We start from the raw sequence: 72,089 nt of genomic DNA on the forward strand, positions 1-72,089 counted from the left end.
AATGCCAGCAGTGCCCTCTATATTGGACAAACAGGCCAAACCCTACACCAAAGGATAAATGGACATAAATCTGATATCAGAAATCACAAGACAGAGAAGCCAGTAGGAGAAAACTTCAGTCTCCCAGGACATTCAATACAGGATCTCAAAGCAGCTGTCTTGTTACAAAAGAATTTCAGAAATAGACTTGGAAGAGAAGTTGCTGAATTACAACTTATTACTAAACTGAAAACTATGGAGAGACCTGGTCTGAATAGAGATATTAGATTCTTGTCTCATTACATATGCTAAAACTAATTTTGGTTCTCTGCATACTATCTCATGCTTTTTCCTGTAGGACTAATTACAGTCGTTAACAGTCGTCAACAGGTTTACCATACCCATTGAGTCAATCACCCATCTCCTACTACTCTTCTGAGAAAAACCCCACCCCACCCTCCCACAATAGGCTGTATAAGGGTCTGGTGACTTCTGTTTCAGTGTACCTGAAGAAGTGTGCATGCATATGAAAGCTTATACCCAGAACAAACTTAGTTGGTCTCTAAGGTGCTGCTGGACTATCTATCTATCTATCTATCTATCTATCATTTATTTATTTATTTATTTATTTATTTATTTATTTAGACTGCATTGGACCAATACGGCTATCTACCTGAATCTAGAAACTTGCAATGTAAAACACGATTTTCCTGGTTTTAAAAAAAGGTTGTGTGTGTGTTGCACCTACACCTCAGTGTCCTTGGCTGGAGTCCTCAAGGGTAGAGATAGTAGCCACTGAACACTCAGCCAATAGACTGTAAGCTTGCTCCAACTAGGAAAGAAAAAAAGGCTGCAGGAACAAAGCATGGGGGAAGGATGTGTTGAAAGATCCTGCATTCAAAGGTTGCTTCAGAACAGAAATCACAGAAACTTGCAATGTAAAACTCACATGATTTTCCTGGCTTTAAAAAAGTTTGTTTTCTGGGAGCAAATAGCACAGAAATGGGCACCAAACCTGTGCTTTATTCTGCTAGGTTTTGGGAAGTGGTTTTTACATTACACTGACTGTATTGCCTATGCCTGTTCCACAAGTTCTCCATTCATGTTCTAAGCATAAAACAATATATAATAATTATCAATAACACAAGTGGAACCAGCAACACTTAAAAGCCACTTGGCTTGCTGGGGGGAAAAGAAAAGAGAGATCTCAGCAGGAATCTAAAGCAGCATAGTGAGTATACCTGCCTTAAGTTACAAATGAAATTGATAGAATTTCATAATATATTAACTAACCCATTGTGGCAGATAACATCTGGCAGGGAGGGGACTGCCAGCTGAGCTCTGATGGTTCAGGACATCAGAAATTGGGAGTGAGGCTGCTGCTTTAAAAATCCTCCATGGACCCAGAAGTCTTTAAAACCTATAGGCCAGTTGCAAATGTCCATTTTTTGAGCGATGTTCTCCAGCAGATGATTGCTAATGAGCTAGAGGCAATAAAATTCAGGGTACAGGCCTGATTTTGTCCTAAGACTATCTTGGCCACCCAGTATGGGGAAGGAGACAGTGGGAACATGTTCCTGTTTATTCTGCTTGACCTTTCAGTGACTTTTAATACTATCAATCATGGCATCCTTCTGGGGAGACTATCTGTGCTAGTAGTAGTGTGCATTGTTTCGCAATGGTTCTACTCCTACTTGAATTTTCAACTCCAGAAAGTGGTGCCTGTGGGTTTTTACTTGGCCCAACTGAGACTCCAGTGTGGAGTTACTCATTGTTTGATTTCATCTCCTCTGCTGTTAGCATCAAAATGAAACCAACAAGTGGGGTCATCTGGAATTCTGGAGTGTGTTTCATCAGTATGCTGATGACCAGAGCCCATGAGGGAGACTGAAGCACTTGCCTTACCTCAGAGGGCAGAAGTACAAGAGTTGTCACTTTGCCCACCCCACTAAGGTGGAAAAAAAATCAGATTGCTCCTACACATGCATACAAGTCTGGACTACTGTGCACTAACTGTTTCAAGCTATGAGTGTTGGATTGACAAGTTCTAGCATTTTTCTAAAAGGCAAGAAAAGAAGAACTACCAGGCAAAAGCAATGTGGCAGTCCACAGATATCTCATAAATAGATCCACAGGGCTCTGATTTCTGAACTGGACTCAGGATCCAATTGAATCAGATGAATCCACTGTAGAATCCACCTTCTGTGGAATCCTCTTCCATTCCTCAGCTTCTGGGAAACTTACAAAGAAATTGGGCAGGTTTTTATACCATAGGCAAAGTCAACTGCTAGAATTTGTTTATTGTGTACTACTTTCTTCTTATTAACATATCTTTGTTGTTCAGCTCAGGCCTCAGAATAATGATATAACATTTGGGGGAAAAGATGCAGCCCAGTAAGCCAGCACTGGAGGTCAAGATGGAGAAGATCTCAACTGCCACCATGTATTTTCCCTTTGTGCTCAAGTAGGTTGGAATGAAGGACAGCCAAACACTGCAGAAGACCAACATGCTGAAGGTGATGAACTTGGCTTCATTGAAACTGTCTGGCAATTTCCTGGCTAGGAAAGCCACAGTGAAGCTGACAAAGGCAAGTACACCCATGAAACCCAGGACGGAGTAAAACATGGTGACAGACCCTTCATTGCATTCCACTATAATTTCTTCAGGCATGGAGTTCATGTCAGATTCTGGGAATGGGGGAGAGGTAGCAAGCCATACACTGCACATTGTGGCTTGAATAAGAGTGCAGGAAAGAACAATGGAAAAAGCCAGTCTATTGCCCACCCACTTCCTCATCGTGGACCCAGGCTTGGTGGCCATGAAAGCCAGAAACACTATGATGGTTTTGGCCAAAACAGAAGAGACAGCAACTGAGAAGATGACACCAAACATGGTTTGTCGAAGGAAACACGTCACCATCTGAGGTTGCCCAATGAAGAACAGAGGGCAAAGGAAACAGAGCAGGAGAGAGATGAGGAGAGTGTAGGTGAGGTCCCGGTTGTTGGCTTTGACTATGGGAGTGTCCTTATGCTGAATGAAGACCCAAAGCACCAAAGCTGTGATGGAAGAAAAGGAAAGCGCCAGAATGGCCAAACTGGTCCCCAAAGGTTCTTCATAAGACAAGAAGTTAATTCTTTTGGGAATGCAGGAATCTTTGTTGATATTTGGATATTGTCCTTCTGGACATAGAAAGCAGTCTTCCATGTCTGAAAAAGATAGAAATCTTTATTGTACATAGAACCCCAAATTGTAGCTTACTATACTAATCAACCTGGCTGGTCAAAATCTTCAAGAGACGTGTGCCATCTCAATAGGGCTGTACAAGAAAGTATGTTCCAAAAGCAACCAATGGTGTAGATCTCCTTTAATCAGAGGAAATTCAACCAAGCACTGAAGATGCCTCTCTTAGTGGAGAGCAAATGCACTGTAGTCATGCTAGACTAGAGGTGTTGAGACTATAACTGTGTCTATCCTAAAAGAAATGTCCTATCAGCCTTGAAGCTCACTGAGTTATATTACACGCACAACTATGTTTCAGACTAAACTACCTCAAACACTGTAAAAATCTTGGACTAGAAGTGTGAGAATACAACATCTGGTGCAGGTTCTTGGGTGGATCCAGTGCCTCTGAGGTTTGATCATCCTTTCCCTGGCACTGCCCCTTGAGTGTGACAGTCTCTGCTCCACAGATATCCTTGCCAACAGAAGCTTCGTAGGAATCATCCTTACTTTCTTTCAGATGTCTTTTAAAACTGTATTATTCAGACAGACCTTTGGAATATGATTTTTTAAACCCAACCAATTCTCATTTATATGTTTCTGGTGTTTATACTGCTATCAATGTAGTGTGTTTTATTAAGAATGTATTTATGCATTATGTTGCATACTGACTTCTTATATTTTCTTTGAAAGTGCAGTTATACATAAGCAAAAAGATGAAATAAAATTAACCCCCCAAATCTATGCATTGCTGTACATTAGTTTGAAACCTGGGGTCAGTTCATTTCATATAGGCATTTGAAGAGATAAATTTCCACTTAGTTTGGTTAGAGCATAATCAGGCATATTTTTTCAGGCAGAACTCTGGAACTCACTTCCGGCACCTCTCTGGTGGGCATCATTGCCATTCTAAGAGAACAAGGGAGGTATTCATGGTGAGTTCCGGCACATTTTTCCTGGAAAAATATTACTGAGTATAATATTTTTCATTATTTCCATCAAGCTGTTGAATTGACCACTAATAGTTAAACATGAACATATCACTAGGGACTCATCTACACTGGTCAGTTAAAATGTTAAAAATGTATTATAAAAATGTGACACCAGAGGGTGCTGTAGAGCACCGATCCATCCTCAGTGGAAAATTGCATTCAGAGCTATATTATGGTGGTTTGCTTTTTGTAGCTTTTTTACAAATCAGTGTAGATCCAGCCTAGGTGTATCAAACTATAACCTTATATCAGTAAACAATACCCCTTTAGGATTCTAAACCACTTTTATGACAAAAGGGAAAGGAATATAAGCTGACAATCTTAGTAAAGCATCCCTTACCCTTTTCATTTGAGATTTTTCCTTCTGGACACGGGAGGCAATCGTAGCAGCAAAATTGTTCACCCTCTTTCTTGGTCTTACGATAGCCCAAATGGCAATTGTCATTACATGTAGAAAGAGGTTCTGCCTGGCCATAGAGGAAAGAGATAAATATGTAAGGATTCAGAAAATATATATTAGGAATTGGCATCTAACAGTCATTTCAAAAATGTTTGATCCTCGCATGAAATAACAGTGCTGCTAGTGTCAAGGGTACCTGTAGGTATGCAATCTGCTATTGGCCCTCCCCTGTTGAGGAACTTTGCTGAGAATGTGACAAATGTCTTGCGTACTTTCTGATGGATTAGCCCACTGTATTATGCACTGGATCTCAGCAAAATTGAGTTTGGCATAATCTTTATTGATAGTTGCTCTTTCACTAATTTTTGCTTATTTTTTGATAGTGTTATTGTGTTTTGCAACTCCTATACATGAAAACTAGAAAGTATGTTCTCCTGATAGCTATGTGACTCAGTTTTAGGTGATTGTACACAGAAATGCAGCCTTAGCTTATTATACCAAGTACAGTAATACCTCAGGTTACAGACGCTTCAGGTTACAGACTCTGCTAACCCAGAAATAGTACCTCAGGTTAAGAACTTTGCTTCAGGATGAGAACAGAAATTGCACAGTGAAATTGTGCAGCAGTGGGAGGCCCCATTAGCTAAAGTAGTACTCCAGGTTAAGAAAAGTTTCAGGTTAAGAACGGACCTCCAGAACAAATTACGTTCTTAACCAGAGGTACCACTGTAAACTGATTCAATGTTTTGAGAGATGTAGATTTGAGTTGAAAACATTGTTTTGAATGGGCTGGACCTAGCCAACAGAATACAGATTCCCTATTCAGGTATCAAAGCTCCTCTTCCAGCTGAGAATGAATAAACAGATATTAGGTCATGGTAGGTTCTGCCTCCAGTTGTGTTTGAAGAGAAACACCAAATTGCAACATGCTTCTGTGAATAGAAACATGCATATGGAAGACAGAAAACTTCTTTCTCAGTGTTCATGATTGTGTGGTACCCTAACAATATGTGGGTATTTATACAGATGAATTGGATGCTACAGACATGCATTTCAATGTGTTGACAATAGGACAGAGAAGTCTGCCACTGCTCACCATCTTCAAGTTTGCTCTATGCATAGAGAGGAAAGTCAGTGCCTGACTAAGTCTTGACAAGTCTTAACATTCTTGGGTCTCAAGAATGTCTTGATGTATCTGAGTTGCAATCAACTCATAAATTTAACAGCCTCATTTGTTACCACCACTACCCTTCTAGTGATGCACCATGTGTTGGGCAGAGTGTCTCTGATTGTATCAATCAGTGGAAGGACATGTGTAGTAGCATTTTCTCAGCCAGTGCAATGACACACCTTCCCTCTCCATGCTGTACTTCAGTCTTAAAAGAGGGAAAACACACAGCCTCTTTTTTGGTTGAAGCCATTTGGCAAATCACAACCATTTCCAGAAAAAAAGTAGGCTTGATCAAGTTTGCAGAATGACATAGCTTTCTATTGCATAGCCACAAGGTAATAAACAAGCTAGGACTGAAGGCAGAATAAATGTCTGTAGCTGGAAACAACCATGTGTTTCTCCTTTTCTCTGGGTGTATTACACAGGGAAAGAGAATCTTACATAATCTATTTACCCAATTTTGGAATGATTACTTTTGTGGGCGATATTTGGTAGCAGACTTTTTTTTTTAATATTCAATGGTTCAATGCACCCCAAAAGACACATAAACCCTACCTGGTTGAAACTCTTAGACCACACAATAGAATCTTCACAAATGTTGAACACCTTATCAGGAGAAGCCTGTGGATCTATCCTTCCAATTTTGACTTTAAGAAAGGACTGGTTGGGGAATACAATCCAGTTTATAATATCAAATCCAGCTCCTATTTCCCCATTTTGGTCAAAATATACTTCTTCATTCACACTGTTGTTAAATGAAATTCTCCTGAGATACTGGTGGACCTTTAAAAAAATTAAAAGAAAAAAAACCCATGCGTAATTATGTACCAAGTGGTGTGAGTACACTTTGACTAGTCACAGTGCTGTCATTTTTTTGTAATCAACTTCCTTGAGAATCTTGGACAACAGAAAAAGTAGTAATAAAATTTTAAAATTACACAGATGTGAAAGCAATTAGAGATACTTTTTTCCTTTCCTCTCTAATATCATTAAAACCCTGGGTCAACTAATGATGTTGAATGTTGTTGCATTCAGGACAGATAAGCAGAAGTATTTCCTCCGCAAATACAAAAGAATTCATAATCATATGTTTTGGGAATTGACACAACTGAAAAAGCTTGAAAAGGGGACAAGACTACTTTGGGGTCCAGAGTCACAGTGACTCAGAATATCATAGGCAGCAATAGGAGTGAACTACTGATCTACTTGTGGATTTTTAGTAGGCATCTTGATTGGCTACTGTGGGATCTGGGATGCTGATTTCCATGTGCCTCTGTTCTGATGCAGCCCGGATCTTTTTATGCACAAGAAGGCAGGGAATACTTAGGAACAAATTTAGGATTAAGCCCACTCCACACACTGCAAATCCCAACCTGATCCCAATCTTTTGATGATTTGCCAAAACATGATAGCTAATTGTAAATGTTTGAAATGACATACAACTTTGCCATTAGTTATGCCCTTCCGGAATGACAAGCTAATCAAATCCACAATGATACTAGCTGGAGAAAAGCTAAACTCGTAAAATGGATGATAAACCAAAAGCAACAGTTTTACAACATAATATGCAAATTTCACAGAGAGAAACAATAATATAAGACAGACACAGTTATACCAATAGATAAAGTGAGTTCTATTGTTTTCACCTGTTCAAATGGTTACCTGCCATGGGTGGTGATTCGGAAGCTTCCAGTTACCTTCACCCACCATTGGTCTGTGTTTAACCTGGGATGAATGCATGGCATGCAAAGCATGGGCCAAAGCATAGACAGCATTGTAGATGCTATAGCTGTTGCCACTCACGTTTGGGTCAATAAGAGGCTCAGAAAGAGTCTCCTGCTTCTCGTTTCCAGTGCATGCTTCCATATCTTGATCACCTATATCAGAGTCGGGGAGAATGCATTTGAATGCATATTGCCAGATATCCCTGATAAAGCCATCTTCTGAGTCTACAAATGGATTTCTCATCTGAAGGAATTTCTGGAATCCTAGCAACTCTCGGGAATGAACTGCAAAGGATAAAGAGCCATCAATGAAGTTTACGTTCCATCTACTTTGATGTCCAACTGATGAGAAGTCCATCTGGGCTACCATAATAAAGACTTGACCACTTAACTTCACTGGTATATTCAATTCAAATATGTGAAGCAGTGTTGTCAACATGATAATATTCTTAACATCACCATGCAAGACAAACACATTGGCAGTGCTTTCTATTATGACTTTCTTAGCCTCGTTCATCTTATCCTTCATTTTTGGAATGCCACTGGAAAAGGATAGGTTGGGGAATCTTACTATGAAGTCAAAGCAGATCCGATTCAGGGAAAAGAGGGGAAGTATGCTGTTTACAAATCTTTCTCCAGTCTCATCATCCTGAGAGCAAATCACTCCAATCCATGTCCACCTAAAAAACAGCAGCAGTTGGAGGATTCCCCTATATTGATGGTTTACATTTGGAAACATCCGGTGGAAGAAAACAGCTTCAGTTACATCATTTATTTCTGGGGTTGAACCATAGGTAAGCTAAATAAAAGAAAAATGTGTTAGGGGGACGGAGAGTATGTGCATTTATTTCCACATTAAATTATACAGATATGTTTGCTTGATAACAGGTGAAAGCAGACAAAATTGGCTACATTTGTACCAGAATAACCATTACAATGATACCAGTTCATGCACTGAGTAAAAAGTCACGCATATGATTTTACTTTAATGAAATAGATTCCACAACAAAAGTTCTACTATGGAGAACACAAAGATGGACCACTGCAGGACATGTAACCACCAGGAGTGGCTCCTCCAAATAGATTAGTGAATGGGAAAGTTCATATGACAGTAAGATGACCCAAGGTTGAAGAAAGAACTGTTTGACCATTGTTAAACAGTAACATATGTATGCAGGATATTTTTAAAATAAAAATATCATATGAATCAATAAACCTTTCCCCCATTTCATGATTAACTGCAGCATGCAAGTTATGCCTTTCTGCAGAGCTTTCCAAACTGTGTGTCACAACAGGTTAGTGAGTTGGCTGCACTGCGTAGGTGTGTTGCATGATATGTGTCCATACCTCTTTAAAGGGGTTAGCTTTACCTCCAGTTCGCTAGTAAAACTGAATTACTGTGTCACAAAATGATGACCTTTCCAATGTGGAAAGCTCTGCCTTTCTGTTTTGATAATGCAATTTTATATCCACAAACTACAGAAAGGAGATGTATGATTCATGGGCATATCTTACCTGGGGAATCTTGTAAATGCACAGATTTGCTGCCATGTCAACACCAACATCAGAGCTAGGGCCCCCAATGACTGCTACTGGATTGTACTGGGTGTCACACTTGAAGTTAGGGATGCATTTTCCATGTGCAGAAAGAAGTTGCATTGAGGCATGGTAAGTCCAGCTTGAACTGAAATAGCTATTGTAGATGTGGAATCCCAGGGTTATATTAGATAAGAGCTGTGGATTGTCATTAATCTCTGTTATTGCAAATACCAAGGCTACAATGTGCTGGTAGCTCTGAGGCAACATCCTGGAAAGAATTTACAGGGTGCATCATAGCTCATCTACTTCAAAAAAAGGTATACAAAAGTATAATAATAATAATAATTTATTATTCATACCCCACTCATCTGGCTGGGTTTCCCCAGCCACTCTGGGCGGCTTCGAACAAAATATTAAAATACAATAGTAGGTCAAACATTAAAAGCTTTCCTAAACAGGGCTGCCTTCAGATGTCTTCTAAAAGTCTGGTAGTTGTTTATTTCCTTTACATCTGGTGGGAGGGCGTTCCACAGGGTGGGTGACACTACCCAGAAGGCCCTCTGCCTGGTTCCCTGTAAAGCTGGCTTCTCGCAGCGAGGGAACTGCCAGAAGTAGGTTTCGTATGTATTTAATTTAAATAATGTACTGCACAAAATTATACTACCACATTTCAGAGAAGTGTGAAAACACAGTTATAAGGGTGGGGAATGATTTCTTATATATAGGCCTGATCTTCCATGTCCAAAACAGTATATTGACTGAAACAGATAATTTGAATTTTGAATTTTCCGGAATTTTTCAGCATAATCCTCCGGGCAATAATGTGCATAAAAATGCACCTACCAGCATAAACTGTGCATACTAGTGTATTAAAATTGGGGGAGTATCGTCTGAATCTAATATACTAATGTTTAACTGAGAGCATAACACACTACTAAACGAAAGATAATTTATAAAGATATATATCTTGTTTTTCAAAAATGAAAGAAAGAAAATGCAGTTCTTACAAATAATTATTAAAGAGTTCATCAAAAGGATGTTGTTCAAAGGTTATTTCAAAAGAAAACATGTAGAACTGAGAAATGATGCCTGTAATGATGAGGTCTCCTGACTGATAATACTTGTGACGAACAGAGAGAGGGTAGTTGATGTTGCACTTCTCAACAGGAGTAATGCATGAAATCAGAGGCAGCAAAACTGATAGCCACACAAAGAACAGTATCTTCACCCATGAAAATGTCCTAATGAATGTCATCTTCTCTATTTCTATATCAACATTCAAATGTACTTGAGCAGCACAGTCTGATTTGAACGGAGATCCATTTGACTTATTGCAGCGAAGGCTTATTCAGTGAAAATTATCAGGGATAGTCAGTCTTACCAAATGCTGATTCTCACTAGCCCCGGTTCTTCATGGAAAAGTTATGTCCTGCTGGTTGTTTTCCTGTGGTTATCAGAGGTCCTCTGAGATTTGAAGATGAAGTAGAAATAATTGTGACCAATTTGATAATTACAGAGCAGATAATTATCGGAGATTTGCAGGTTCTCTGAGACATTGCAGAGGAAAACACCCAGGTGGAGGTTGCCTCAAGTTCTGCTCACTGGGGCATACACAACTTTGTGTGGCTAACTCCCCCCCACCCCCACCCCCGATTGCACCAGAACCAGAACATTGTTTGCAATGTGTTTTGGGAAAGTTGAAGTTTTGGAGGCAAAAATCCCATTCAGTAGGAGGCTGAGGCAACGGTCTCCCTCTCCCCACTGCATGCATCTCAGGTAGCACACGCTCAGGATTCCATGTGATTGTGCCAGGCCTACTGTTTGCATATGTAGAATACAGCTATCAAAATGTTGAATGCAATCATCCCATTCCTGTAACTTCCATCAGTGCCCATGCATACATAGGGTGGATTCACACATGTGGCTTGTTGCATTAGCTTACTAACTAATGACAGTACTGATTTATAACATCCCTTTAACAATGGGTTTTGACTATTATAGCTCCATCCCCCCCAATGTCATTCACACAACAGACACCACATTTCTGAGTATTTGTTTTCTCTCTTTTCCTCAGTTTGACATTCTGACATTCAGGTTTTTCTTCTCCTCCCTGGAATTGCCTTCTCTTTAATGTTTCTAACTGCCCTGGTCTCCCCTTTTGCTGTGGCAACACAGATTGGAAGTCCCTCATTGTCCCTTTTGCTCTAAACCCTTGATCTGCCCTCCAAACAGTCTCCCCACATCGTGTTTTCTACTGCTTGGGTGTTCCCTCTCACTCACACCTACTTTCCACGCTGTCTCACTTGCTTCTCTTCTTTTTTCTTTTTTAAAAAGCTGTTTCACCTTCCCTGCTTATCTTGCCTTTCCCCTCTTGCTTTTTCAATGTCTTCTTAGCCACCCAGGTCCACTGGGCTGTGTTATTGGTTGTATGTGTTGCACCTACACCTCAGTGGCCTTGACTGGAATCCTCAAGGGTAGGGATGGTAGCCACTGAACACTTAGCCAATAGACTGTAAGCTTGCTCCAACTAGGAAAGGGGGGGGGAAAGGCTGCAGGAACAAAGCATGGGGGGAGGATGTGTTGATGGATCCTGCATCCAAAGGTTGCTTTGGAACAGAAATCACAGAAACTTGCAGTGTAAAACTCACATGATTTTCCCAGTTTAAAAGAAGTTTGTTTGTTTTCTGGGAGCAAATAGCACAGAAATGGGCACCAAACTTGCGCTTTATTCTGCTAGGTTTTGGGAAGTGGTTTTTACATTACACTGACCGTGTTGCCTATGGCTGTTCCACAAGTGCTCCATTCACATTCTAAGCATAAAACAATATATAATAATTATCCATAACACAAGTGGAACCAGCAACAATTAAAAGCCACTTGGCTTGCTGGGCGGGGGAAAGAAATGAGAGATCTCAGCAGGAATCTAACACAGCATAGTGAGTATCCTTGCCTTATGTTACTAATGAAATTGATAGAATTTCATAGTATATTAACTAACCCATTGTGGCAATTAACATCTGGCAGGGAAGGGACTGCCAGCTGAGTTCTGATGGTTCAGGACATCTGAAAGTGGCAGTGAGGATGCTGCTTTAAAAATCCACCATGGTAAACCTATAAGCCAGCTGCAAATGTTTGCTCCAACTAGGAAAGAAACAAAAGCCTGCATGAAAAAACTATGGGGAAAGGACCTGTGCAAATGTTGCTTCAGAGCAGCCATAACAGAAATTTGCAACTCAAAACACATGATTTTCTAGTATGGAAAAATAATATATATTATTTTTTTCTGGAAGCAAATACCAAAGAATTGGGCACCAGAAATGGGCACTTGTGCTGTGTTAGATTTTTTGGAACTGGTTTTCACGTTATGTGAAAGCTCAAATATAACACAGAAATGAACAGTAAGGGAATCATGGGGGGGGGGGGACTTCACTTTAGTTTTTTTTATATTGTAGGATCCATGAACTCCTTGCTACAAAAGCTCACAGCTTTGGCTGCCATCTATTCCCTTTTAAAACTTACTTTAAAGCTTCCTAACAGTTCGCCATAATAGCTGTAGACACCAATATTGGGACAGAATGAACTAATAACTAAGATTCTTAAAGGGATATATTATACGTTAAGGGAATACTAATATTTACTACATTCAGTGTTGTACATCTGATTTTTGAAATGTTGTTTTAAATAATAATAATAATAATAATAATAATAATAATAATAATTTTTATTTATACCCCGCCCTCCCCAGCCAAGGCCGGGCTCAGGGCGGCTTACAAGCAATAATAAAAACAAGTTGAATGACTGCAACTTAAAAACAAAATTAAAATACAACATTAAAATATTAAAATGTAGCCTCATCGCAGAAGGAGAAAGAAAAAGAAAAAGAAAAAATAAAGAGGGGGAGGGAATCAAATTGGCTCCAAGCCAAAGGCCAGGCGGAACAACTCAGGCCCTGCAGAAAGAAATCAGATCCTGCAAGGCCCTGGTCTCGTGAGGCAGAGCGTTCCACCAGACCGGAGCCAGAGTTGAAAAGGTTGAAGCCAATCTAACTTCCTTAGGGCCCGGGACCACTAGGGTGTTGCTTTTTATGGACCTTGAGGCTCTCCATGGGGCATACTGGGAGAGGCGGTCCCATAGGTACGAGGGTCCTAGGCCGCGAAGGGCTTTAAAGGTCAAAAGCAGCACCTTAAATCTGACCCTGTACTCCACCGGGAGCCAGTGCAGCTGCAAAAGCACTGGTTGAATATGCTCCCATGGCAGAGACCCCGTGAGGAGCCTGCACCCGCTGGAGTTTCTGGGACAGCTTCAAGGGCAGCCCCGCGTAGAGCGAATTACATTAGTCAAGTCTGGAGGTGACCGTCGCATGGATCACTGTGGCCAGGTCGGGGCAGGAAAGGTAAGGTAAGGGACCAACTCCTGTTTCCAAGAGGTGTGATGCTATTAATGTCATCTTGCTATATTTCTTACACTAAACCATTCTTTTTTCTATGTCGTTATATTTGCTATTTTGCTGTTCTTTTACTATGAAATTGTTCTTGACGCTGTTGATTTCGAGATGTGTTCCTGTATTCTTGTTGTTAGCTACTTGGAGTAAGATGCTTTCAGTGGAAGTGGAGTGTATAAATAAAAATGCTAATGAATGATTGACCTGTATTTCAGTCTTCCCAGGACAGATGTTAAGCTAACCAGTCTATAGTTTCTAGGGCCTTAAGGTCCAATGTGAAGCCAGACTCATCTTAAGTGAACTTGGAAGTTTCTGCAATACAGTTCTGGGCAGGGAATGAATAGTCTCTGGCAGACATTATAAGATGGGCAACATCTGGCATGGGAAGAGGGGGAGGGTCAGCTGGGATGACGAGTTGCTCCTTGCTCTCTGGGTATCTCATTACAAATGAACAGACGTCCAACAGAGAAGATGCAGGAGAAAAAAGTTAATAAAGGACCCACAACGGGGAGGAGACAGGTTCATGGGGATTTATGGAATACCTCCCCTCCTTTTGTTGTTTGAAAATTGTTTGTTAATTTAAATATTCTAAAAATCAATAAATTTGTTTTAAAAAAACCCACAACAACAAAAAATGAACAGCAGTCAGGACTGTAGATAATACATACTTAGGGCTGGTTTTCAATGACATTTAACTCCCTCCACACACATCATTTTTTCAAGGGGATTTCTGACATCATCATATTAATCTGTCAGTTTGTGAATACCAGTGAGACCTGCACAGAGCAAGCTGAGTAACTTCACTTTCAAGTGTAATGCATCTAGTATGGTATTTGCTCAAAGGTCCCTGCTTGTACAATGTCGAGAATATAAATATCATCTACTCCTAAGTACTATAGTTACATCCACCTACTTTCCTGCTACAAATCAAACTATCTGGGACCATTAATTCCCATAAGCCGACCACATGAGCTGGATGAATGCAGCAGTCACATCTAAGTGCCTGTAAATCTCAATGATATTATTATCCTCCCTGTAATTATGAAATTAAGCATGGGAGCTTCGTTTCCACACATTAAGGGATTTACAAATATGAGTTGCATTATTATCAATGAAGATAGAAGGGTGCTGTGAATATTGCCAGTACAATTCCAAGGTGTAACAAGAGATAGTCAGAGCTTGGTCAGGCTGATAACAGATGCTTTACACTGCACAATCTGACTCACAAATCAATGTAGTGTTGACTTAAGATAAGCTGCCCAATACAGCAAAGGACTTACGGAAAGATAATGTGGGGACAGGAGAATTTAGGTAGAAGAGGAATTATTTCCTGCAAGATAGTTGGATTTGTATTATTGCCATCAGTGCTTCTACTTCAGGTGATGTTCAAGATTCCTAACACTAAGTGCAGCATCTGCAGTCCCCTTCCTTTTCTTCACAAGTATTACCAACCAGGAGACCTCATCGTTGCTGGTATTATGTCTCAGATCTCCATACTATTCAACTCCATAGACTTTGATAAATGTCCTTCTACTGACCTCTATGACGATATTGTGTAAGATTTTTTTTGTAAAAACCTCTGGTACTGTATGTTATATTAATTTTCCCTAGGAGTGCCAGACCCATAGAACTGTGGTAGATCCTCTGAATGAGAGAAGAAGGACAGCTTTCCCTGTCTTTGGCAAATAGTTGCATCATGCCCATATTTATCGCCATCTGTTATCTTTTTAGTTACAGCAGCCATGATGGTTGCCACATGAACTAACTAAGACCATGTGATCATCATCTGAGGCCTTTCTTTGTGTGCCCCCTTCACAAGAGGTTCAGGGCCTTTTTCTGCAGTGGCCCCTCTTTGTAGAATACTCTGCTAAGGGAGGCTCACCTCGTGTCTTTGTTACATTTCTTTAGCTGCCTTATGGATTTTTGTGTTTTTATGTTTTAAACAGGCCTATGATCCTTCGATGAACACCTGTGTAGAAATTTAATTTTAAAATAACTAGAATTAAACACCACAGTTTAGAGCTGGAACCTGTGCATGTTAATATTCCTCCAGGTTTACCTGAATTGAGATTGATCAGTAAGATATTATTGGTGGAGCTGAGGTGTAGAAATTTTCCTCCCGAGAAGGAAATGCACTGTGTTATAGCATGTAACTCTCATTTCAGGATTATGACACAGCTCTACCAACATATCCTGGCATTAGTATTTGCTGTAAAAGAGATCAATGCAAACCTCCAAATCTTACCCAACCTCACTCTGGGCTTCCACATCTATAACAGCCATTTCAGTGCCAGCTGGACCTATCGTTCCTCCTTGGAACTCCTCTCTACCTACAGCAGATTCATCCCCAACTACAAGTGTGACTCCCAGAATGAACTAGCAGCAGTCATTGGAGGTCCGAACTCTGAGGTTTGTCTTCATATGGCAAGTATACTGAGCTACTACAGAATTTCACAGGTACCTCTCCTGATAGAAAACTACCCATACCATTAGGTCTTCTTTTCAGGCAAAAACCTAGCACTTTGCAGGTGCCGACAATCAGTTGGCCTTCACAACTGCTGCTGTGTTGATTTTTTGTCAGTTCTTTTTCATTTGCTTTTGCCCCTTGTTGCTTAATATAGAATGTTATTAACTGCCATGGAAGAAATAATGAACTGGATAGATATCTTAATACAAATAATTGAAATAAGCTGGGTGAGGGGCTACAGGAAGGTGTCCTGCAGATGTTATTGAAATCCAACTTTCATCAGCCCCAGCCAGTAAGGGCAATGTGCTCATAGATTATGGGAGCTCTCATCCTACAATGGAAGACTGTACAAGCCCTGTTTCACCAGTGTAATGTAAGATATGGCTTTTCAATGTTTAGAGGATTGCTCGGTGGATCTGCACCTTTGAATTCTTTCAAGTTTCAGGAAAAACAAACAAGCTCCCATGTCAGCAGCACTTCCTCAAAACAAAATCTGAAATCTAGAATGTATTTTTAACTGCAGTCAATACAAGTTAACATAGAAAACCACTGTACACTTAAACAGAATTTCTCATCTCCTCATTTCCTGTCTTTGATTTAGCTCATCTATGGTCCTGCTCCAATGAGAAATATTAAAACTGAAGTTGCTTTCCTTAACCAAATGTTCCCAAATATAGACCATCAATATGAAGGGATTCTCAAGTTACTGTTACACTTCGGATGGCTATGGACTGGTGTGTTGATTGTGAATGATGAGAATGGAGAGAGGTTTCTACAGAGCGTGGTTCCAAAATTTATTCTGAGAGGAATCTGCTTTGATTTCATAGGAAGATTTCCATCAATTTCTTATTCTGTTGGTATTACGGACTTGGTTGCAGATGGGCTCAAGACATTTAATGTTGCCATGAGAAGTACTGTTAATGTGCTGATCATCCATGGGGAAATTGATTCCATGACACTTTTGAGAATGTTTCCTGCCATGTCAGAATATGAAGATATACCAATAAAGGCTAAAGGGAAAGTTTGGGTCATGACAGTTCAGATGGATTTCACATCACTTCCCTTTCAGAGAGATCAGGACATAGACTTCCTCCATGGTACTCTATCCTTCACAATTCACTCAGAGGAGGTCTTGGGATTCCAGGAATTTGTTCAGATGAGAAGTCCCATCTTGGTAAAAGAAGATGGCTTTATGAGGATATATTGGGAAAAGGCATTTCAGTGTCATTTCCCTGACTCTGAAGGAAATATGCAGGATGGCAATATTTGCACTGGGGAGGAGAAGCTGGAGACTCTTCCTGGCTCTATTTTTCCAACAAGCATGACTGGCCACAGCTACAGCATCTACAATGCAGTGTATGCTGTGGCACACGCTGTGCATGCCATGCATTCATCTAAGTTGAACTGCAGAGTGGATGAAGGGTGGCTGAAGCTTTGGAATCAACAGATGTGGAAGGTAATATCATGAGCACAATAATGCAGGAATGTTCACCATAGCCCTGGAAATAACAATAAAAAGAAAGTATCCAGAGTGTTTGAAAGGTTACTGTTTCTACTAAAGGTGGTTAGCATCTAAAGACCAAATTACATGTGACATTCAAAACATAGCTCACTGTTGTGTGAATCTGTTCTAGGGACCACACTCAGGACTGTGACTGACTCATACTGAATGCGGTTAGCCCTTTCATTTTACTAATAGGAGATTACGCCAGAAGTTTCCATTTAAGGCCAAATGGCAGCTTCTTCAGAAGGATTTCTCTCTCTCTCTTCCCCTCTTTCTCCCTCTCTCTCTTTCTCTCTCTTTCTCTCATTGTTCTTCATGAAAAGATCTTATTTTAAAAAACTGTAATCAAATGCCCATATGTATGCCGAGAAAGAGAGTATACAGGAGGTAATTGTTCTGCATTCACTTACTTAAGGCCGTAAGATGATATTGCTGGACCATGACATTGGACCATCTAGTCCAGCATCCTCTTTTGTCAAAAGAAGATGATGGTGATGAAGTGCTCAGTGACTTCTATTATATCCATTATTGGTCTTTATGAATCTTTTGAAGGGCCAGTTGCTCATTTCCCTCAAGAAGGAAAGTTCATCATCAACCTGTTGTATTTGCTTGTGAAATACCCACCTTTTTCCAGTCATTCCCCCTGCCCAATTTAGCTCAGCTGCTGGTGAGAAATAGCTTCCTTAATAATAGTGCTGGGGTAAATGTTTATTTCAACCAACATGGAGAAGTAGAGGCTGCATATAATATCATAAACTGGGTGACATTCCCAAACCTGTCCATTCTTCGAGTGAGAGTTGGAGGAGTAGACCCACGGGAACCCCTGGGCAAAGAGTTCACCATTCAAGAGAATACCATTGTATGACCCAGCAGGTTTAACCAGGTTTGATTCCAGACACATTTTTGCAGGCCATTTTGCAAAAGAAGTGTCATGGAAATACTTCTGTCTCTAGTCCTAAGGGGATGGGGAACCTTCAACCTTCCAGATGTTTCTGAACTGCAATGCCCATATTCCCAGCAAACATAGCCAATACCTGTAGATCCCGCACCCTACAACTACAATGTCTCCATAGAAGTCTCTGAGGTTGCACATGCTTTGCATGCCATGCACCCATCTAGACTCAAACACAGAATGACAGTGGATGAAGGAATAACATTTCAGAATGAGCAGTTGTGGACGGTAATGTCCCAAGCATGCTAAAAGCAGAGTAGAAAAGGTGATGGATCAGTTGAAAGGTTTCCCAAGGCAGCCATCTTGATACCTGTGGGAAGTGTTCAATCATGCCATTATGGAAATAGGCCACTCCCAACAGTCTGGTGTTCAGAGGTACAACACCCCTTTTTCTGGAGCAAGTATATAGTCATTGTGGCTAATAGCCATAGATATCTAATTTCTTCCATGTCTAATCTCCACTGCTCACCAGATGCAAAGGAATAAACAGAGAATTGAGATTTTCTGGAAAGTCCAAAAGCTCAGAATAATAAGCATGGAGCAGGATTTTTTTCTGCTTCAACCTTCCACCACATCACGGTTATAAATGTAGAAGTTGCTATACCATTCTGATCTGCTCCACTGCTGCCCAGTCACTTCCTTCATTAGTACTACTGTTACATTTTATTATTGTAGTTTATCACTCTATCTGTTTATTCTTCTCCATATCTCTCAAAGTTCCTACAATAAGCTCAAGGTGGCCTATCGGGGTCTTCCTCTCTCCGTGTCCATTCTTCCTTGGTATAAAGCTTTTAAACAGTTCAGTAATCAATTGTGAGTGATCACCAGCCTTTTGTATATGCTTATGAATTTGTTTTGTAAAATTTCTCTCTAATTCTATCTATTCTTTCCCCCCGAACAGCTCAACCACTTTGTTAAAAGCATCTCATTTAATAATAGTGCTGGGGGAAAAGTTTCATTCAACCAAAATGGAGAGTTAGAGTCTGGATTTGATATTATGAACTGGGTCACATTTCCAAATCAGTCCTTTTGGAGGGTGAAAGTTGGAAAGATCGACCCCATGGCTCCCCAAGAAGAAGAGTTTAGCATTTGTGAAGAAGCCATTGTGTGGCCCAGCAGGTTTAACCAGGTGAGATAAATTCATATTTTGTAGACTATCCATCACTTCTAAAATGATTCGCAGTTGAGATACTGACCCAGCTCTGTGACCTAAGCTCAATCATGTGCTTAGTGTAGGAGTGAGGGCATGGCAGTAGAGATCGTCCATGTTTTGCCGATATAGTGACACTCATTAAATCCATTATTGCACTACAACCACCAAATTTACCACCCGAAAAAAAGGAAAACTTGATAAATTTACAGAGGGCCATATTCATGTAGGGGAAGGCAGCCTAAGGATTCCTTTTATCAAAATGGGGCTTGCTCATTTCCTTTCCCTACCCAAATCCGTGACATATTGCTCTGCTTTCCTTTGGACCACATCAGTGAGGTCAAGAAGGATGTCTTTTTGTCTGGGCAACCCAGGACATCCATATACACTGCCCAGGTTTGGTGCTGCTAATGCAGCAGTTCAAGGAGATTGTTCAGCAAGTATACATTGTGGATACACAATATTGCAAAAAGACAACAACACCAACCCCCCCCCCATGATCCTCTTTCATTTGTGGGCAGGCACAGCCTCTTTCTCTTTGTAATGCCAATTGTCCTTTGGGTTATCAAAAAACAAAGAAGGAAGGGAAACCATTTTGCTGCTATGATTGTGTCTTATGTCCAGAAGGGAAGATTTCCAACCAGACAGGTAAGAGACATCATGTATAGAGCCTTTAAAATATACGGAAACTAATATATTCAGACACGCAATTCCCTTGTGGTGTTCAATTGTTCAGAAAATTCAGTAAAGTTGTTCAGAATTCAGTGAAGGTTGTGGTTCCTGATATGGGGATACAGCCTGATATATTCAATGATATCAGTCCAAGCCATTGACAGCTGGTAATTATTTACGCGCACACACACACACACACACACACGAACACACGCAAAAAAAATGAAATGAAATGAGTCACCACTCAGACGAAGGAGGTTTCAAAAGCTTGTAAAACAAAAACCTTCAGAAATATGAAAGGACTTCAGGGGAAAGCTAACGGTGCAACAGCCTCTGTCTCTTAAAAACAACACCCAAGAACCATTTTTCACAATTCGGAGATGAGGTAAAACTGAAATACAACCTTGCTCCAGTTGACATATTAGGATGGGAAGTTGAAATCATGTTGGGATGTTAAAAAATGTGAATAGGTAAAATCTGCTAGAATCCTGACCGTAGGTGATAACATTAAGCTTCAAAAGCTGAATTAGGTCTTAAGATCTGGGGGTGGGTGGGACATTAACCATTCCTGAATATGGCATGTTGTTAATAATATAATTACATGAGAAGTGTGGCAAATTGTTGTTGTTTTTCAGATATCAACCTGGCAACCCTTATTTAAAGTTTTGTTACTTTCATTTTGATCATTTTAGTATTATGCATGTAGTGCTGCTCCTACAGCTTCTCTTTTTCAGACATGGATGAATGCTTTCAGTGCCCACCAGATCATTACCCAAATGTGGAAAAGGATTCTTGCCTGCCAAAGAATATACAATTCTTGTCTTATGGAGAACCACTGGGGATCTCTTTGGCCTGCTTTTCTGTTTCCTCATCCTTCCTTACAGCTTTGGTGCTTTGGATTTTCATTAAGCACCGGGACACTCCCATAGTCAAAGCCAACAACCGCAACCTCTCCTACACTCTCCTCACCTTCCTCTTGCTTGCTTTCCTTTGTGCTTTGCTATTCATCGGTCGACCTGAGAAAGTGACATGTCTCCTTCGACAAACAGCTTTTGGCATCATCTTTTCAGTGGCAGTTTCTTGTGTATTGACAAAGACAATCATTGTGGTCCTTGCTTTCATGGTCACAAAACCAGGCTCCAGCATGAGGAAATGGGTGGGGAAACAACAGGCCACTTCCATTCTTCTTTCCTGTTCCTTGATTCAAGCTGCTCTTTGTACTGTGTGGCTGGCAACTTCTCCCCCATTCCCAGCTTTAGACATGAACTCAATGAGTAAAGAAATTGTTCTGGAATGTAATGAAGGGTCAGTCACCATGTTCTACTGTGTCTTGGGGTTTATGGGCTTGCTGGCCATTGTCAGCTTCTCTGTAGCCTTCCTAGCCAGGAAGTTACCTGACAGCTTTAATGAAGCCAAGTTTATCACCTTCAGCATGCTGGTATTTTGCAGTGTGTGGCTCTCCTTTGTTCCAACTTATTTAAGCACAAAAGGGAAATATATGGTGGCTGTGGAGATCTTCTCCATTTTGGCCTCCAGTGCTGGTTTACTAGGCTGTATCTTTTTCCCAAAATGTTATATTATTGTGGTGAAGCCAGAGCTGAACAACAAGGAGCAGTTAAGAAGACGAAATCACTGAAGCATCTACAATTCTATGGCCCTGGTCTATCTAAATTTGAATCTATGCAAAGGGATTTAAGCCAACCACAACAGATTAGTTCAACTGCATTGCAATTTAGATTACAGTTTCTCCCTTTATTCCCTCATTAGGCAGGACATATATATTGCAATATATGGATTGAATATAGGAACCATCCCATGTTAATATCAACTCCCTTCTGCAAGTCTGCCAACAAAGCAAGATATGGGAGCCAAAGCTTTCTTCCTTAAGTTTGCCAAACATAGTGGCATAATTATCTGCCAACTTGAGTGGATATGAAGATGCCCCCTCTTTGGAGCTAACCTATGTTAATTCATTATCCTCCCCGCCCCTCAACATCCGGCAGCCCAACAGCATATAGCCAACCTAATGTAATGTAAGCTCTGCCCTACCATTTTGAATGCCACAGAATTGCCATTTATTTCCTGAATGCAACAGAACAAACAATAAATCCAAGTTATACAGAGCTCAGGATTTGTGGGAAATTTATTTTGTTTGCCTATATGCAAATGGGCGATATCGTTTGGCTAGTTGTTCTGTGGAGATTCCCAACTCCAGAAACCTCCTGCCCCAACTCTGTGTGTTGTATCCAACTGCTTCATCCCATGAGTACAAGCTTTTCTGCTTGTACAATGGATTTTCTCCCTTCTCCTCACCCTGGGTGGGCCTCATACCCTCCCAATATCTGCTCCATAGTGTCGGGGGAGGGAGAACCTAGGACAGATTTAGCGTTCAAATGGGGGAGCGGGAGATCGTACCTTTTACCAAAGGAAATGAGAAAAAAGTTCAGGAGCAGCCATCCACCTGCCTGTCACACATGGGGGCAGAGGCAAAAGAGTGAGCAGCAACACATGTAAGTTTTGCATTTGTACAGTACACTAGTACCTGCACACACTCACAAATCAAGTAAGGAGCATTACTAGAGTTCAGGGACACATTCCAGTGAGGGGGAAAACTCTGGGTGTGGAGCTGGGTAGTAATGGTTTTCAACTGGGAAGAATTCTAAAAATAAATAAATTTATTTTATAGAAACCCACAACAAAAACAAATGAACAGAAGTCAGGACTGTAGATAATACAAACTTAGGGCTGGTTTTCAATGACATTTAACTCCCTCCACACACATCATTTTTTCAAGGGGATTTCTGACATCATCCTATTAATCTGTCAGTTTGTGAATACCAGTGAGACCTGCACAGAGCAAGCTGAGTGTCAGGGAACTGCCATCAGAGGGAAGAGGAGAGGAAAGTCGCTCCAGTGATGCAGGGGAGGGAACTAGGAAGGAGAGAGAGAGGGTTCCTACGGGGGAAAGAAATCCAGGGGACACCAGGGAGAAAGGGGAAGCCGAGAGCAAGGCGGAGGGAAGGCTCAGAGACTCTTCCAGTGAAATCAGCGGAGAGAGCACAGGACCTCCGCTTGGCACGCCCACGCTGCGCAGAAGGCTTCCACGCAGGGAATCTAGGCGGAGACTTGGAGTCAAACAACTCCTATGTTGGCGCAAATTTAGGTCCCGCCCACTGACGGATTCTGCCAGTGACTAAGACAGTCGCGTTTCAAGGGCTGTCAACCGGGGAAAGTTTTAGCTACACGGCTAGCTTGGAGCAGTTTGCAGTTTACGCACAAGCAACCCCAATTCCCTTTACACCGAGTAACTTCACTTTCAAGTGTAATGCATCTAGTATGGTATTTGCTCAAAGGTCCCTGCTTGTACAATGTCGATAATATAAATATCATCTGCTCCTAACTACTATAGTTACATCCACCTACTTTCCTGCTACAAATGGCACTATATGGGACCATTAATTCCCATAACATCATTAGATGACCACATGAGCTGGATAATTGCAGCCTTCACAATTAAGTGCCTGTAAATCTCAATGATATTATTATCCTCTCTGTAATTATGAAATTAAGCAAAAAAGCTTTGTTTCCACATATCAAGGGAACTGCAAATATGAGTTGCATTATTATCAATGAAGATAGGAGGGTGCTGTGAATATCGACAGTACAATTCCAAGGTGTCAGAGCTTGGTCAGGCTGATGACAGATGCTTTACACTGCACAATCTGGCTCACAAATCAGTGTAGTGTGGACTTAAGTGAAGCTGCCCAACCCAGCAAAGGACTTACTGAAAGATAATGTGGGGACAGGAGAATTTAGGTAGAAGAGGAATTATTTCCTGCAAGATAGTTGGATTTGTACTATTGCCATCAGTGCTTCGGCTTCAGGTAATGTGCAAGATTCCTAACACTAAGTGCAGCATCTGCAGTCCCCTTCCTTTTCTTCACAAGTATTACCAACCAGGAGACCTCATCGTTGCTGGTATTATGTCTCAGATCTCCATCTTATTCAACTCAATATACTTTGATAAATGTCCTTCTACCGACCTCTTTGATGACATTATATATTTATTTATATATTGCATTAGCCATGTGGCCATAGCATGATATACATTAAAATAACAGCATAAAATGGGGGTGGGGAGGTAAAGATAGATATTGTCCTGGGCGATTACTTAGAGAAAGAAGGAAGAAAAAAAAACTGCTGAGGCTGGAGGAGGACCGTTAAAGGGTCCTTCAGCTCCTCAGATTTGTCCTAACTCGATTGTCCTTGTACAATAAGGCTACTTGGAATTTCGTTCGATTGTGCGGCGTGTCGACTGCAGCTGTGGTGTTAATGAAGAAGTTAGTGTCGCTTTCCTCTTCATCACACTAAGCAGGAAGTTAGCTGTCATCTCGGTAATCCAACAATCAGAATCCTGCAAAAAGAGGGACACTATCCAAGGCTGGATTGGAGATGGAACTTGTTCACGAGGGGAGTTAAAAACCGAGATCTTTCATCTGTCCTGTTGGGACAGAAGAGCATTACATGTTCCATAGTCTCCAGGGACGTGTCATTACAGGTGCATGTTCTGTTTGCGATGGGAACTCTGGAATAACGACCCGAGAGAACTGCTGTAGGAAAACAGTTGAGATGGGCACAGGTAAAGGCCCTTCGCTTAGCCTCCGAAGGAATTGTGAAGCAGTATAGAGGGATCCCTTCAGGGGGTGGAATAGCTAGGGCTATTGTGTGAGATTTGTTTTGTAAAAACCTCTGGTACCATATATTTGTTATATTAATTTTCCCTAGGAGTGCCAGACCCATAGATCTGTGGTAGATCCAGTGAATGAGAGAAGAAGGACAGCTTCCTCTGTCTTTGGCAAATAGTTGCATCATGCCCATATTTATCGCCATCTGTTATCTTTTTAGTTACAGCAGCCATGAATCTAATATCAGCATCTTAAGGATCATTTCAAGCCCAGTATCTGCCAGAATGTGCAGAGTTTGGAACAGACAGATCTTGGGCTAATCCAGATTATTATTTGTACCTCGTAACTCAGATTGGTGGGGTACAAATCACTCAAGTGAGCCTTAAATGTCATTGCACTGCAATACCTAAAAAACTGTCATGCCCCATATGAACTGGAAACGATGCCTTATGAGGAATGGCTAAGGGAGCTGGGCATGTTTAGCCTGGAGAAGAGGAGGTTAAGGGGTGATATGATAGCCATGTTCAAATATATAAAAGGATGTCACATAGAGGAGGGAGAAAGGTTGTTTCCTGCTGCTCCAGAGAAGCGGACACGGAGCAATGGATCCAAACTACAAGAAAGAAGATTCCACCTAAACATTAGGAAGAACTTCCTGACAGTAAGAGCTGTTCGACAGTGGAATTTGCTGCCAAGGAGTGTGGTGGAGTCTCCTTATTTGGAGGTCTTTAAGCAGAGGCTTGACAACCATATGTCAGGAGTGCTCTGATGGTGTTTCCAGCTTGGCAGGGGGTTGGACTCGATGGCCCTTGTGGTCTCTTCCAACTCTATGATTCTATGATTCTATGATTCTATGATTCTATGAACTAACTGAGACCATGTGATCATCATCTGAGGCCTTTCTTTGTGTGCCCCCTTCACAAGAGGTTCAGGGCCTTTTTCTGCAGTGGCCCCTCTTTGTAGAATACTCTGCAAAGGGAGGCTCACCTCGTGTCTTTGTTACATTTCTTTAGCTGCCTTATGGATTTTTGTGTTTTTATGTTTTAAACAGGCCTATGATCCTTCGATGATCACCTGTGTAGAAATTTAATTTTAAAATAAGTAGATTTAAAGACCATGGTTTAGAGCTGGAACTTGTGCATGTTAATATTCCTCCAGATTTACCTGAATTGATCAGTAAGATAGTATTGGTGCAGCTGAGGTGTAGAAATTTTCCTACCGAGAAGGAAACGCACTGTGTTATAGCATGTAAGTCTCATTTCAGGGTTATGACACAGCTCTACCAACATATCCTGGCACTAGTATTTTCTGTAAAAGAGATCAATGCAAACCTCCAAATCTTACCCAACCTCACCCTGGGCTTCCACATCTATAACAGCCATTTCAGTGCAAGCTGGACCTATCGTTCCTCCTTGGAACTCCTCTCTACATACAGCAGATTCATTCCCAACTACAAGTGTGACTCCCAGAATGAACTAGCAGCAGTCATTGGAGGTCCGAACTCTGAGGTTTGTCTTCATATGGCAAGTATACTGAGCAACTACAAGATTCCACAGGTATCATTCTCTTAGAGCACCTCTCCTGATAGAAAACTACCCAGACAATTAGATCTTCTTTTCAGCCAAAATGATGGTACTTTGCAAGCACCAATGATTAGTTGCACCTTCGTAACTGTTAATGTGTTGATCCTTTGTGAGTTCTTTTTCATTTGCTTTATCTCCTTGTTGCTTATTATAGAATGTTATTAACTGACATGGAAATAAATGGTGAGGAGCTGGATAGATATCTTAATACAAATAATTGAAATAAGCTGGTTGAGGGACTGCAGTAAGGTGTCCTGCAGATGTTATTGAAATCCAACTTTCACCAGCCCCAGCCAGCAAGGGCAATGTGCTCATAGATTCTGGGAGTTCTCATCCTACAATGGAAGATGGTGGAAGTCCTGTTTCACCAGTGTAATGTAAGACATGGCACTTGTATTGACTGTTTGATTATTTGATTGTTGTTAGCCGCCCTGAGCCCAGCTTCGGCTGGGGAGGGCGGGATATAAATAAAATTTATTATTATTATTATTATTATTATTATTATTATTATTATTATTATTACCATGAAAGGTAACTGAGCATTATTCCTTGAGCAGATTGCCACAACCCTCGACCAGCATATACTTTGTGATACTACAATTTCACTGGTGATAACATTTTTCTACGTTTAGTGGATTGCTCATTCTTTAATGGTCTCTTAAGTTTGAGGAAAACCTGGACAAGATCCCATGTCAGCAACACTCCCTCAAAACAAAATCTGAAATCTAGAATGTATTTTAACTGCAGTCAATACAAGTTAACATAGAAAACCACTGTACACAAACAAAATTTTTCATCTCCTCATTTCCTGTCTTTGATTTAGCTCATCTATGGTCCTGCTCCAATGAGAAATTTTAAAACTCAAGTTGCTTTCTGTAACCAAATGTTCCCAAATATAGACCATCAATATGAAGGGATTCTCATGTTACTGCTACACTTCAGATGGCTATGGACTGGTGTGTTGATTGTGAATGATGAGAATGGAGAGAGGTTTCTGCAGAGCGTGGTTCCAAAATTTATTCTGAGAGGAATCTGCTTTGATTTCATAGGAAGATTTCCATCAATTTCTTATTCTATTGGTCTTATGGACTGTGTCGCAGATGGGCTCAAGACATTTAATGTTGCCATGAGAAGTGCTGTTAATGTGCTGATCATCCATGGGGAAATTGATTCCATGACACTTTTGACAGGGTTATGACAGTTCAGATGGATTTCACGTCACTTCCCTTTCAGAGAGATCAGGTCATAGACTTCCTCCATGGTACTCTATCCTTCACAATTCACTCAAAGGAGGTCTTGGGATTCCAGGAATTTGTTCAGATGAGAAATCCCATCTTGGAAAAAGAAGATGGCTTTATGAGGATATACTGGGAAAAGGCATTTCAGTGTCATTTCCCTGACTCTGAAGGAAATATGCAGGATGGCGATATTTGCACTGGGGAGGAGAAGCTGGAGACTCTTCCTGGCTCTATTTTTCCAACAAGCATGACTGGCCACAGCTATAGCATCTACAATGCAGTCTTTGCTGTGGCACATGCTGTGCATGCCATGCATTCATCTAAGTTGAAGCGCAGGGTGGATGAAGGGCGGCTGAAGCTTTGGAATCAACAGATGTGGAAGGTAATAACATGAGCACAATAATGCAGGAATGCTCACCATGTCATGTTTGGCAAGGCTCTCCCACACAAGACGAGTCTGGCTGGAAGTTGTTTTACTTTCTTATTTATTAAGCAATTTATTGCAGCTCGTCTTCTATAACACATCAGTCACTGTCTGAGTAAGTTGCTGCACTGAACTTCCGTCGTCTCCCAAGGCAGCCTAAATTCTACCTCTGGGTCCCTCTCTGTCTGGTCCTGCGCATTGCTCCTACCCTATTCTTTCTCCTAGTTTTGGGGGAGTCTGGTTCTGTCAACCCCCCTTCCTCTGGCATGGATCCTAATGGCTCCCCTCCTCCTGTAGCTTGCTCTGTGGTGTTTTGACATTCCACAGGCTGCATTCCGGATCTCATCTCTTCCTGACTGCGCAAAGGATTTAAGCTCCTGCTTCCCCCAGGTTCCTCTCCTGTTCAGCTTCTTCACTTTCTGCCAGAGTGACAGCATCCCTGACACACCATAACCCTGGGAATAATAATAGAAATAAAGGATCCAGAGTGTTTGGAAACTTTCTGTTTTTATCAAGGGTGGTTAGCATCTAAAGACCAAATTACATGTGACATTGCAATCCTAGCTCACTGTTGTGTGAATCTGTTCTAGGGACCACACTCAGGACTGTGACTGACTCATACTGAATGGGACTTTCATCTTACTAATAGGAGATTATACCAGAAGTTTCCATTTAATGCCAAATGGCAGCTGCTTCAGAAGGATCTCTCCCCCCTCCCTCATTGCTCTTCATGAAAAGATCTTATTAAAAAAACACACCTTACTGAAATTACCGTATTTTTTGCACCATAACACTCACTTTTTTCCTCCTAGAAAGTAAGGGGAAATGTCTGTGTGTGTTATGGAGGAAATGCCTATGGGTGGCATGCCTACGGATTTTCCTCCTCTAAAAACTACGTGAGTGTTATGGTCGGGTGCGTGTTATAGAGCGAAAAATACGGTAAATACCCATATGTATGTAGAGAAAGAGAGTATATAGGAAGTAATTGTTCTGCATTCACTTACTTAAGGCCGTAAGATGATATAGCTGGACCATGACATTGGACCATCTAGTCCAGCATCCTCTTTCATCAAAAGAAGATGATGTTGATGAAGTGCTCAGTGACTTCTATTACATCCATTACTGGTCTTTATGAATCTTTTGAAGGGCCAGTTGCTCATATCCCTCAAGAAGGAAAGTTCATCATCAACCCTTTATATTTACTTATGAAATACCCTTCGTTTTCCATCTTTTCCCCTGCCCAATTTAGCTCAGCCGCTTGGTGAGAAATAGCTTCTTTAATAATAGTGCTGGGGAAAACGTTTATTTCAACCAAGATGGAGAACTAGAGGCTGCATTTGATATCATAAACTGGGTGACATTCCCAAACCGGTCCATTCTTAGAGTGAGAGTTGGAGGAGTAGACCCCCGGGAACCCCTGGGCAAAGAGTTCATCATTCATGAGGATGCCATTGTATGGCCCAGCATGTTTAACCAGGTTTGACTCCAGACACATTTTTGCGGGCTTTATTTAAATGTCATTTTGCCAGTCTTCAAGAGGTGTCATGGAAATACTTTTGTCTCCAGTCCTTTCCCTGTTCATCTCTATTTATTCACTGTCAGGCAAGCTCACAGCCTCTTCAGCATATCCCCAGCCTAACTGTGCTATTGCTAATCATGCCTGCCATGTCTGCATGTTGGATGGCACATTTGAAAATGTTTATTTACTTAAGCATATAGTCATCTATTTATTGGGACTCAATGTAATGAAGATCCTGCTCATACAGCTTTCTTATTGCAGGGATCACACATGCATACAACTCTATGAGAACTAGTGCATGATGGCATTTAGGACTTTGTTGTTTATTTTTGTTTATCCCGTGTAGTTCTTTGTATTTATTTCCATTTATTGTCAGATGTCTTCTGACTGCTATGTATCAGGGCGATTAATGAAATAAATTACTATAATCATAATATGATTAGATGTTCTAGGACATTGATTTTCTTGCCTTCCTTGCAACATGAATAGGAACAAAGGTAGTTCTCTTAGACCAAGTCAATCCATTGACCCATCTAGCTCATTACTGACACTGACTGGCAGCTGGTCTCTGGGCTTGAAGACCAAGGTCTTTCTGAACCCTAGCTAAAGGCACCTGGGATTGAACTGCATGCAAAGCAGATTCTCTGTCGTTGATCTATGACCCTTCTCCTAAGGCAGGGATGGGGAACCTTCAGCCCTCCAGATGTTTCTGAACTGCAACACCCACATTCCCAGCAAGCTTAGCCAATACCTGAAGGTCTTCCAAACCTTCCCTAAGGAATGCAGATGTTGGAGTCACCAAGTCTTGCTTTATCTCACACTACATGTTCAGTGTATCCACTCTAATTTATGTTTTAGGTCTCAAATCTTCACCAGGAAATTTTTTGAAATCATGTTAATTTAAATAGGTTTAACTTGTAATCCAATGTACAAGTAAAGAAGTCCCAAGCAACACCAAAGAGGTTCATTGAAGAAAGGCAGAAAATTATAGCAAAATACCTGTCATTGCCTCTATTTATGCCAAACCCAAGGCAACTCTGCCAATTCTGGGGGTGGGGATGAACAATCTGTGCTATACAAATTTGGAAACCAGGACCTGCTTTCCTCTATCTTTTATGTACAGGCACTACCCATTTCTCTTTGTAATGACCATTGCCATTTGGGTTACAGTAGAACCAAGAAGGAAGGGAGGCCATTTTGCTGCTATGATTGCCTTGCCTGTCCAGAAGGGAAGTTCTCAAACCAGAAGGGTAAGATGTGTTGTGGTAATCTTTCACAAATGGCTTAATCTTGGGATGTTTAATCTCCTTCCTTACTTACTTACTTACTTACTTACTTACTTTGCATGAGTAGCAATCAATGCCAGCTAGAATTAAGGAATTAAGTCAGTGAGATGCATCTCTTTCCTATGGCCTTTCAAACTGTATGGGGGAGTAATTGTTCCCATTTGTTATTATGGTATGTATTTTTGTGACTTTATTTTGTAAAGCACCCTGTGATCTTTGGATGAAGGGCAGTATAGAACTTAATAAAGAAAAATAGTAAAGGTAAAGGTACCCCTGCCCATACAGGCCAGTCGTGACCGACTCTGGGGTTGTGCGCCCATCTCGCTTAAGAGGCCGGGGGGCAGCGCTGTCCGAAGACACTTCCGGGTCACGTGGCCAGCGTGACGAAGCTGCTCTGGGGAGCCTGCACCAGCAGAGCACACGGAAACGCCATTTACCTTCTCGCTATAAAGCGGTACCTATTTATCTACTTGCACTTAAGGGTGCTTTCGAACTGCTAGGTGGGCAGGAGCTGGGATCGAACAATGGGAGCTCACCCCGCCGCGGGGATTCGAACCGCCGACCATACGATCGGCAAGTCGTAGGCGCTGAGGTTTTACCCACAGCGCCACCCGTGTCCCTCTAATAAAGAAAAATAATATTAAATAAATAATACGCATGGGCCTAATCATGCTGAAATTTATGGGACTGAGCCCTATGTTACTGTTGCATTTTTATTTATTTACTCTATCTAAAATGCAATATGAACTGCAGTTTGGATCTGGAATGAGTCATGTTTAGAGTAGACCTACTAAAACAAATGAAACATAGATTCGTCTTCTTGATGTACGACATTTAAGATTAATTGACCTCACAATATATAGTCAAAAGAAAATATACATGAGAAACTCATATTAGGCTAGATTCAGACTCACATAGTAGCTCTTAATGTTGACAGAAATCAGTTAAACTACTACAACTATCTGGATTGAAACCTCTTTATTTCATTGACAGAAGCAGCAGACTATTTATGTAACTTCCAGAAAAATAATCCTTACTTGTTACTGTAATAGCTTGTGTGGAGAAATGCTGAATATTTGTCGGTTAGTTTAAGTTCTGTACTTTGGAAAAGATTTATGTGACTTGTGCTGATGTCAGTGTGCAAGTGTTGAAGTCTGAGACTTGTGCTCTCAACTGTTTTGCAGACCTGAGTTTCTTTTTTTCTACCCAGTAGTTGCTAAACCTGGGCTGGATCAACATTGACCTGTTTAGTGTTATTAGAACCTGGCTGTAAGATATTTGAGAATAAGTGAAACTTAATGAAATGATGAAGTTTGAAATAAGATTATGTTTAAATCAAGCAGCACAGCTTATGATAAAGTTATCTAAAATTTGGGACATAATATTTGAGACAAGTTAAGAACTGAAATAAGGTAATAAATTGCTGTCTATAACTTTGTGACCGAGAACACAGAGAAGGGCGATGTGAGGAAGTCTTAAGATCATGAAAATACGACTGTTGAACAACTGTATTTTTATATCTATTTTTCTTTCATTCTTTGTTTAATCTTATTTTGATTTGCTTGTGGTGATGGTACTTTATATGTTTGGTGGTTTGTTTGTTGTTTAAAGAAAATTGCAATAAATATCTTTTAAAAAAATAATAGAACAATATTAGTTATGTCGTTCTAAAATGTCACAGGGCACACTTGTTAATTAAAGCATTTTTAACCTTGGTTGTTCTACTGGTTTCTCTGCAGCACCCACTGGAGTCACCTTTTAATAATGTACCATGAACATTAAAAGTATGACGTCATTTGGCCATATACAGTATCAAAAACATTCCTTAACCCTTCCTTCATGTTAAAAATCATGAGTGTAGATGCATCCCAGGATGTGAGTGAATTTGACTAGGGTGATTTAGGGAAATTGTTCTGAGGTATAAGTCTATTTGAAGCTGGTGTCAGCAACAACATCTTATTATTATTATTATTATTATTATTATTATTAGCATCACACCTCTTGGAAAAAGCAAAAATAACCACTAATCTAACCACAACACCCTGCTGACTATATGGTGACTGAAATAAATGATGAAGATTCAGTATCATACAAGCCGGAGCATTATACATAAGCTCTGCTCCACCAACCAGGCCGTTCGGGGGAATAACACAAGATGGAATGCTTTGCTAAATGAAATGCACTCACCAGCAGAGCTAAACAGGTTGCTGAGTGCAGACCTTTCTGTCCTTCATGCAATGAGAACAGGGCTTGGGAATTCCAGATCTGGGAGCTGAATATGATGCTGATATTTGGAATTCTTCCCAGTTGAAAACCATTACTACCCAGCTCCACACCCAGAGTTTTTCCCCTCACTGGAATGTGTCCCTGAACTCTAGCAATGCTCCTCACTTGACTTGTGAGTGTGTGCAGGTACTAGTGTACTGTACAAATGCAAAATTTACATGTGTTGCTGCTCACTCTTTTGCCTCTGGCCCCATGTGTGACAGGCAGGTGGATGGCTGCTCTGGAACTTTTTTCTCATTTCCTTTTGTAAAAGGTTCAATCTCCTACTCCCCCAATTTGAACTCTAAATCTGCCCTAGGTTCTTCCTCCCCCGACACTCTGGAGCAAATATTGGGAGGGTATGAGGCCCACGCAGGGAGAGGAAAAGGGAGAAAATCCATTGTACAAGCAGAAAAGCTTGAACTCATGGGATGAAGCAGTTGGATACAACACACAGAGTTGGGGCAGGAGGTTTCTGGAGTTGGGAATCTCCACAGAACAACTAGCCAAATGATATCGCCCATTTGCATATAGGCAGACAAAATAATTTTCCCACAAATCCTGGGCTCTGTATAACTTGGATTTATTGTTTGTACTGGAAATTATTCAGGAAATAAATGGCAATGCTGTGGCATTCAAAATGGAAGGGCAGAGCTTATATTACATTAGGTTGGCTATATGTTGTTGGGCTGCCGGATGTGGGGAGGAAATAATGAATTAACATAGGATAGCTCCAAAGAGGGGGTATCTTCATATCCACTCAAGGTGGCAGATAATTATGCCACTACGTTTAGGAAACCTAAGGAAGAAAGCTTTGGCTCCCAAATCTTGTTTGGTTGGCAGACTTGGAATAGGGAGTTGATATTAACATAGGATGGTTCCTATATTCAATCCATATGTTGCAATATATATGTACTGCCTAATGAGGGAATAAAGGGAGAAACTGTAATCTAAACTGAAATCCAGTTGAACTAATCAGTTGTGGCTGGCTTAAATCCCTTTGCGTAGATAGAAATTTAGATGGAGCAGGGCCATAGAATTGTAGGTACTTCACTTATTTCTTCTTCTTAACTGGTCCTTGTTGTTCAGCTCTGGCTTCATCACAATAATATAACATTTTGGGGAAAATATACAGCCTAGTAAACCAGCACTGGAGGCCAAGATGGAGAAGATCTCCACAGCCACCAAATATTTTCCTTTTGTGCTTAAGTAAGTTGGAACAAAGGACAGCCACACACTGCAAAATACCAGCATGCTGAAGGTGATAAACTTGGCTTCATTAAAGCTGTCAGGTAACTTCCTGGCTAGGAAGGCTACAGAGAAGCTGACAATGGCCAGCAGGCCCATAAACCCCAAGACGCAGTAGAACATGGTGACTGACCCTTCATTACATTCAAGAACAATTTCTTTACTCATTGAGTGCATGTCTAAATCTGGGAATGGGGGAGAAGTTGCCAGCCACACGGTACAAAGAGCAGCTTGAATCAAGGAACAGGAAAGAACAATTGAGGTGGCCTGTTGTTTCCCCACCCATTTCCTCATGCTGGACCCTGGTTTGGTGACCATGAAAGCAAGGACCACAATGATTGTCTTTGTCAACACACAAGAAACTGCCACTGAAAAGATGATGCCAAAAGCTGTTTGTCGAAGGAGACATGTCACTTTCTCAGGTCGACCGATGAATAGCAAAGCACAAAGGAAAGCAAGCAAGAGGGAGGTGAGGAGAGTGTAGGAGAGGTTGCGGTTGTTGGCTTTGACAATGGGAGTGTCCCGGTGCTTAATGAAAATCCAAAGCACCAAAGCTGTAAGGAAGGACAAGGAAACAGAAAAGCAGGCTAAAGAGATCCCCAAGGGTTCCCCATAAGACAAGAAATGGATGTCCTTTGGCACGCATGAATCCTTTTCCACATTTGGGTAATGATCCGGTGGGCATTGAAAGCATTCATCCATGTCTGAAAAAGAGAAGCTGTGGGAGCACCATTACATGCATAATACTAAAATGATCAAAATGAAAACAACAAACCTTAAATAAGGGTTGCCTGCTTGAAATCTGAAAAACAATTTGCCACACTTCTCATGTAATTATATTACTAGCAAAATGCCGTTTTCAATTCCTATCCACCCCCAAATGTTAGGACCTAACATGACATCTGAAGCTCAATATTATCACTTACTGTCAGGATTCTAGCAGATTTTACTTGTTCACATTTTTAAACATCCCAACATGATTTGAACTTCCCATTCTAATATGTCGACTGGAGCAAGGTTGTATTTCAGTTTTATCGCATCTCCGAATTGTGAAAAATGATTCTTGGGTCTTGTTTTTTAAGAGAGAGAGGTTGTTGCACCGTTAGCTTTCCCCTGAAGTTCTTTCATATTTCTGAAGGTTTCTGTTTTTTCACTTTATGATACCTCCTTCATCTGATTAATTACCAGCTGTCAATGGCTTTGACTGATATTATTGAATATATCAGGCTGTATCCCCATACCAGGAACCACAACCTTCACCGAATTCTGAACAACTTTCCTGAATTTTCTGAACAACTGAACACCACAAGGGAATTGCGTGTCTGAATATCTTAGTGTCAGTACATTTTAAAGGCTCTATACATGATGTCTCTTACCTGTCTGGTTGGAAATCTTCCCTTCTGGACATAAGACGCAATCATAGCAGCAAAATGGTTTCCCTTCCTTCTTTGTTTTTTGAGAACCCAATGGACAATTGGCATTACAAAGAGAAAGAGGCTGGGCCTGTCCACAAATGAAAGAGGATCATGATTTCTTTCTTTTCTTTTCTTTTCTTTTGCAATATTGTGTATCCACAATGTATAGTTGCTGAACTATCTCCTTGAACTGCTGCATTAGCAGCACCAAACCTGGGCAGTGTGTATGGAGCTCCTGGGCTACCCAGAAAAAAAGACACAGATTTGGGTAGGGAAAGGAAACCAGCAAGCCCCATTCTGGCAAAACATGGAAGATCTCTACAGCCATGCCCTCACTCCTACACTAAGCACATGGATATACAAAGCACAGAGCTAGGTCAGTATCTGTACTGTGAATCGTTGTAGAAGTGATGGAAAGGCTACAAAATATGAATTTATCTCACCTGGTTAAACCTGCTGGGCCACATAATGGCTTCTTCAGAAATGCTGAATGCTTCTTCTTGGGGAGCCATGGGGTCGATCTTTCCAACTTTCACCCTCCGAAAGGACTGGTTTGGAAATGTGACCCAGTTTATAATATCAAATCTAGACTCTAGCTCTCCATTTTGGTTGAAGGAAACTTTTCCCCCAGCACTATTATTAAATGAGATGCTTTTAATAAAGTGGTTGAGCTGTTTGGGGAGAAAGAATAGATAGAATTAGAGAGAAGTTAAAAGAAAGCAAATTCATAAGAATAAACAAAAGGCTGGTGATCATTTGCAATTGATTACTAAACTCTTTAAAAGCTTTATACAAAGGGAGAATGGATAGGGAGAGAGGAAGACCCCGATAGGCCACCTTGATGTTTTTGCAGGAACGTTGAGAGATACGGAGAACAATAAACAGATAGAGTAATAAACTACACTAACAAAATGTAACAGTGGTACTAATGAAGGAAGTGACTGCGCAGCAGTGGAGCATGTCAGAATGGTATAGCAACTTCTACATTTATAACCGTGATGTGGTGGAAGGTTGAAGCAGAAAAAAATCCTGCTCCATGCTTACTATTCTGAGCTTTTGGATTTTCCAGAGAATCTCAATTCTCTGTTTATTCATTTGCTTCTGGTGAGCAGTGGAGATTAGACATGGAAGAATTTGGATTTCTATGGCTATTAGCCACAATGAGGAACTAGCTCCTTGAAAATTGGGTCTTCCCGCTGCGGCGAAGGCGGGGACCTGCTAGAAATCCCAGGCGGAGAAAGCCTGGGAACGTGGGGTTCAGCAGGTCACCAGAAGCGCCCCCTACTCACCGGGAACCCCTTTTTGGGGTGCCGGATTGAAGCGGGGTTAGCGGCGCGGGCTGCGAACTGATTGCTACTTTCACGGAGTGAAGCCACAAAGCCATTGCCGGAGAGCGCTGACTTTTTCCTGTGGACAATTGGATTTAAAACAAGTACCCGTGAGTAGAAACGGAAAATTGAAACAAGAAATATCTTAATTTTTCATCGAAGTGGGAAGGTTCAAAACAGGAAGACCACCTTCCGCTTTTTGTTTATAGACTAAAGCAAAAACTTCGTAAGCTAAAGCCTGGAAAGCTGTCAAAAAAGTCTAAATTTCCTTCATTCAGAACTACTGAAACCCCCTTGGAAGCAGGAGAAAAGGGGGGGGTGTTTAACCCCTGCAGGAGAGGGAGCGAGAAGGATGAGTTTCCACCGTCTCTAACCTGGGAACGGGGTGTCAGAGACAGAAATTGTAGGTTCATTGACTGTGAATGGAACATTTTGACAGATAGTTAAACAAGAGAAACAACCTGATTCCAATGTTGCCTTTTGCATCTTAAAGAAACAAAATATCCAGAAAATATCTGAAAAACGAAAGTAATTTTCCTTTGTTGGACTTGCCTTAAAAAAAAAATTAAATGGTTACAAATAGAAATTGTCTCCTCTAGAGGGAGCTTGTTAAATTGTTGCAGCAGTATACCTGAGGACTCAACAGCTGTGAGATTAAGACTGTGGGAACAGTCTTTTCTGACCTTGCCTAAAGATGAGCTGGGAGGAAGATTGGATGCTTGCCTTATGCATGACAAGTGCCCTGTTGGAACAGATGCATGAGAAGATGGACTTGATGAATGAAAAAATGGATTTGACTGTTGTGGTTAATAACTGTGGACAAACAGGGAACATTGATACAGAAATTATTCAGGGACCAACTCATGAATCAGTATTGACTGGGCAAGAACAGAAGATAATGGAGGAGGATGTGGTTGCACCTCAAATAATTCAAATGGAGAGACCCGAGGCCCTACAGGAGCATAAGCCGCTGTCATTGAAGACTGAAGTTCGAATGGGCCAGGGGGAATCTGCTGTTGAGGAGGTTCCTAGCTTTGGAGAGACCTTGAAATATGTTTTTAAATATTTTTTGGATTTTATTGAGGACTGTGGGGAGTAGGACTTTGGGGAATGGGTGGGTTTGATGAAGGGAGATGGAGACAATTCTGGATTGGAACCCCCCAGAGAACTACTCCTCAATGAGAAAGGAAAGGAATTAAGAAAGAGACCAACAAAAGACAAGGAAAAGGGCAAGTATAAACAAGAAGAAGAAATGCAGAAGGGACATGGAAGAGACTTAAGGGCCTCGGACATAAGGCTTCCAGGTTGATGGACTACATGGATTGGACAGTAAGGACTGACACGATCTGAGACCAGGAAGATGAGACGTTGTATGAAGATTGGAAGAAAATTTATAAAGGAAACTTTTTATTTAGGGAATTGGCTAAAAATTAATGAATATTAGGGAAAATGTTGGAATGAAACTATGTGACTCTAGCAGAAATGATATCAGGAGTTATGTATATTTGAAAACTAAGATTTAAGCTTTAAGGTATTTTAGGGTAAGATAAGGTTAAATAAATTAAGGCAATTTGAATAACAGAATATGGGGAAAGATGGTAAGGATTTGCTCAGCTAATTATTAAGTGAAACTGTCAAGATAAAAATTTTTAACAAAAATTGAGAAAGATGGAAAGAATTCGCTGAAATAATTAATTAAACTAGAATACAAAAAGGGAGGTGTGAGGAGGTCAATGAAACAAGCAAATGGAAGTTATAGATATGTAACTTGGGATTTATGTTGTTTTCTTTTTTCTTGTGTTTTCCATTTTTCTTTTTATTTTATTTTTTGTTGTATTGTTGTTTCTTTTTTCTTTCTTTCTATGTATTACAGTGTTGTTTTAAATTTTTCTTTTTTCTTTATAACTTTGAAACTACTAATAAATACTATTTTTTTAAAAAAATATTAGTAATATGAAAGGCCCCATTCAGTATGAGTCAGTCACAGTCCTAACTGAGGTCTCTAGAACAGATTCACACAAGAGTGAGCTATGTTTTCAATGTCACATGTAATGTGGTCTTTAGATGCTAACCACCCTTGGTAGAGACAGAAACCTTTCAAACACTCTGGATACTTTCTTTTTATTGTTATTTCCAGGGCTATGGTGAACATTCCTGCATTATTGTGCTCATGATATTACCTTCCACATCTGTTGATTCCAAAGCTTCAGCCGCCCTTCATCCACTCTGCGCTTCAGCTTAGATGAATGCATGGCATGCACAGCGTATGCCACAGCATAGACTGCATTGTAGATGCAATAGCTGTGGCCAGTCATGCTTGTTGGAAAAATAGAGCCAGGAAGAGTCTCCAGCTTCTCCTCCACAGTGCAAATATCGCCACCCTGCATATTTCCTTCAGAGTCAGGGAAATGACACTGAAATGCCTTTTCCCAGTATATCCTCATAAAGCCATCTTCTTTTTCCAAGATGGGACTTCTCATCTGAACAAATTCCTGGAATCCCAAGACCTCCTTTGAGTGAATTGTGAAGGATAGAGTACCATGGAGGAAGTCTATGTCCTGCTCTCTCTGAAAGGGAAGTGATGTGAAATCCATCTGTACTGTCATAACCCAAACTTTCCCTTTAGCCTTTATTGGTATATCTTCATATTTTGATATAGCAGGAAACATTCTCAAAAGTGTCATGGAATCTATTTCCCCATGAATGATCAACACATTAACAGTACTTCTCATGGCAACATTAAATGACTTGAGCCCATCTGCAACCAAGTCCGTAACACCATTAGTATAAGAAATTGATGGAAATCTTCCTATGAAATCAAAGCAGATTCCTCTCAGAATAAATTTTGGAACCACGCTCTGTAGAAACCTCTCTCCATTCTCATCATTCACAATCAACACACCAGTCCAGAGCCATCTGAAGTGTAGCAGTAACTTGAGAATCCCTTCATATTGGTGGTCTATATTTGGGAACATTTGGTTAAGGAAAGCAACTTCAGTTTTAATATTTCTCATTGGAGCAGGACCATAGATGAGCTAAATCAAAGATAGGAAATGTGGAGATGAGAAATTTTGTTTAAGTGTACAGTGGTTTTCTATGTTAACTAGTACTGACTGCAGTTAAAATACAATCTAGATTTCAGATTTTGTTTTGAGTGAGTACTGCTGACATGGGATCTTGTCCAGGTTTTCCTCAAACTTCCTCAAACTTAAAGGTAAAGGTAAAGGTACCCCTGCCCGTATGGGCCAGTCGTGTCCGACTCTAGGGTTGTGTGCCCATCTCACTTAAGAGGCCGGGGGCCAGCGCTGTCCGGAGACACTTCCGGGTCACGTGGCCAGCGTAACAAAGCTGCTCTGGCGAGCCGGCACCAGCGCAGCACACAGAAACACCGTTTACCTTCCCACTATAAAGTGGTACCTATTTCTCTACTTGCACTTAAGTGTGCTTTCGAACTTCTAGGTGGGCAGGAGCTGGGACCGAAAGACGGGAGCTCACCCCGATTCGAACCACTGACCATGCAATCCGCAAGCCCTAGGTGCTGAGGTTTGACCCACAGCGCCACCTGCATCCCTTCCTCAAACTTAAGAGAACAATAAAGAATGAGCAATCCACTAAACACAGAAAAATGTTCTCACCAGTGAAATTATAGTAGCACAAAGTATGTGCTGGTCGAGGGTTGTGGCAATCTGCTCAAGCAATAATGCTCAGTTACCTTTCATGGCAGTGCCATGTCTTACATTACACTGGTGAAACAGGATTTCCACCATATCCCCCAGAGGGTTTGGTTGGGCCCTTATACCTCTAGTATGCTTAAGACTAACACAGGAACACCACAGGGATGCGTACTCAGTCCGCTCCTTTATATTCTCTACATGTACGATTGTGTCGCTGCTCACCCTAGTAATAGGGTTGTCAAATTTGCAGATGACACAACCGTGATTGGGCTCATCTCTGAAAGGGAGGGTGAAACGGACTATAGAGATGAGGTGGAGCGGCTGACAGAGTGGTGCAGAGCTAACAACTTGCTCATAAATACAAGGAAGACAAAGGAGCTTGTGATGGACTTCAGGAGATAGAAGAGCAATGTCCAGCCACTTTTGATTGATGGGGTCTGTGTGGAGAGGGTAACAACGTTCAGATTTTTGGGCATTGAATTACAAGAGGATCTGTCCTGGAGTGTCAACACAAGGGGGCTTGTGAAGAAGGCGCAGCAGAGACTGTACTTTTTGAGAATTCTAAGGAAAAACCATCTTCCGCAGAAACTGCTGCTTGCCTTCTATCACTGTGCCATTGAGAGCGTGCTCACTTATGGCTTATGTGTGTGGTACGGAAGCTGTACTACCCAGGACAGGATGGGGTTGTGCAAGGTTGTTAAGGCAGCAGAGAGCATTGTTGGCTGCCCACTCTCCACCTTAGAGCAGATTTATGCCACAAGGTGCCATAGGAAGGCACTGGACATAGTAAAAGATCCATCGCATCCTGGTCACTGTCTCTTTGAGCTCTTGCCGTCAGGACAGAGATACAGGACGATGAAGACAAGAACGAGCCGTCTTAAGAACAGCTTCTTCCCCAGAGCGATCTCGGCCCCGAATGGGAAGCCCGGACTTTGAAAGTCATCTAATCTTCCTTGCTGTATTATACTGTATTGTTTTAATTAGTGTTTTTATAGTTGTTTTGATTTTGTGTGGAGTGCCCTACCTGGGTAGATGGAGCAGCCAAGTAATTTCGTTGTCCCCGAGAGGGGGCAATGACAATAAAGATATTATTATTATTATTATTATTATTATTATTATTATTATTATTATTATTATTATAGGATGAGAACTCCCATCATCTATGAGTAGGTTGCCCTTGCTTCCTGGGGCTGGTGAAAGTTGGATTTCAATAACATTGGCAGGACACCTTACTGTAGTCCCTCAGGCAGCTTATTTCAATTATTTGTATTAAGATATCTAGCTCCTCACTATTTATTTCCAAGTCAGTTAATAACATTCTATATTAAGCAACAAGAGGGGAAAGCAAATGCAAAAGAACCAACGCAGTATCAACACTGCAACAGTTGCGAAGTGGCAACTGTCACCGGTGCTTGCAAAGTACCATCATTTTGGCTGAAAAGAAGACCCAATGGTCTGAGTAGTTTTCTATCAGGAGAGGTGCTCTGAGAGAATGTTACCTGTGGAATCTTGTAGTTGCTCAGTATACTTGCCATATGAAGACAAACCTTAGAGTTCGGACCTCCAATGACTGCTGCTAGTTCATTCTGGGAGTCACACTTGTAGTTGGGGATGAATCTGCTGTAGGTAGAGAGGAGTTCCAAGGAGGAACGATAGGTCCAGCTGGCACTGAAATGGCTGTTATAGATGTGGAAGCCCAGGGTGAGGTTGGGTAAGATCTGGAGGTTTGCATTGATCTCTTTTACAGCAAATGCTAATGCCAGGATATGTTGGTAGAGCTGTGTCATAACCCTGAAATGAGAGTTACATGCTGTAACAGAGTGTGTTTCCTTTTGGATAGGACAATTTCTACACTTCAGCTGCACCAATACTATCTTACTGATCAATCTGAATTCAGGTAAATCAGGAGTTATATTAACATGCACAGGTTCCAGCTCTAAACTATGGTCTTTAAATCTACTTATTTTTCAAATTAAATTTCTACACAGGTGCTCATCCGAGGATCATAGGGCACTTTAAAACATAAAAACACAGAAATCCATAAGGCAGCTAAAGAAATGTAACATAGGCACCAGGTGAGCCTCCCTTAGCAGAGTATTCTACAAAGAGGGGCCACTGCAGAAAAAGGCCCTGAACCTCTTGTGAAGGGGGCACACAAAGAAATTCCTCAGATGATGATCGCAAGGTCTTGCTTAGTTCATATGGGGCATAATAGTTTTTTAGGTATTGCAGTCCTGAAACATTAAGGCTCACTTGAGTGATTTGTACCCCACCAGTCTGAGTTACAATGTACAGATAATAATGTGGCTTGGCCCAAGATCTGTCTGTTCCAAACTTTGCACATTGTGGCAGATTCTGGGCTTGAAATGCTCCTTAAGCTGCTGATATTAGATTCATGGCTGCCACAAATAAAAAGATAACAGATGATGATTAATATGGGGGTGATATAAAAATCTGGCAAAGACAGAGAAAGCTGTCCTTCTTCTCTCATTCAGAGGATCTACCACAGATCTATGGGTCTGGCACTCCTAGGGAAAATTAATATAACATATGGTACCAGAGGTTTTTACAAAACACATCTTACACAATGTCAGCAAAGAGGTCAGTAGAAGGACATTTATCAAAGTCTATTGAGTTGAATAGTATGGAGATCTGAGACATAATACCAGCAACGATGAGGTCTCCTGGTTGGTAATACTTGTGAAGAAAAGGAAGGGGACTGCAGATGCTGCACTTAGTGTTAGGAATCTTGCACATCACCTGAAGCAGAAGCACTGATGGCAGTAATACAAATCCAACTATCTTGCTGGAAATAATTCCTCTTCTACCTAAATTCTCCTGTCCCCACATTATCTTTCAGTAAGTCCTTTGCTGTGTTGGGCAGCCTAACTTAAGTCAACACTACATTGATTTGTGAGTCAGATTGTGCAGTGTAAAGCATCTGTTATCAGCCTGACCAATCTCTGACGATCTCTTGTTACACCTTGGAATTGTACTGGCAATATTCAAAGCACCCTCCTATCTTCATTGATAATAATGCAACTCATATTTGTAAATTCCTTGATATGTGGAAACAAAGCTTCCATGCTTAATTTCATAATTACAGGGAGGATAATAATATCATTGAGATTTACAGGCACTTAAATGTGACAGCTGTGTTCATCCAGCTCATGTGGTCATCCAATGGTGTTATGGGAATTAATGGTCCCAGATAGTGCAATTTGTAGCAGGAAACTAGGTGGATGTAACTATAGAAGTTGGGAGCAGATTATATTTATATTCTCGACTTTGTACAAGCAGGGACCATTGAGCAAATACCATGCTAGATACATTACACTTGAAAGTGAAGTTACTTAGTTTGCTCTGTGCAGGTCTAACTGGTATTCACAAACTGACTGATTAATATGATGATGTCAGAAATCCCCTTGAAAAAATGATGTTCGTGGAGGGAGTTAAATGTCGTTGAAAACCAGCCTTAAGTTTGTTTTCTCTGCAGTCCTGAATTCTGTTCATTTGTTTTTGTTGTGGGCTTTTTAAATAAATTTATTTATTTTTAAAATATTCAAATTAACAAACAATCCTCAAACAACAAAAGGGGGGGAGGTATTCCATAAATCCCCATGAACCTCTATCCGCCCCATTGTTGGATCCTTTATTAACTTTTTTCTCCACATTTTCTCTGTTGGACTTCTTTTCATTTGTAATGAAATACCCAGAGAGAAAGGAGCAACTCGTCATCCCAGCTGACCCTCCACTCTTCCCATGCTAGATGTTGACCACCTTATAATGTCTGCCAGAGACTATTCATGTCGGCCAGTGTGGTGTAGTGGTTAAGAGCGGTAGTCTCGTATTCTGGGGAACCGGGTTCGCGTCTCCACTACTCCACATGCAGCTGTTGGTTGACTTTGGGCCAGTCACACTTCTTTGAAGTCTCTCAGCCCCACTCACCTCACAGAGTGTTTGTTGTGGGGGAGGAAGGGAAAGGAGAATGTGAGCCGCTTTGAGACCCCTGAAGGCGAGTGAAAGGCAGGATATCAAATCCAAACTCTCATTCCCTGCCCAGTACTGTATTGCAGAAACTTCCAAGGTCACTTAAGATGAGTTTGGCTTCACTGGACCTTAAGGCCCTAGACTGGTTAGCTTAACATCTGTCCTGGGAAGAAAGACTGAAATACAGGTCAATCATTCATTAGTATTTTTATTTATACACTGCACTTCCACTGAAAGCATCTTACTCCAAGTAGCTAACAACAAGAATACAGGAAGACATCTCAAAATCAACAGGGTCAAGAACAATTCCATAATAAAAGAACAGCAAAATAGCAAATATAACAACATAGAAAAAGGAATAGATTAGTGTAAGAAATATAGCAAGATGACATTAAAGCATCACACCTCTTGGAAACAGCAAAAATAACCACTAATCCAACCACAACACCCTGCTGACTATATGGTGGCTGTAATAAATTATGTAGATTCAGTATCATACAAGCCGGAGCATTATACGTAAGCTTTGCTCCACAACCAGGCTGTTCAGGGGAAGAACACAAGATGGAATGCTTTGCTAGATGAAATGCACTCACCAGCAGAGCTAAACAGGTTGCTGAGTGCAGACCTTTCTGTCCTTCATGCAATGAGAACAGGGCTTGGGAATTCCAGATCTGGGAGCTGAATATGATGCTGATATTTGGAATTCTTCCCAGTTGAAAACCATTACTACCCAGCTCCACACCCAGAGTTTTTCCCCTCACTGGAATGTGTCCCTGAACTCTAGCAATGCTCCTTACTTGACTTGTGAGTGTGTGCAGGTACTAGTGTACTGTACAAATGCAAAATTTACATGTGTTGCTGCTCACTCTTTTGCCTCTGGCCCCATGTGTGACAGGCAGGTGGATGGCTGCTCTGGAACTTTTTTCTCATTTCCTTTTGTAAAAGGTTCAATCTCCTACTCCCCCAATTTGAACTCTAAATCTGTCCTAGGTTCTCCCTCCCCCGACACTCTGGAGCAAATATTGGGAGGGTATGAGGCCCACGCAGGGAGAGGAAAAGGGAGAAAATCCATTGTATAAGCCGAAAAGCTTTCACTCGTGGGATGAAGCAGTTGGATACAACACACAGAGTTGGGGCAGGAGGTTTCTGGAGTTGGGAATCTCCACAGAACAACTAACCAAACGATATCGCCCATTTGCATATAGGCAGAAAAAATAAATTTCCCACAAATCCTGGGCTCTGTATAACTTGGATTTATTGTTTGTACTGGAAATTATTCAGGAAATAAATGGCAATGCTGTGGCATTCAAAATGGAAGGGCAGAGCTTATATTACATTAGGTTGGCTATATGTTGTTGGGCTGCCGGATGTGGGGAGGAAATAATGAATTAACATAGGATAGCTCCAAAGAGGGGGTATCTTCATATCCACTCAAGGTGGCAGATAATTATGCCACTACATTTGGCAAACCTAAGGAAGAAAGCTTTGGCTCCCATATTTTGTTTGGTTGGCAGATTTGGGATAGGGAGGTGATATTAACATAGGATGGTTCCTATATTCAATCCATATGTTGCAATATATATGTACTGCCTAATGAGGGAATAAAGGGAGAAACTGTAATCTAAACTGCAATCCAGTTGAACTAATCATTTGTGGCGGGCTTAAATCCCTTTGCGTAGATACAAATTTAGATGGAGCAGGGCCATAGAATTGTAGGTGCTTCACTGATTTCTTCTTCTTAACTGGTCCTTGTTGTTCAGCTCTGGCTTCATCACAATAATATAACATTTTGGGGAAAATATACAGCCTAGTAAACCAGCACTGGAGGCCAAAATGGAGAAGATCTCCACAGCCACCAAATATTTTCCTTTTGTGCTTAAGTAAGTTGGAACAAAGGACAGCCACACACTGCAAAATACCAGCATGCTGAAGGTGATAAACTTGGCTTCATTAAAGCTGTCAGGTAACTTCCTGGCTAGGAAGGCTACAGAGAAGCTGACAATGGCCAGCAGGCCCATAAACCCCAAGACACAGTAGAACATGGTGACTGACCCTTCATTACATTCCAGAACAATTTCTTTACTCATTGAGTGCATGTCTAAATCTGGGAATGGCGGAGAGGTTGCCAGCCACACAGTACAAAGAGTAGTTTGTATCAAGGAACAGGAAGGAATAATGGAAGTGGCCTGTTGTTTCCCCACCCATTTCCTCATGCTGGACCCTGGTTTGGTGACCATGAAAGCAAGGACCACAGTGATTGTCTTTGTCAACACACAAGAAACTGCCACTGAAAAGATGATGCCAAAAGCTGTTTGTCGAAGGAGACATGCCACTTTCTTAGGTCGACCGATGAATAGAAGAGCACAAAGGAAAGCAAGCAAGAGGGAGATGAGGAGAGTGTAGGAGAGGTTGCGGTTGTTGGCTTTGACGATGGGAGTGTCCCGGTGCTTAATGAAAATCCAAAGCACCAAAGCTGTAAGGAAGGACAAGGAAACAGAAAAGCAGGCCAAAGAGATCCCAAGGGGTTCCCCATAAGACAAGAAATGGATGTCCTTTGCCACGCACGAATCCTTTTCCACGTTTGGGTAATGATCCAGTGGGCATTGAAAGCATTCATCCATGTCTGAAAAAGAGAAGCCATGGGAGCACCACTACATGCATAATACTAAAATGATCAAAATGAAAACAACAAACCTTAAATAAGGGTTGCCTGCTTGAAATCTGAAAAACAATTTGCCACACTTCTCATTATTATTAGCAAAATGCCGTATTCAATTCCTATCCACCCCCAAATGTTAGGACCTAACATGACATCTGAAGCTCAATATTATCACTTACTGTCAGGATTCTAGCAGATTTTACTTGTTCACATTTTTAAACATCCCAACATGATTTGAACTTCCCATTCTAATATGTCGACTGGAGCAAGGTTGTATTTCAGTTTTATCACATCTCCAAATTGTGAAAAATGATTCTTGGGTCTTGTTTTTTAAGAGAGAAGGCTGTTGCACCGTTAGCTTTCCCCTGAAGTTCTTTCATATTTCTGAAGGTTTCTGTTTTTTTCCGTTTATGATACCTCCTTTGTTTGATTAATTAAAAGCTGTCAATGGCTTGGACTGATATCATTGAATATATCAGGCTGTATCCCCATATCAGGAACCACAACCTTCACTGAATTCTGAACAACTTACCTGAATTTTCTGAACAACTGAACACCACAAAGGGAATTGCGTGTCTGAATATCTTAATGTCAGTACATTTTAAAGGCTCTATATGTGATGTCTCTTACCTGTCTGGTTGGAAATCTTCCCTTCTGGACATAAAACGCAATCATAGCAGCAAAATGGTTTCCCTTCCTTCTTTGTTTTTTGATACCCCAAAGGACAATTGGCATTACAAAGAGAAAGAGGCTGGGCCTGTCCGCAAATGAAAGAGGATCATGGTTTGGTTTCTTTTGTTTTTTGCAATATTGTGTATCCACAATGTATACATGCTGAACAATCTCCTTGAACTGTTGCATTACCAGCACCAAACCTGGGCAGTGTATATGGATGTCCTGGGTTGCCCAGACAAAAAGACATCCTTCTTGACCTCACTGATGTGGTTCAAAGGAAAGCAGAGCAATATGTCACAGATTTGGGTAGGGAAAGGAAACCAGCAAGCCCCGTTGTGATAAAAGGAATCCTAGGCTGCCTTCCCCTACATGAATATGACCCTCTGTAAATATATCAAGTTTTACTTTTTTGGGGGGGGGGTAAATTTGGTGATTGTAGTGCAATAGTGGATTTAATGAGTGTCACTTAATTGGCAAAACATGGAAGACCTCTACAGCTATGCCCTCACTCCTATACTAAGCACATGGATATACAAAGCACAGAGCTAGGTCAGTATCTGACCTGCGAATTGTTGTAGAAGTGATGGATAGGCTACAAAATATGAATTTATCTCACCTGGTTAAACCTGCTGGGCCACATAATGGCTTCTTCACAAATGCTAAATGCTTCTTCTTTGGGAGCCATGGGGTCGATCTTTCCAACTTTCACCCTCCGAAAGGACTGGTTTGGAAATGTGACCCAGTTTATAATATCAAATCCAGACTCTAACTCCCCATTTTGGTTGAAGGAAACTTTCCCCCCAGCACTATTATTAAATGAGATGCTTTTAACAAAGTGGTTGAGCTGTTTTGGGGGGGGGGCGTAGAACATATAGAATCAGAGAGAATATTAAAAGAAAGCAAATTCATAAGAATATACAAAAGGCTGGTGATCATTCAGAATTGATTACTAACCTCTTTAAAAGCTTTATACAAAGGAAGAATGGATAGGGAGAGAGGAAGAGCCCGATTGGCCACCTTGAACTTATTGCAGGAACGTTGAGAGATACGGAGAAAAATAAACAGATAGAGTAATAAACTACACTAATAAAATGTAACAGTGGTACTAATGAAGGAAGTGACTGGGCAGCAGTGGAGCAGGTCAGAATGGTATAGCAACTTCTACATTTATAACCGTGATGTGGTGGAAGGTTGAAGCAGAAAAAAATCCTGCTCCATGCTTATTATTCTGAGCTTTTGGACTTTCCAGAGAATCTCGATTCTCTGTTTATTCATTTGCTTCTGGTGAGCAGTGGAGATTAGACATGGAAGAATTTGGATTTCTATGGCTATTAGCCACAATGACTTTATACTTGCTCCAGAAAAAGGGGCGTCGTACCTCTGAACACCAGACTGTTGGGAGTGGACTACTCCCATAATGTCCAGACTAAGCACTTGCAACAGGTATCAAGTTGGCTACCTTGGGAAACCTTTGGCCTGATCCATCATCATTTCTACTCCACTTTTAGCATGCTCAGGACATTCCCGTCCACAACTGCTCATTCTGAAATATTATTCCTTCATCCACTGTCATTCTGCCTTTGAGACTAGATGGGTGCATGGCATGCAAAGTATGTCCAACCACATAGACTTCTATATAGACATTGTAGTTGTAGGGTGCATGACCGACAGGTATTGACTATGTTTGCTGGGAATATGGGTGTTGCAGTTCAGAAACATCTGGAAAGCTGAAGGTTCCCCATCCCCTTAGGACTAGAGACAGAAGTATTTCCATGACACTTCTTTTGCAAAATGGCCTGCAAAAATGTGCCTGGAGTCAAAGCTGGTTAAACCTGCTGGGCTATAAAATGGCATCCTCCTGAATGGTGAACTCTTTGCTCAGGGGTTCTCGTGGGTCTATTCCTCCAACTCTCACTCTAAGAATGGACTGGTTTGGGAATGTTACCCAGTTTATGATATCAAATGCAGCCTCTACTTTTCCTTGTTGGTTGAAATAAACATTTTCCCCAGCTCTATTATTAAGGAAGTTATTTCTCACCACGCAGCTGTGCTACATTTGGCAGGGGGAATGATGGGATAACAGGTTGATGATGAACTTTCCTTCTTGAGGGAAATGAGCAATGGGCCCTTCAAAAGATTCATAAAGACCAGTAATGGATGTGATAGAAGTCATTGAGCACTTCATCACCATCATCTTCTTTTGACGAAAGAGGATGCGGGAGTAGATGGCCAATGTCCTGGTCCAGCAATATCTTATTATGGTAAGTGAATGTGGTAAAACTACCTCCTGTAATCTCTCTTTCTCAGCATACATATAGGCATTTGATTTCAGTAAGGTGTTTTTTTTTATATGCTCTTTTAATATGATCTCTTTTCATGAAGAACAATGAGAGAGAGAGAGAGAGAGAGAGAGAGAGAGAGAGAGAGAGAGAGAGATATCCTTCTGAAGAAGCTGCCATTGGGCCTTAAATGGAAACTCCTGGCGTAATCTCCTATTAGTAAAATGAAAGGCCTAACCCCATGCAGTATGTGTCAGTCACAGTCCTGAGTGAGGTCCCTGGAACAGATTCACACAACAGTGAGCTATGCTTTCAATGTCACATGTAATTTGGTCTTTAGTTGCTAACCACCCTTGGTAGCGTGGTTGCTGACCTTGAGCCAGACATCATGGAGAGTGAAGTCAAATGGGCCTTAGAAAACACTGCTAATAACAAGGCCAGTGGAAGTGATGATATTCCAGCTGAACTATTTAAAATTTTAAATGATGATGCTGTTAAGGTGCTACCCACTCAATATGCCAGCAAATTTTGAAAACTCAGCAATGGCCAGAGGATTGGAGAAGATCAGTCTACATCCCAATCCCAAAGAAGGGCAATGCCAAAGAATGCTCCAACTACCGCACAATTGCACTCATTTCACACGCTAGCAAGGTTATGCTTTAAATTCTACAAGGCAGGCTTAAGCAGTAAGTGGACCGAGAACTCCCAGAAGTGCAAGCTGGCTTTCGAAGGGGCAAAGGAACCAGAGACCAAATTGCAAACGTGTTCTGGATTATGGAGAAAGCTAGAGAGTTCCAGAAAGACATCTACTTCTGCTTCATTGACTACGCAAAAGCCTTTGACTGTGTCGACCACAGCAAACTATGGCGGGATCTTAGAGAAATGGGAGTGCCTGATCACCTCATCTGTTTCCTGAGAAATCTCTATGTGGGACAAGAAGCTACAGTTAGAACTGGATATGGAACAAATGAATTGGGAAATTGGGAAAGGAGTACTGCAAGGCTGTATATTGTCTCCCTGCTTATTTAACTTATATGCAGAATTCATCGTGATAAAGGCTGGGCTGGATGAATCCCAAGCCAGAATTACGATCACCGGAAGAAATATCAACAACCTCAGATATGCAGATGACACAACCTTGATGGCAGAAAGTGAGGAGGAATTAAAGAACCTTTTAATGAGGGTGAAAGAGGAGAGCGCAAAATATGGTCTGAAGCTCAGCATCATAAAAACGAAGATCATGGCCACTAGGCCCATCACCTACTGGCAAATAGAAGGGGAAGAAATGGAGGCAGTGAGAGATTTTACTTTCTTGGGCTCCATGATCACTGCAGATGGTGACAGCAGTCACGAAATTAAAAGATGCCTGCTCCTTGGGAGAAAGGCGGTGGCGAACCTAGACAGCATATTAAAAAGCAGAGACATCACCTTGCCAACAAAGGTCCGTATAGTTAAAGCCATGGTTTTCCCAGTAGTGATGTATGGAAGTGAAAGCTGGACCATAAAGAAGGCTGATCGCCGAAGAATTGATGCTTTTGAATTATGGTGCTGGGGGAGACTCATGAGAGTCCCATGGACTGCAAGAAGATCAAACCTATCCATTCTGAAGGAAATCAGCCCTGAGTGCTCAGTGGAAGGACAGATCATGAAGCTGAGGCTCCAATATTTGGCCAACTCATGAGAAGAGAAGACTCCCTGGAAAAGACCCTGATGTTGGGAAAGATTGAGGGCACAAGGAGAAGGGGACGACAGAGGATGAGATGGTTGGACAGTGTTCTCGAAGCTACAAACATGAGTCTAACCGAACTGCGGGAGGCAGTGGAAGACAGGAGTGCCTGGTGTGCTCTGGTCCATGGGGTCACGAAGAGTCAGACACGACTAAACAACTAAACAACAACAACCCTTGGTAGAAACAGAAACCTTTCAAACACTCTGGATACTTTCTTTTTATTGATATTTCCAGGGCTATGGTGAGCATTCCTGCATTATTGTGCTCATGATATTACCTTCCACATCTGTTGATTCCAAAGCTTCAGCCGCCCTTCATCCACCCTGCGCTTCAACTTAGATGAATGCATGGCATGCACAGCATGTGCCACAGCATAGACTGCATTGTAGATGCTATAGCTGTGGCCAGTCATGCTTGTTGGAAAAATAGAGCCAGGAAGAGTCTCCAGCTTCTCCTCCCCAGTGCAAATATCTCCATCCTGCATATTTCCCTCAGAGTCAGGAAAATGACACTGAAATGCCTTTTCCCAGTATATCCTCATAAAGCCGTCTTCTTTTTCCAAGATGGGATTTCTCATCTGAACAAATTCCTGGAATCCCAAGACATCCTCTGAGTGAATTGTGAAGGATAGAATACCATGGAGGAAGTCTATGTCCTGATCTCTCTGATAGGGAAGTGATGTGAAATCCATCTGTACTGTCATAACCCAAACTTTCCCTTTAGCCTTTATTGGTATATCTTCATATTCTGACATAGCAGGAAACATTCTCAAAAGTATCATGGAATCAATTTCTCCATGAATGATCAACACGTTAACAGTACTTCTCATTGCAACATTAAATGTCTTGAGCCCATCTGCAACTACGTCCGTAATACCATTAGTATAAGCCATTGTTGGAAATCTTTCTATGAAATCAAAGCAGATTCCTCTCAGAATAAGTTTTGGAACCACGCTCCGTACAAACCTCTCTCCATTCTCATTATCCGCAATCAATACACCAGTCCATAGCCATCTGAAGTGTAGCAGTAACATGAGAATCCCTTCATATTGATGTTCTATACTTGGAAACATTTGGTTAAGGAAAGCAACTTCATTTTTATTATTTCTCATTGGAGCAGGACCATAGATGATCTAAATCAAAGATAGGAAATGAGGAGATGAGAAATTTTGTTTAAGTGCACAGTAGTTTTCTGTTAACTTGTATTGGCTGCAGTGAAAGTACAATCTAGATTTCAGCTTTTGTTTTAAGGGAGTGCTGCTGACATGGGATCTTGTCCAGGTTTTCCTCAAACTTAAGAGACCATTAAAGAATGAGCAATCCACAAAACATAGAAAAATATTCTCACCAATGAAATTGTAGTAGCACAAAGTATATGCTGGTTAAGGGTTGTGGCAATCTACTCAAGCAATAATGCTCAGTTACCTTTCATGGTAGTGCCATGTCTTACATTACACTGGTCAAACAGGACTTCCACCATATTCCATTGTAGGATGAGAACTCCCATAATCTATGAGCACATTGCCCTTGCTTCCTGGGGCTGGTGAAAGTTGTCCCTCAGCCAGCTTATTTCAATTAGTTGTATTAAGATATCTATCCAGCTTCTCACCATTTATTTCCAAGCCAGTTAATAACATTATGTATTAAGCAACAAGGAGAAAAAGCAAATGAAAAAGAACTGACAAAGGATCAACACAGTAACAGTTGTGAAGTGACAACTGATCATCGGCACCTGCAAAGTGCTAGGTTTCTGCCTGAAAAGAAGACCCAATGGTCTGGGTAGTTTCTAACAGGATAGGTGCTCTGAGAGAATGTTACCTGTGGAATCCTGTAGTTGCTCAGTATACTTCCCATATGAAGACAAACTTCAGAGTTTGGACCTCCAATGACTGCTGCTAGTTCATTCTGGGAGTCACACTTGTAGTTGGGGATGAATCTGCTGTACGTAGAGAGGAGTTCCAAGGAGGAACGATAGGTCCAGCTGGCACTGAAATGGCTGTTATAGATGTGGAAGCCCAGGGTGAGGTTGGGTAAGATTTGGAGGTTTGCATTGATCTCTTTTACAGCAAATACTAATGCCAGGATATGTTGGTAGAGCTGTGTCATAACCCTGAAATGAGAGTTACATGCTGTAACACAGTGTGTTTCCTTCTCGGTAGGAAAATTTCTACACTTCAGCTGCCCCAATACTATCTTACTGATCAATCTGAATTCAGGTAAATCTGGAGGAATATTAACATGCACAGGTTCCAGCTCTAAACTATGGTGTTTAAATCTAGTTATTTTTAAATTAAATTTCTATACACCGTTGTTCATCCAAGGATCATAGTGCACTTTAAAACATAAAAACCCAAAAAAATGATGTACAGATGGTATTTAACACTAGTGAAGTTAGCAAAAATGCATCATACTCATGATAATAAATGCTGGAAATGCAAAGAAAAAGAAGGAACCATTTACCACATGTGGTGGACGTGCCCCAAGGTAAAAGGCTTCTGGGAAAGGATTTATAATGAGCTGCAAAAAGTGATGAAAAACACATTTATTAAGAAACCAGAAGCCTTTTTACTTGGAATAGTGGGGATGAAATCCCCAAAAAGGATATTACTTTTTTCTGCATGCCACAACACCTGTGAGAATATTGCTAGCCAAGAATTGGAAGAAAGAAGATTTACCAACTATCGAAGAATGGCAGATGAAGATGATGGACTATATGGAACTTGCTGAACTGACTGGGAGACTCTGAGACCAGAGAGAAGAGATGGTGGAAGAAGATTGGAAGAAGTTTGAGGAATAGTTGAAAAAATATGATAATATTTAAATCTTAGAATAGCTTTGGAAGGGAATATAGGCTGTAGGGGGTAGAAGTAGCAGATGGCGTATTTTAAAATATTATTATTTGTAAGTGAAATGTGAAGATTTTTAAGTGTGATAAAAAATGGTTAGAAATTATGATAGAAGCCCTCCTTACAACGTTTAGAAAAAATAAGGAGAAGACAAGGATCTGTTTGTATTGTTTGTTTTTCTGTTTGTGTTGTTTATTTGTGTTATAAAATGAATAATTTTTTTAAAAAAGAAATACAAAACAAATCTTACACAATGTCATCAAAGAGGTCATTAGAAGGACATTTATCGAAGTCTATTGCATTGAAAAATATGGAGATCTGAGACATAATACCAGCAACGATGAGGACTCCTGGTTGGTAATACTTGTGAAGAAAAGGAAGGGGACTGCAGATGCCGCACTTAGTGTTAGGAATCTTGGACATCACCTGAAGCAGAAGTACTGATGGCAATAGTACAAATCCAACTATCTTGCAGGAAATAATTCCTTTTCTACCTAAATTCTCCTGTCCCCACATTATCTCTCAGTAAGTCCTTTGCTGTGTTGGGCAGCTTAACGTAAGTCCACACTACACTGATTTGTGAGTCAGATTGTGCAGTGTAAAGCATCTGTTATCAGCCTGACCAATCTCTGACTATCTCTTGTTACACCTTGGAATTGTACCGGCAATATTCACATCACCCTCCTATCTTCATTGATAATAATGCAACTCATATTTGCAGCTTCCTTGATATGTGGATACAAAGCTTCTATGCTTAATTTCATAATTACAGAGAGGATAATAATATCATTGAGATTTACATGCACTTAGATGTAATGGCTGCAATCATCCAGCTCATGTGATCATCTAATGGTGTTATGGGAATTATTAGTCCAAGATAGTGCAATTTGTAGCAGGAAACTAGGTGGATGTAACTATAGTAGTTAGGAGCAAATGGTATTTATACTCTCATCTTTGTACAAGCAGGGACCTTTGAGCAAATACCATGCTAGATGCATTACACTTGAAAGTGAAGTTACTTAGCTTGCTCTGTGCAGGTCTCACTGGTATTCACAAACTGACAGATTAATATGATGATGATGGCAGAAATCCCCTTGAAAAAATGATGTGTGTGGAGGGAGTTACGGTAAATGTTGTTGAAAACCAGCCCTAAGTTTGTATTCTCTGCAGTCCTGACTTCTGTTCATTTGTTTTTGTTGTGTTTTTTATAAATTTATTTATTTTCAAATTTACAAATCTACAAACAATCCTCAAGCAACAAGAACAACAACAAAAAGGATTCCATAAATCCCCATGGACTTATCTCCTCCCTGTTCTGGGTCCTTTATTAACTTTTTTCTCCTGCATGTTTAAAACCATTTATCCAGGGGTTCTCAACTCTGAGTTAGACCTCAATCTCCTTGTTTTTGTATTGTTACTTTGCACTGTACCTTTAAACTCAACCTCGTTGTTATCAGAATCACCCAGATTTGGCTTTACATGTTTCTCAAAAAATATTGTTAGTAGCAGTTAGTACATTATTACAAGAGCACTGTTCCACAGCATTTGATATTTTCATTTATATACATTCATTCAAAATAAGATGGGGTATGTACTCTTCTCCATTACTGTTTGTATTATAGTTTATAATTTTTGTAAAGTGATATGTCATGCAGGTCATCGTCTGTAAAAATTTATTTTCGGTTTATGAAGCTTTCTATATCCACCCACCATGCTGACAAAGAATTCTCCGAAACAGTTGTCAATATTCGGAATTACTGTTCAGTGTTGGACATCACTCTTGAATACATAAAGCTTCACAGCTTTTCTTCCACCGTACAAAGTTTGGCACCTCGCTTCATTTAAAGATTTTCAGAGACTTTGAGACTAAAGATTTCATTTTGAACTTTTTATGATTTGAAGTCAATATCAGGAATTACTGTTCAGTGTTGGACATCATATTTGTTGAATACACAAAGCTTCACAGCTTGTTCTCTTTGCCACACAGGGGTTTGTTTGGATACTTCATACAATGAGAACAGGGCATGGGAATCCCAGACCTGGGCGCTGAATAATATACTGATATTTGGAATTCTTCCCAGTTGAAACCCCTTACTACCCAGCTCCACACCCAGAGATCTTTCCCCTGACTGGAATGTGTCCTTGAACTCCAATAATGCCTCTTACTTGACTTGTGAGTGTGTGCAGGTACTAGTGTACTATGCAGATTCAAAACTTACATTTGTTGCTGCTCACTCTTTTGCCTCTGGCCTCATGCGTGACCAGTAAGTGGCCTCTGGAAGGCTGCACCGGAACTTTTTTCTCATTGCCCTTTGTAAAAGGTGTGATTTCCCTGTCCCCCATGTCAACTCTAGGTTCTCCTTCCCCCGACACACCGGAGCCGATATTGGGAGAGTATGAGGCCCACACAGGGTGAGGAGAGGGGAGGAAATCCATTGTACAAGCAGAAATGCTTGCACTCATGGGATGAAGCAGTTGGATACAACTCAAAGTGTTGTGGCAGGAGTTTTCTGGAGTTGGGAGCTTTGAATCTCAACAGAGCAACTAGTCAAACAATATGGCCCATTTGCATGCAGGCAGACAAAATAAATTTCCCACAAATCCTGAGCTCTGTATAACTTGGATTTATTGTTTGTACTGTTGCATTCAGGAAATAAATGACAATGCTGTGGCATTTAAAATGGAAGGGCAGAGCTTACATGCTTGGGTTTGCTATATGTTGTTGGGCTGCCAGATGTGTGTGGGGGGGATAATGAATTAACATAGGACAGCTCCAAAGAGGGGGTATCTTCATATCAATTCAAGGTGGCAGATAATTATGCCACTATGTTTGGCAAACCTAAGGAAGAAAGCTTTGGCTCCCATATCTTGTTTAGTTGGCAGACTTGGGATAGGGTGTTGATATTAACATAGGATGGTTCCTATATTCGATCCATACGTTGCAATATATATGTACTGCCTAATGAGGGAATAAAGGGAGAAACTGCAATCTAAATGGCAATCCAGTTGAACTAATCAGTTGAGGCTGCCTTAAATCCTTTGCGTAGATTCAAATTAAGATGGAGCAGGGCCATAGAATTTTAGATGCTTCACTGATTTCTTCTTCTTAACTGCTCCTTGTTGTTCAGCTCTGGCTTCACCACAATAATATAACATTTTGGGAAAAATATAAAACCCAATAACCCAGCACTAGAAGACAAGATGGAGAAGATCTCCACAGCAACCATGTGTTTTCCTTTTGTGCTCAAGTAAGTTGGAACAAAGGACAGCCAAACACTGCAAAAGACCAACATGCTGAAGGTGATAAACTTGGCTTCATTAAAACTGTCGGGTAACTTCCTAGCTAGGAATGCCACAATGAAGCTCACAATGGCCAAGAAGCCCAGGAAGCTCAGGACAGAGTAGAACATGGTACTGGAACCTTCATTACACTCTGATATGATTTGGTCAGTCACTGAGAGCATGTCGAATTCTGGGAATGGGGGTGAGATTGCCAGCCACACACCACAAAGGGTGGCTTGAATAAGGGAACAGGAAAGGACAATAGAAATCGCCAGTCTTTTCCCTGCCCATTTTCTCATCCTAGTTTCAGGCTGGGTGGCCATGAAGGCTACAACCACAATTACAGTTTTGGCCAGCACACAAGAAACAGCCACTGCAAAGATGATAAGAAAAGTGGTTTGCCGAAACAGGCATGCCACCTTCTCAGGCTGGCCAATGAACAGCAAAGCACAAAGGAAGGAGAGCAGGAGGGAGACAAGGAGAGTGTAAGTAAGATCCCGGTTGTTAGCTTTGACTATGGGAGTGTCTTGGTGCTTCACAAAAATCCAAAGCACCAAAGCAGTGAGGAAAGAAAACGAGAGGGCCAAAGTAGCCAAAGAGATTCCCAAAGGTTCTCCAAAAGTGAGGAAGGTTATGAATTTTGGAATGCATGAATTATGGGCATGGTTTGGATAGTGATCTTCTGGACATTGAAAGCAGTCATCCATGTCTGGAAAACAAAACATGTGGTTTAAAATATGGTAGCCCTGATGAAACCTTGAAATGATCATATCTTGATATTACAAAGAAATGAACGAGAGTTATCAGGCTGAAATCTAAAAAAAACAAATATTCAGTCTTATTGTGCCATTTTGTTAGAAGGTTGTCATATTCTGGATTGTGTAGAGAAACAAACATCTGATTACCCTAATTTTTTTATATTTTATATGCTCTGTATAGTATGTCCTTACCTGTCTGGTTTGAAATCTTCCCTTCAGGACATGGAAGGCAATGATAGCAGCAAGATGGCTGCCCTTCCTTCTTTGTCTTATGATATCCCAAATTGCAATGGTCATTACAAAGAGAAAGGGGCTGAGCCTGTCCACAAATGAAAAAGGAGAATGTTTTCTATTTTGCATGCTTCCATATCTACAATGTACTATATTATGGAAATCCACTAAGCTATCTCAAACAGGACAGCCAACAGAGGTCAGAAGCCAGATAAGTGTTTAAGGCCACTATTTCCTTGTTACACTTAACAATGATAGCAGTCCACATTGGTTGTTCACTTATGTGATTTTTCCCCTTGGCCAAGTTATATAGTTATCATAGCTGACATCATGAAAGGTATGTCTTCTCAGCATAATTAGTTGCAGTTACTTGGTTATACTTTGCTCGCTCATCTTTTTGTTATGCCTTTGAGTTCCAATGCATGATTATTTGGAAGTAAGTTACACTGTACACCATAGAACATGTTTCATGCATACATAGGAACTCAGAATGGTGAGGTCAATACTATACAAGTATGTTGTAGTGGAGACACCCCAATATATGAACGGACCTTACCTGATTAAACCTGCTGGGCCACACAATGGCTTCCTCAAAAATGGTGAAAACTTCTTTTTGCGGAGTCATGGGGTCAATCTTTCCAATTTTAACTCTACAAAAAGACTGGTTTGGAAATGTGATCCAGTTTAGAATATCATATCCAGCTGCTAACTCTCCATTTTCATTGAAGGAAACTTTTTCTCCAGCACTATTATTAAATGAGATGCTCCTCACAAGATGGTTGAGCTAACAGGGGAAGTGGAAGAGGGGAGAAATTAATGAAAACAGTTAGACAATTATTATCTTTCCCACTTGAAGAGAAGCTCCCCATTTGTAGAAAGTTCTTCTCAGGGAAACATGCCTGTCCCCATCTCTGTCAGCTTCCAGGCACAAAGCTAAACATTCCTTTTTGCTTAGGCTTTTGGCTGTTAATTTGGATCATTTCTTGGTATGCTTTTAGCCATTTTTGTGGTGCTCATCTTTTGGTTGGGTGTGGAGTATTTATACTTTTTATACCATAGTTGGATGAGCACTTCAAGAATTTTGTTTGATTTTGTTTTTCCTTTTCATATCTAGCCTTTATTAATGTTTTATTCTGTTGGTGTTTACTAACTTTGTAAGTAAATTTGAGACTTTTTTGTAGAAAGTGATGTATAAATGTGAATGTAAATCATTATCCACAGAGTGAATAACATTTTAAAATCTGCATGCTGCTAAATTGTTGCTTTCTGCTTTAAAGACTATTATTTTGACTTGGGAAATCAAAAATTCAGCCTTAGAAATTGACACCTAAAGAAGAACGAAATCTAAAAGCTATGGGTTGAGGAAAAAGAGGCCAAAAAAGTTGTGTGAAAGGTAAACAATATTCTACTGCCCTTCAGATTCATTATGTGGCTAAGTGGGGGAGTAGTTAGAGTTTATTTATTTTTTCTCCATAATGACTGATACTTAGCGCTAGCTTACATTTTTAATTAACAATGCGTATATATCTGGGGAAAGTCAGTATCAACCATTCAGTTATCTCCATTTTATTTTATTTAGTCCCCCCAATTGTTGGTGTATGGTTATTGGACAGATACACATAGCTAGACCATACATGAGTTCCGACCAAGGCATTAGTGGGATTTTTTTTTTAAAAAAAGACTTTGACACAGCACTAGCCAAGGAAAAGCAAAATTCAAACAGCAAAACTGATGAAGTTTCCAAAACTGGGTGGGAAGGTTGTTGGAAGGAGAGGAATATATCACAATCAGTGCTTCATCTTACTTAGCTGTGAGTGATCACCAAAAAAAAGAGAGAAGATGTGAGGAATGAGAGAACATTTTCCTCAGTGGAATATTATTATTATCTGTGTATTACTTATTACATTTCTATACTGTCCATAATGATAGTTGCCTTGCAATTCAAATCAACTGGAATCTCCCATTGACAAGAATAAAGAGTTGACCCCACTTCCTGCAAGCCACAGTCGCACCCCTAAACTGCTGCTATATAGAACTTTCAGTGAGTCACATAATGCCATGTGATGTATCTAACATATCACATAATGTGGCCCAGAACAACCTTAGTAAAAAGAAAATTTTCTACAGATCGCTGATGCTCTTTTTGCTCCCATAGATATGGTGAACTCCAGATTTAAAAGGGTATTAGCCAGGTTCATGGAGAAAAAGGCTATCAATGACTACAAGCCATGACAACAGACTCAGAGCCTCAATGCCTCTGAATATCACCTCCCAAGAGGACTTCCGGGTTGGCGCCATTGCCGAATGGCGGACTTCCTCCGAGCTCCGGAGGGAGCCTGCTCGGCAGGGGCTGGGTCCTACTGCGCCGGCGATGCGGGGACCCTCAAAAACCACGGGCACGGAGCCCGTGGACATGGTTGACTCGGCGGGCACCGTTAGCGCCCCTGACCCGCGAAGGAGCCTTTTTAAAGGCTACGGAGCGGGGGATGGGGTGGCGTGGTGCTATGAGTCCTCTGCTTTCCCTGCCGAGTGAAGCCGCATGGCATTCGACGGAGAGCGCTGACTTCTTCTATTGAAAATTTGGACCATAAACAACAACCCGTGAGTAATTAGGAAATCGGACTTAAAAGGAGAAAAAAAGGGGAAAAAATTCGGATTCGGCACGAGCGGGGGAGATGCAAAAAGGAAGTCAGTCTCCCCCCTATTGTAGACACTTTAAAACAAGGATTTGGCAACTAAGGTCGAGAAAGGAGCTTGCTTCTGTTTATTTGATAAAAATTATTAATTCCACGATGGGAAATTATAAGAACTGTGCTGGAGGAGAAGAGTGGATGGTGAGAGTTAAAGTGCAACCCCCCCCCTGGGAACCGGGGCGATCCGCGAGAGAGCCTGACGAAGAGAGACAGAGACTTTGACAGCTGTCAAAGTAGCTGTCAAAGTTGGAGAATATAAAGAGGACTTTGCTATGAGGAATTGCTGGTTAATTTTGTTACAATTTGGATATATATTGTCGAAAATAAGGAATAACAATCTGACTTTTGGATTTGAGGAAACAAAGTTACTATAATCCCCCTAGAGGGGTTTTGGGACATTACAAGAGCGGTCGTAAGTGGAAAAATACCCTTGGGATCGCACAGGACTTGTTATCTTCTGGGAAAGCTGCAAAAACGAAACAGTATTTTGTCTACAGAGGTGTTTATATTAAAGGAGACAATAGAATTATCTATTGAAGAATGGAAGGGACTGGACGTAAGTTTTTGTTCCTGAACTAACAACAACCCCTGTAGAGGTATTAAATTTTTGAATTAGAATGTTTTAGCAGCGGAACAGGAAAAGAAACCTGAGAAAGTGAGAAAAAAGAACAAAGGACTGATGACGACTTGGAAAGAACAAGGGAGGAGCCAAATTATTGTGAAAGACCAAGGAAAATCAAAGGCCTGTCAGGGGCCTCTTTAAGACTGAGCGTCTGAAGTTAAACATTATTTAAAAAAAACAGCAAGGTGGAACTGGAAAAAAAAATCGGCTATGGACGTGAGATCTTCAGGCTGATAGTAGATAGACTGATGGACATGGGGAATCGAAACCGGGGAAGGGTGGGGGGAGATTTGGAATCCAAAGGGTCTAAAACTATTTTTTGAATCTTTTTATATTTTTTACTTTGTTTGGACGTGTTTATCAAAAAAGGGAATTTGTGGAAGGAAATTGGGGTGGACCTTGGGGGAAAAACTTTCTTTTATTAATGAGGGATGGTGGAATTTAAAGGGAAAGTGGTTATATAACTAAATTGAATATTGGGTTAAACAAAATAAGTTTTAAATTGGGAGTAAGAACTTGTGGAACTAAATTAATGAAAGGGGAATACAATAGGGAGTGGGATGGGGAAGTCCTGGAAAGATGTTAACGAAAATAAGGCTTCAATTGTAAAGGTTTATTTTTTCTTTTTCTTTTGTTTTTTCTTTTTTGAGTTTTGGAAATTTCAATAAATATGATTTTAAAAAAAATGAATATCACCTCCCAAGAGTGGGAGGAGACCATTACTATTGATGTAATCCAGCAAAGCTCATCTCCGGCTCTTTGTGTGTTCAGTATATTACCTTCCACAGTTCTTGGCTAAGAAACTTCATTCTTCCATCATGCACCATTCCTCTGTGTTTGAATCTAGATGAATACATAGCATGCAAAGCATGTGCCATAGCATAAACTGCATTGTAGATACTGTAGCTGTGGCCAGTCATGCTCCTTTCAAAAACTGATGCAGGAAGAGACTCCAGCTTCTCCTCCCCACTGCAGATTTCCCCATCTTGGCTGTCTACCTGGGAGTTGGGGAAGTGGCATGCAAATGCATTTTCCCAGAAGTCTCTGATAAAACCATCTTCTTTAGATGAAGTAGGACTTAAAATCTGAAGAAATTCCTGGAATCCTACAGCTTCACTGGAGTGAATAGCAAAGGATATAGCACCATGGAGGAAGTCTATATCCCAACCTCTTTGAAAGGGAAGAGATGTGAAATCCATATGTACTGTCATAATCCAGACCTTGCCTTTTTCTTTTATTGGTACGTCTTGGTGTTGTGAATACTGAAAAAATATGCTCAGCATGATCATGGTATCTATTTCACCATGAATGACCAAGGCATTAGCATTACTTCTCATGAGAATATTGTGTATTTTGATCCCCTCATCGAACATGTCAACAACAGCAGAGGAAAAAGCCATTGTTGGGAATTTTTCTATTAATTCAAAGCAAATGCCTCTCTGGGCATACTTGGGAAGCATGTTCCGCACAAACCTCTCTCCATTGTCATCACTTACATACAACACCCCAATCCATGTCCACCTGAAATGCAGCAGTAACTGGAGAATCCCATTATATTGATGGTTCAGTTTTGGGAATATATGGTTGTAGAGAACTGACTGGGTTTTCTGATCTATCACTGGAGCAGAGCCATATATGAGCTAAATAAAATGGGGAAAATAAGGGTACAGGAAATAATACTATCAATATTTAAGGAAAATGTGAGCAGCGATATTATGTGTAAAGTCTATTTTCTAGATATCAATTCATATTATATTCTGATTTGAATCACTGTATTCAAGTAGTTGATGAATTATGACAGTGTTCATCAACCTGGTGCCCTCGCCCACATGATTTGGAAAACAACTCCCATCAGGCTGAACCAGAATTATGATGGTGGATGGAAGTTGTAGTCAAAAACATCTGGAGGGCACTAGACTGAAGAAGGCTGAACTAGGAGATTTCAAAATTTCTGAAGTTCCTGTTAGTGTGCAAAGCCACAACAGACTGGAGCTACCCTATACACCAGGCTTCCTCAATCTGTTGCCCTCCTGATGTTTTTTTACTTCAATTTCCCCCAGCCTTTAGCTAGCGGCTTCATTTACAATAATAGTAATATAGCTGCATCTTGCTTGGAGACTGATGTGAGTTGTAGTATGTTAAGGACCACTAAGGAGCATCCAACTGCACCCTGCGTTTCCTTCCTACTGCCAACAGGGATTGCTGATAGATGTTAGAAAGGAGTAGAGCCTGCAGGAAGAGATGTAATTTTCCCTTCCCGGGGGGCTGCCACACAAGTTAGGTCACAAATAGTCAAAGCCACACAAAGTTTCAGGCTTGGTGAGGTCTCAGGTCCTCTTCTAAAAGAAAGACCACAGAGGCCAGGGAGAGACGAGAAATGGAAGAACTGGCTGGAGTCACTGTTGAACAAATAATGAGCAGAAAGCAAAATTCCTAGAAGGACCTTGAGCATCCGGCTTTGCCCATGGTAAGGTATATCGACTGGCCATGCTTAACAGACCCCAGTCTGGCAAGGTATCCATGGAGATGCCAAAGAAGGAACTAAATTGCCAAAAGAGGTGCTCTCCTGGCATGGAGACTGTTTTGAGTCTGATAGGGAAGTAAAACTCATTCAGGGTTTATTTACCAGGAAATGCTGCAAGGTCTTAAGAGTTAGTTTTTTCCTTCTTCATACATTCAACAGCAAGCGCTGAGTTATAGACGCCAGAAAAAGAACGTCTTGGCTTGACCAAGTAGAAACTATGGATGGATGAATCTATCAATTTCCTTTTCTTTCAGTATTTTGTTGTTCCAGTTCTCCACATTAGTTTCCTATTTTAATTTTAAAGAAATCCCTGTTAAATTCCATTAGTATTTTAATGAGAATTTGTCCTGAGGCAGATATAATTATGCACACATTATGTGGCTGGAGAACGGCGTTTCAAAATTTAGAGGCGAGTGAATTTCAAAGGATGGCTGTGTTTAATATCACATATTATTTTGGGAAATACAGATTAAGTAGATTTAGCTTTTAACGCAAACTGGAACAAAAATCCCACCCACCCACCCACCCACCCCTATCCATAGAAAGGACAGTACTTTATGCTGGCAGATGTGTATTAACCTGTATCACGGGCTGATCAAAGGAGGCTGTATTGATCCTCAGGGTAACTAATGCTGTCTGGGGGTTGTAGAGTACGCTGTATCAAATAATGCCCAGTAAAAGCTGTGAGTAACCTCTTTTCATTTTTGTTCAATATTCTGAAGAAGAAAACCCCATTGATTTCCTTTGAAATATGATGGTTATTTTTCTTTTTAAGCATTTGACCTTAAGGACATATTAAACCCCTATGTTCCATGCATACACCTTACCTGTGGAATCTTGTATATGCACAAGGTATCTGCCATGTAGAGACAGACTTTAGAGTTAGGTCCTCCAATGACTGCTACTGGATTGTTCTGAGGATGGCATTTGTAGTTAGGGACAAATCTGCCCTGTGTAGAGAAGAGTTCCAATGAGGCCTGATAGGTCCATCTTGGATTGAAATAGCTATTGTAGATATGGAAGCCCAGGGTGGCATTGGGTAGGATGTGTGGATTTTCATTGATCTCCTTTACAGAAAATACCAAGACCAGGATGTGCTGGTAGATCTGAGTCATGACCCTGAAATGAGAGAAACATGTTATGTGCATTTGCATCAGACCAAAGTACTTGTACCATTATCCATATTGGCCAACTAATCCTTTACCACTGAGTGGTGAGACCCTCTGGAATTCAAGGATATTGGGAAAGCATGAGATAGAAATATTGTAGCTTAGTTATAGAACATCTGTCTTGTAAGCAGAAGGTTGCAGGTTCAATCTCCAGACTCACCCAACAAGGCTCCAAGTTCCTGCTATCTGAAACCCTGGGAAGCCAACTGTCAGACAATGTGTAGACAGTATTTAGCTAGGTGGACTGGCATCTGATGCGCCTAGAGGGCTTTTCTCAATGGTGTCGCTCTCCCTCCTGAAATTCCCTCAGGCAGTTTCTTTCCTTGGTCGTGATCGGAAGCAATTTGAAGATGTTTGCATTTGCTCATACTTTTTGAAGGAAATAGGTATTGTTAGGTGCTGTAGGGTTTTTATAAGAGGAAGAAAATACTGGGGATATTGGGGAGGGGCAGAGAGTTCATTTAATGGGTATTGCACACAGTTCCAGAATTAACATAGTTATATGCAAAATTATTTGATAAATCAGAATCCTATGTGAGATCGCATGTTCTCATTCTTTTTGTAGTAGGGGCTGCCTGATATTGGAAATTCCCTGACTCCCCCCCCCCCCATAGTTAGAAATTAGAATGCTTTCAACCATAAATTCACCCTGCTATTGTGCTATCCCCCTTAATCTCTCCAACAATAGCAAAAACAACCATAGGCTCCAGTTACTTTAACCCCAAAAGTCCTTAGACAGTGGAGTTTTATGATCACATTTTCCTTTTATTTGATTGTATGTTGCTAGCCAGCCTCGTCACCCTTTGAGGAAGACGGGTAGGATATACATTTTAGGCTGCAACAGTTTATAATATGGGAAATCTCATTGTTGAATAGTGAAATAAGAAGAGGTGCCCTCTCTTTTGCATATTCATGATTTAAGTATAGCTTCAGAAGCTATTACAGGGGCCTGAGATAAGGATCCTACTGATGTTGCCTTCAACACTATAGCTTGCACCATTCCTTTGGCAACCAACCCAACTTTTAGTCATTCCAACTAAACAGTATATTATTATCCCACACCACATTTTGGCTGAGAGGGCCCTCTGTAGAAATTTCCCATTTATTTTTCTATCAGGGGAGATATTTTTCAACGTTCACATTGGAACTCCTGAAGAAGAATATATCACATGCAATAGTAAAATCAGTTAATTTTTTATAAATTTAAGGTCTTACAGAGTTTCTTCAAAGAGGTCAATAGAAGGACGGTTTTTGAAGGTTATCATCTTGAAAATTATAGAGATCTGAGACATAATGCCTGCAATTATAGCGTCTCCTGGCTGGTAGTGCTTGTGAAGAATAGGAAGAGGGTCACAGAGTCTGCATTGAATAATTGGACTCTTGCTTGACACCTGAGGCAGAAGCACTAATACCAATATCACACATCCCATGATTTTGCATGAAACAGTTCCTTCTGTACACCAGTTCAGCTTTCTCCACATTATCCTTCAATTTGCTGAATTGCACAACCTGACTTGAATGGAGAACCAGCTCTTTGTTTAAAATTATCACTGATTAGACTGGCAGAGTACTGACTATTCCTAGCCCCAGTTCTGAATGGTGCAGTGATTATTGTAAGCATTTATAGGTCTTGGTTCACATTTTTGCTGCTGCTTGATGCAATTCTGTTAGGTCTTGAAAGAAAACTGCATTGATTATGGCTGAGCTGATATTTTGAGCAGTAGTAATTAATGACCAACCATAGTTAATGTGATAATTAAAGTGACACACACCTATTTATAATTACAGTTATTACACGCACAAAACATATTTACCACATCTCTTCACTTGGTTGCAATAGACACAAAGGCTTGTAATAACCCACAGCTAGAAAAGCTTCTCAGAAAAAAGAAGACTTAAAACATATGTGGTGAACATCCAGCCTGAAGGCCAAATGTGCTTCATTAAAGGAACAGGTTTTGACCATTTTCTCCAAATCATGCCCACCCACCCCACACCTGATGCCATATGTGGTGTGGTGTGTACAGTGGGAACTGATGTGGCTTATAATATACAATTGGGAGCTAAAGCAAACTCCTGATCATTCATTTGCTTGAAATGGACCATGTGAGTGCACCTTTCTCCCAGGCGGGGAGAAGTCGTTTCCATTAAAACTGCTATTGAAATCGAAGAAACAAATCTCTATCTGGCAGTGGTTTCAATGAAAGCCATTCCACCCCCACCAATTTGGCTCCTTGAAATGCTGAAAAGTATAGGTTCAAAGAGCAATGTTAGGCTATTTGAAAGCCCTTTTGAAAAGAGCTCCCTCTCACATTTTAAACCTCATAATTGAAATAAATCTTGACTGCACCAAACAATAATCCAACCCCACTTTTGAAAGTCTGACTTTTACTGGTTTTAGATTCCCATAATTATGAGAGGGTTCATTCTCAATCTTGTCTTCCTGGAAACATCTGATCAGGAATCCAAATATGCCCTCTCTCAGAACAGCAAGAAATTGTGCATGTAACTCATTAGCTAAGTTAGACTGATTCTACTTACTTCATTGGGTAGTCTCTGTGCTGCATTGTTGCTTTCCCTCCTAGCAAGTAAACACATGTTCTTGTATCCAAAGTAAATCATGCTTAGAATACGCCCATTGAAAATAATGAATAGTTAATAACTAATTTAGGTCCATGGGTTTCAATTGTTCTACTAAGCATATTTATGTTTCCAATATTGTGCTGAATCATGCAAGCTGAACATTAATACCAAACTTCATTCTGCTGTCCAGAGAATATTTAATAAACACAAATATGTAACCGGCTGTACGTATGAAAAAATAATATATACTATTCATTGTATTAAATTGTAGATTTCAACAGAAGTAATAAAGTTCAACGAAAAAAGTTGAAATGGCTGCTGAACAATGCCAATGGCTTTGTAACTTATAAAGTAGCTCTCTGTTCCTTGGCAGCAAGGATGCTTAGGGGAAAATAACATTTTATATGAGGGCTATCTTTTATTCTATGCACCAAATGATTTTAGTAGATTTGGCTGTGGTTTTACTATTTATTTCATGACTATTTATGTTTCAGAGGATGTCATGGCCTTTGGGTAGTGCAATGAATCAGTTCTTCTTATTTAAGCAAACAAAACAAACAAATAAATGCATTTAAAATATACATTCATTGTTCTGATTGCAAAATTCAACAACTACAAACAATCTGTGACTGAGAAAATGAACTACTATTAAAAAGGCGGAAGATATTTCAAAGCTGCAGTTGGTTCAACTACCCTCAATTCCCAGGGAGTGTTCTTCTTGTAATTCCAATTGATCTAGCCCAACAAATTTTCACAAACTTCATGAAGTACTTCCATAGAGGTGGCAGGAAAAAATAGCAGCATGTCTACAAAAAATCTGCCATCTTATCATTTAATATTCCGCTTGGTGAGCCCAAGTTAAAAATGACAACAACCCATCACATATTTAAATAAAGTTATTCCTACATTAAAGCCACAGTATTGAGGAATAAAGAGTACAACAGTAGCAGAGGGAACATTGCCAGGTAAAATCTGAGATGATGATTCTCAAATAAATGCCAATCAAACAAATTACTTATTTCTAGGAGAAGTCTTGTTGTTTTCCCATGGGGGATGTGGGTCCCAGAATTTCAGGTGCATCATTAACTTGTTCTTTTTAGCTGCTCCCTGCTGTTCAATTCCGGCCTCAGGACTATAATATAACATTTTGGGGAAAAGATACAACCCAGTAACCCAGCACTGGAGGCCAAGATGGAGAAGATCTCCACAGACACCATATATTTTCCTTTTGTGCTCAGATAGCTTGGAACAAATGAAAGCCACACACTGCAAAAAACCAACATGCTGAAGGTGATAAACTTGGCTTCATTAAAACAGTCAGGTAACTTCCTGGCTAGGAAGGCTATGCAGAAGCTGACAATGGCCAGCAAGCCCATAAACCCCAAGACACAGTAGAACATGGTGACAGACCCTTCATTACATTCCAGAACAATTTCTTTATTCACTGAGTGCATGTCTAAATCTGGGAATGGGGGAGAAGTTGCCAGCCACACAGTACAAAGAGCAGCTTGAATCAAGGAACAGGAAAGAACAATGGAGGTGGCCTGTTGTTTCCCCACCCATTTTCTCATGCTGGAACCTGGTTTGGTGACCATGAAAGCAAGGACCACAATGATTGTCTTTGTCAACACACAAGAAACTGCCACTGAAAAGATGATGCCAAAAGCTGTTTGTCGAAGGAGACATGTCACTTTCTTAGGTCGACCAATGAATAGAAGAGCACAGAGGAAAGAAAGCAAGAGAGAGATGAGGAGAGTGTAGGAGAGGTTGCAGTTGTTGGCTTTGACTATGGGAGTGTCCCGGTGCCTAATGAAAATCCAAAGCACCAACCCTGTGATGAAAGCAAAAGAGAGAGCAAAACAGGCCAAAGAGATCCCCAGTGGTTCTCCATAAGACAAGAAACTTATATCTTTTGGAATGCATGAATCTTTTTCCACGTTTCGGTAATGATCTGGTGGGCACTGAAAGCATTCAACCATGTCTGAAAAAGAGAAGCCAGATTTCTATACAGCATTTATGTGAATTACAAAAATGTAGAAATATAGTTACAATGAAAGTTGCCATGCTGATATAAGAAATGCAAGTTTACAGTCTCCTCATGTAATCATGCTAACAAGCTGTGGAGAGATTTTTCATGGTCCACACATGTCTTTGGAAGCCCAGTAGTATCACCTTACAGGTATTACCACTTGGAAAGGATCTGGAACATGTCTATTTCCTCTTTATGTTAATTCTGAATGGGTATTTTAACAGTCATTTCCTCCATTTTTATTCCTGCATTAATCTGGATATTCCAACTATAATACATATTTAAATGTATGTGGTGCTAGATTTAGATTGTGGTTCGAGGGCCCGACCCCGGTGAAGTGAAATGAAGACACATGGACACGTTATTTAAGGTTAATGGGCAAGAAAAGGCCACAACTTTATTGGTTACAGCAATTGAAAAGGTATTGGCTTAGGCATTGGATCGAAACAAGTGGGTTCTTCACCAGTAGGTGGAGCCTGTTGATGCTAATCCAACTATAGGCTCACCCCTGCTGTCACCGAGGGTCGTGCCAAGGCCTCCCGCCAAGCAGGCATCGGACGGAATACACGACCCCCAGATTCCTTTAACGGAATACCCCTAAAAATTGAAGGCATAGGCGATGGCCACACCTAGCACTTCCACACAGCGCAACACATTATTCCAATGCCTAACCTACCCACCAATACCGCAAAAGTTGTGACGATTGCTACGAGGTAGGCGAAAAAACCAAAAAGCCTAGTGCCAAATGGAAAAACTCCTACCAGGCCCCCCAGCCAACCAGGGCGATCAACCTAAGGTCCATAGCAAGGCCAAAAAACCTGAGCCCTAACTAAAGGGAGTGGAGGGTGGGTGACTCGCGAGGGGCGAAAGAAGGAAGAATGAGGCCGGGGAAGGCTGTCGCTGCAGCAAAATGCTGCTGAACACGCCGCCTCCGTGGCCCCTGGTTGGATGGCCACCGAGGGGGCGTGAGCGCCAGCCAGGTGAGCGGGCAGCAGGGGGCCACGCCCCCTGCTAGCCGGGGCTCGGGCTCTGACCACAACCCCTCCCCTCCCTTTCAGGGAGGAGAGTCTTTGCTGAGAACTGTGTTGAACAACATTTAAGTGAAGGGTAAGTTGCAATCAATATAGATGTTCTAATCTGCACCT

The 72,089-nt window shown here is 40.9% G+C and overlaps 2 protein-coding genes across 2 annotated transcripts; one reads left to right on the top strand and one right to left on the bottom strand.

Moving 5' to 3' along the window:
- Positions 1–14,848: 14,848 nt before the first annotated feature.
- Positions 14,849–21,847, top strand: LOC309517432 (vomeronasal type-2 receptor 26-like; the record flags this gene model as incomplete). Its single annotated transcript, XM_082196668.1, has 6 exons — positions 14,849–15,021; positions 15,632–15,875; positions 16,535–17,389; positions 19,291–19,518; positions 20,061–20,187; positions 20,946–21,847. The coding sequence occupies 6 exons, from the start codon at positions 14,849–14,851 to the stop codon at positions 21,845–21,847; spliced, it is 2,529 nt and encodes an 842-aa protein (XP_082052794.1).
- A 12,414-nt stretch (positions 21,848–34,261) lies between these two features.
- On the bottom strand, positions 34,262–40,177 carry LOC309517433 (vomeronasal type-2 receptor 26-like; the record flags this gene model as incomplete). The annotated part of the gene is made up of 4 exons (XM_082196669.1): positions 34,262–35,163; positions 35,836–35,962; positions 36,318–36,545; positions 39,383–40,177. 4 exons carry the CDS (start codon positions 40,175–40,177, stop codon positions 34,262–34,264), a joined length of 2,052 nt encoding a protein of 683 aa, XP_082052795.1.
- Positions 40,178–72,089: the final 31,912 nt, after the last annotated feature.

Source organism: Podarcis vaucheri, assembly GCF_965113315.1.
Source record: "Podarcis vaucheri genome assembly, chromosome: 13".
In the NCBI taxonomy this organism is placed as follows: Eukaryota; Metazoa; Chordata; class Lepidosauria; order Squamata; family Lacertidae; genus Podarcis; species Podarcis vaucheri.